Source organism: Vicia villosa, linkage group LG1 (assembly GCF_029867415.1).
Source record: "Vicia villosa cultivar HV-30 ecotype Madison, WI linkage group LG1, Vvil1.0, whole genome shotgun sequence".
NCBI classification, from domain to species: domain Eukaryota; kingdom Viridiplantae; phylum Streptophyta; class Magnoliopsida; order Fabales; family Fabaceae; genus Vicia; species Vicia villosa.
The window spans coordinates 223,436,698-223,508,786 of NC_081180.1; the positions used below are offsets into that span (position 1 = coordinate 223,436,698).

General features: G+C 36.9%; 1 protein-coding gene and 1 non-coding gene across 3 annotated transcripts; one reads left to right on the forward strand and one right to left on the reverse strand.

Annotated features, from left to right (window-relative positions):
* Nucleotides 1-18,020: 18,020 nt before the first annotated feature.
* Nucleotides 18,021-21,478, reverse strand: LOC131623044 (putative pentatricopeptide repeat-containing protein At1g12700, mitochondrial). Of its 2 annotated transcripts, none has more exons than XM_058894068.1 (3): nucleotides 19,694-21,478; nucleotides 19,397-19,464; nucleotides 18,021-18,712 (listed from the first exon to the last, which is right to left on the reverse strand). In XM_058894068.1, the coding sequence occupies exon 1, from the start codon at nucleotides 21,341-21,343 to the stop codon at nucleotides 19,706-19,708; it is 1,638 nt and encodes a 545-aa protein (XP_058750051.1). In that variant the 5' UTR covers nucleotides 21,344-21,478; the 3' UTR covers nucleotides 18,021-18,712; nucleotides 19,397-19,464; nucleotides 19,694-19,705. The 2 variants fall into 2 exon arrangements, with proteins under 2 accessions (XP_058750051.1, XP_058750049.1); XM_058894066.1 differs by having other exon boundaries at nucleotides 18,021-18,795.
* A 13,760-nt stretch (nucleotides 21,479-35,238) lies between these two features.
* LOC131645398 (small nucleolar RNA R71) lies at nucleotides 35,239-35,345 on the forward strand. Its single transcript, XR_009297023.1, has one exon. It is a non-coding gene; the product is annotated as a small nucleolar RNA R71 (small nucleolar RNA).
* Nucleotides 35,346-72,089: the final 36,744 nt, after the last annotated feature.

A 72,089-nucleotide genomic window follows, 5' to 3' on the forward strand; every position in this document is an offset into this window, starting at 1 on the left:
GGATTAATAAGGAGATTGGAGCTTACACGATCCAAAATTCAAGATAAAAGATAACTCGAGACACTTAGCTTAGGTTTTTATGTCGAATGCATGTGTGTTTTGATGTTGGCTTCTGGAAATTTAGGGTTAGGGTTCTTCAACTTAGGGTTAGATTAACACCCCCTGGATTAATATTAAACAAAAAAAATACACCTCTTGCGTTCTAGTCAAAAGAAAGAATAATTATTGTTTTAAATTACATGATTAATTTTAAATAATTGTTATTTGGTTCGATTGTATTTAATAGTCGCGCTGATTAATAATATTTCTTCGGATCAAAAATATTCAAATTGATATTAATAATTGGATATAATTTTATATGCACACTTAAGATTTAATTCAATAATTGTTTTAATCGAATCAATCGATTACGATGATTAGCGACAAAAATTAATTTTTGTCAAGTAATTTATATTAGGGCCGATTTATTAATTGTTTTAATCAAATCATTAATAATCAATTATTCAATTTACTTTAATTTATTTAAACTGGTTCTATTTACTTATGTCCACCAGTCCTAGTAACTCAGAACACAAATCACAATTGTGTTCATAACTCAGATCACAAATCACAACAAAAATAGTTACTACACTGAGGGTTGTGTATGATGGAACATCTTTGTTGTTTTTGCAGAAAAATTCATGGTAGAGACAAACAACATCCCCAGCCCGTGTTTTTCTTTTTTTGGACAGGTTTTGGCAAAGCAACCCATCACTATACCAAACCCAGACACGACTTATAAGGACACACACGAATGACATCTTGAGAGAGCTTGATTTCTGTAATCTGCGGAGAAGCCATAATATAGCCATTTGAGATTATAGGAAATAACAATTTTCTTGGTCTTGTTCAACGGTCAAACGGTTGAATAAGAAACAGTTCCAAAAGCAATTAATCTTTCCAAAGCAGTTTTTTACTGTTTACTCTGAAGGGAGTTATCCTTAAAACCAGCGCATGCATAGTCATTGATTGAAGTTTACACCAACCACTGATGTGTAGAGATAATTCTCAAGACAAATTTCCTTGTTTGAATAAGTAGATTCAATGTCTTTAATCATGTCATGACATCCTGTCAGACATTATCACTTTTTCACCTCTTAAGCACAAAGCTCAAGATTTATGGACCAAGTAATAGACCTCCTACTTACTCTTCTGACTCACTAGTCATAGACATAGACCTCTGTTGTTCTGAGCACCTTGAGACTGTTTAACGCAACCGTGAAGAACCTTCCAACACTTGTTGACACACAGACACCTCATCAATTTAGAGAAAGAATTGTGGATTCCAGTAGCATGTGGTTAGATTCAACCTATCTGAGATAGTATGAGCTTCTTCAAGGAAAAAAACTTGTAATGATGAATGGAAAACATAAGACGCATCTTCATATCTTCAAGAGCTTCACTCTCTGTTCAACTATCCTGTTGAACATACTCACTATGGCAATGTTGCTCCTGTACATTAAATACTCACACCAGAAATCAGATGTTATAACATTGTGTCTGACATTAGCACTACCAGTATATTCCACAAAGTTCATATCTCTTTCTACAACAAACCCTTGTCTACCAACTTATCTCCACCAGAAATGATCAACTGATGACCTCTTGACATTAGATGCCCCCACAGAGAGGTTGCCACAATCTCAACATAAAGAACTGCCACTTCTTGTACTTTGTTAAGCATAACCTTACCATGTTTGTATCAGATCATGGTCTGCTTAAGAAAATTTGAAATCCTTCTTGATGATGTTTCTCAATATCACTCATTGATTAACATGCTCTTTATCTTGAACCGGAAGGATCCTCCTTATCTTCCGTTGTATTGATCAGATCATAGAGCTTTTGTTTTCATAGTCATCTTCACATAGTGAAGTATTCATTATGAAGGTAATTATGTATTGCCAGAACACATTACTAACATCAAGATCAGAACCTGCCCATTCTAATCCACATTATGTCTGAACTGCCACTTTAGACAATAATGTCGCTTTTTCAAACTTCGCATGCACATTCCTAGACATTCGTTCAGGATAAAAGCACATTGTGATGTTGATATCATCCAAGACATAAGTTCGTCCGACACCCAAACTCAAACAAACTCTGACTATCCATAGAGATAACACGTCACTATAGAATGACTTAGAACACAAGGAACAATTTGTGTTCATGACACGAAACAAGGCTATACTCTTTACAAAACAACTATAAAGAATGACCTCAGACTTAACAATGTCTGAACACTACCCTTAAACCATATGCTTGTCACAATTTGACAACCATAACCTAGACTCTAGACTTTCCTCATATCCGAAAGAAGAACATGAGAGACTCAAATAAGACTCAAAAATATGAAAAGGAAAAGACTCTAGAAACCTGAGCAATTTAAACAAAATACCTGGACTTTTAGCAAAAGTCTTGATCATGAGATTTTATTTGAAGAAGAACTGCATCAGGTGGACTTGTGCATAGGTTGGAACATGCACTAAGTCAGAACTAGTGATACACACCATCAATACATGTTTTATATGATAAAACAAAGAATAATCCTTGCTGGTCTTTAAGAATAAACATGTCTTGGGTTATGTTCTAACATCTTGTGTGACATTGTTTTTCTGGCTTAAAGATTAGTCTTTGAAAGACTTTCCATTTTATTAGAAGCAAAATAACATTGTCTTTGCTGATCTTCATACTCTCTTACTCCCCCTGAGACATACAAATTTAGGACATCTTTGATGTTCGTCCTTGAAGCTCCCTTCATTTGGAATTTGCCATAGTTTCCAAGTTTAGAAACCTCAGTTTACTTGCTACACAAGATTCAGATTGCCACACTCTGTAACTCGAAGTAGAAGAAACTATGATTGTATAACCATAAATCAATCTTCAACATATAAGTCTGATCTCTTCATACAGACATTGCAAAATATCTAGCTCCCATCAAGATATTTAACAGAATCAGTATGCTTCACCAGATACTCTTACCACACTTCCTTAACTTGTGAAGATAATAGTGAACACGGACCTTTGGTTCACACTATTCCTTGAATACATAACTGGAAGGACTTCTCATCTAATAGGTATTAAGTCTCCCGTCAAAATACTTATTAGTTACTCAGTAAGATTTACTTCTCACACTAGTTCATCTTGACTGATTTCTTCTTCTCGGTCTTGCATCCAGGTTCTACACCCAATAAGTACTAAGTCTCTCGTCAAAGTACTTACCAGTTAGTCAGTTAGAATTTGCTACTCACACTAGGTCATTCGGACTGATTACCTCTTCACATTAATAATTTTTTCTCTTGGCAAACACAAATACAAAGAAACTGAAGATCTTGAGATAATGCTGTAACATCTGACGTGACATCATCCTTCATTGTTCTTGGTTAACATCTTTAACATCTAATTCATAGCACTTGGGGTGGATACAAAATAGTGCAATTATCAGCAACATCCAGACATATCAAGGAATACAATAGCCAACATCTCAATAAACTTTTCTTCAGACTTTCATTCTGATTTTGAGATGATGGATGCCATAGTCTGTACCTATAGAGAAGATTCCCTCATTTAGGTTTTTGGAACACACTTAGTCATGACATAACACTGAACTAGTCAGATTCTTCTAAGCCATTTGACTTCCTTGATTCCAAATAACACTACCCTTTCTAGATAACAACTAGGGCAGTAAACATTCTTGACCATATTTCACTGTGGTTGAGACACAATATTCAGCTCCAACAACTGCTCTATGGTTATGAAGATACACATATCTGGTTCCATTGAACAGAGGAAAATACCAGATGTAAGCTCATCTTGATTTAAACATAAAGGATCAGAAAGGAATACCTTCATGAGTTTTCTTTGGCACTGAGCTTTTACTTCTATCCTCCATAAACTAGGATTTGGAGTAGAAGAACATAATGATCGTGTCCTGATCACCTTATAATCAGATGTCTCCTCTTCCAGACCAGGAGTAGGTTCCAAACCAATGTTCTCACACTACATTAGTTTAGCACCAGAACATCCGTTCTTCAGCTGGTAGCTGCATACCAGTACTTAATGTCCTAACATCCGGTAGGACATCTGTTCCTCCTTCTAGGAACACTCCAGCCTTGAAATTCTTCAAGGTTCACACTTGCAGACGCATATGAATATCATTGATCAGTTGACATTCATCAGCTTTGATAAACCATGCTATTATGAGTGGACTTGAGAGAGTACTCAAGTATCGTTGACACTTTAATTATAGCTGTAAGGTTCTGCCATACATTTTGTTGAATATAAATAACCCTAGAATCTTTCTTATACAATCGGGGTTGCACAGAGGCTATGCAGCGGAAAATAGCCATACTTCAATAGAATTCACACAATGTTTACTCCAAATATCAGTTATAAGCATGACATTTAGGGATTGGTTGCAACTCAATCCTGCACAATGCTTGCTTCTGCATCAAGAAACAAACTAGACCTAACCAACATCCTGACCTGATAAACTCACATATATACAGAGGTTACCTTATCAATGTCTTCACTCCCGCATGAAGGTTTTGATACGTTTCTTCTCTGTACATAGATACAGGCTGAACAGTTCAATTCAAATTCTTCACTCCCGCATGAAGCCTTTGGATTTAGCTCTTCTTGTTCCACCATCAACCGCTCTGGTCAGGTTGGTCTAATCCTCTACATATAGGCCCATCCTCCACTTCAAGGGACCATACAATATGAACACTCCTTGTTCAAACAAGCTTCTACCTTCAGCACAACCAGAAAGTATCCCTCATGGATCTCATCCAGAAACAGACAGGATGTCTGCTCTAATACCAATTAAAATTCTGGTATGACAGATTCAGGATGTCACTCATGATGTCAAGACATCTGATCTGTTATTAACTTAGCAAAGGCAGAACAAAAAAGATCCCCAATTGTTAATTACCCCTAAGAAGGAGTCCATGAGTACTGGGATCATTTTTGTTCAGTCGACATAACCAGATTGTAAACTTCATTGGTTCTGTAAATGGATCAGCTATCAAACCTGAACATGATGTTATACGCGATGTTACAACATCCAAGACTGAACAGACAATACACTGTAGAAGATAAATAACACATTGAATTGTTAACCTAGTTCGGTTTAACTACCTACTTTGGGGGCTACCAAGCCAGGAAGAAGGTTTCACTATCAGTAGTACTATTTTATATAAACAACCTCTGGTTTGCAGATAAACAACCTCTGGTTTACCTAGTCACTACCCAATTCAACCTTTATCTTATAAATCCATCTAAGACAAGAGAACCTGTGCTCACTCCCTAGTGATACCTAACTGTTACAACCCTGCAACAACTATTTAAACAATTAACGATGAACACTAACTTGATCTTGCTTCACAACTTCAATCAAGAACATAATACTCAACTCTTACCTACAGGTTTCGAGTGAGAACAACAACTTCTCTTACCTACAGGTTTCGAGAAGAACATGGCAGCCATCCCACAGTCTGGGTGGTCTACCTATAGAAATCCTAATGACTACATCTTTTCTAAACACGGTTTTCTATATCAAACTAGGTTACAACGGTTTCTATTTATAACCTATTCCCAATTGGACTTGGGCTTATAAATCGCAACACTCCTGGCCATTACAAATCTTCAGATATCTTCTGCTAAAAGAAAGGTCTTCAATCACAAATTTCCTAATTTATCTCCTAAATTAGAAACTGCTGAATCTTCAATATTCTGATTTGATTCTTCAATATTCTGATTTGATTTTATTGACCTTTAAATTTGCGCCACATTGGATTACATAATATTCATAGAATATTTTGTATCTGCTGAGAATCAAACTGACTCTTCATTCTAGTTCTGCAGGCGCGATGTCATGAGTTGATGTCATGACATTCCATATAACATCTTGCTTCTGTACCTGTTTTGTTCTTTTATATTTTCAAGATTTACACATTGTATTATATTTTGCTGCTATTATGTTTTAGCCAAACATAGATGCCAATCAGCCAATAGAAACATCAACAATCTCCCCCTTTGGCATATTTTGGCTAAAACTATACATATATTTAAAATGCAGCAAAACATAAATGCTTCAACTTTCAAGATAACAAGGAAGAACAGATTTACAGATTTTTACATTCTCAGAATTGGGCTCTTCTGTTTTTCAGGTCTTGAACCACATCATAACATCTCCAGTCTACACTGTCTTTACATTACAAAATCCTTTGTTTCTTTTGACAGTAGCAAAATCAGATGATACTTCTCTCCCCCTTTTTAGCCATAATATGACAAAGATTGGACCGATGCCATAATATGCAGTGGAACATCTTCATGCAACACTGATGTACACGAGGAAGACGATGGGAGAAGGCCTTTGTCTTGGAGGACCAATGGTGGCATATGAGAACCCTTTCTCAGTCTTTAACAAGAAACTAAATCCTAGCTTAGAACCTAAGAGAGAACTTGAGTGAAAACTGTCCACTAGTCCCGGTAACTCAGAACACAAATCACAATTGTGTTCATAACTCAGATCACAAATCACAACGAAAATAGTTCCTACACTGAGGGTTGTGTATGATGGAACATCTTTGTTGTTTTTGCAGAAAAACTCATGGTAGAGACAAACAACATCTCAGCCCGTATTTTTCTTTTTCTGGACAGGTTTTGGCAAAGAAACTCATCACAATACCAAACCCAGACACGACTTATAAGGACACACACGAATGACATCTTGAGAGAGTTTGATTTCTGTAATCTGTGGAGATGCCATTATATAGCCATTTGAGATTATAGGAAATAACGATTTTCTTAGTCATGTTCAACAGTTAAACGGTTGAATAGGAAACAGTTCCAAAAGCAATTAATCTTTCCAAAGCAGTTTTTGACTGTTTACTCTGAAAGGAGTTATCCTTAAAACCACCGCATGCATAGTCATTGATTGAACTTTACACCGACCACTGATGTGTAGAGATAAACTTCAAGACAGATTTCCTTGTTTGACTAAGTAGATTCAATGTCTTTAATCATGTCATGACATCCTGTCAGACATTATCACTTTTTCACCTCTTATGCACAAAGCTCAAGATTCTTCAGCAGATTAAGACAAACACCTTATGGACCAAGTAATAGACCTCCTACTTACTCTTCTGACTCACTAGTCATAGACATAGACCTCTGTTGTTCTGAGCACCTTGAGATTGTTTAACGCAACCGTGAAGAACCTTCCAACACTTGTTGACACACAGACACCTCATCAGTTCAGAGAAAGAATTGTGGATTCCAGTAGCGTGTGGTTAGATTCAACCATTCACATATAACTGACAAAAATATCACATTTTCTTTATGATGTTAAAGTATTTTTGACCAAGACACTTTTCTTGACATAAGAAGTAACTCCCCCTATCTGAGATAGTATGAGCTTCTTCAAGGAAAAAAACTTGTAATGATGAATGGAAAACATAAGACGCATCTTCATATCTTCAAGAGCTTCACTCTCTGTTCAACTATCCTGTTGAACACACTCACTATGGCAATGTTGCTTCTGTACATTAAATACTCACACCAGAAATCAGATGTTATAACATTGTGTCTGAAATTAGTACTACCAGTATATTCCATAAAGTTCATATCTCTTTCTACAACAAACCCTTGTCTACCAACTTATCTTCACCGATGCTGATTGGGCAGACTCAGCCACAAATAGAAGATCAACCTCTGGATATTGTACCTATTTTTGGGGTAATCTTGTGACATGTAGGAGCAAGAAACAAGGAGTTGTAACAAGAAGTAGTTCAGAAGCTGAGTTTAGAGCTATGTCTCAAGGTATTTGTGAAGGGTTATGGATCCTTAGAGTCCTAGAAGAACTTAAGATGAAAATTGAGCTTCCATTAAAATTATACTCTGACAGTAAAGCTACCATTAGCATAGCTCATAACCCAGTTCAACACGACAGAACCAAACATATTGAGATTGATCGACACTTCATAAAAGAGAAGTTAGATGCTGGAATCAAATGTCACCCTTTTGTGACTTCAAATCAGCAAATTGTGGATATCCTTACCAAAAGTTTGGCAAGACCAACCTTTGAGCATTTTATTGACAAGTTGGGCATGATAGATATCTATGCACCAACTTGAGGGGGGGTGTTGGAATATCTTATTTCCCTATTTGTATTATTTTTGTTTATTCTCTTTTATTTCCCTTTATTCTCCATTAAGGAGAGAATTAATATCTTTATTGTATTACCACTATATATACCAGCTTAGAGTTGAGGAATAAAACACAACAGCTTTTTACCATTCCATTCAATAGCCAGCATTATGTGGTTGTGAACCATTTGGACTTGAATAAAAGCTGCCTGATTGAGACTGACAATGCTAGGCAGGACTCTACCCAATATTTTGGTCAGAATCCTGGATATTATCTTATAAACAGTAGAGCATCCTACTATGGGTCTATAATCTCTAGCTTGTTTAGCTTCCTTGGTTTTTGGAATGAGGGTCACACTTGTTCTTGTGAAATTCATCAAGATCCTACCATGTGTGAAGAACTCATGGTAATGGAGAGAATACTCTTTTTAGGTTTGATTCTTGGTTGGTTTTAATCTATTTTTCAATTGATTTGGTTGGCTTGTTGTTAGGTTATTCAGAAGAAGAAAAAAGTAACTATAGTATTTTTAATGATTAGTTTCTATCTCAAGTTCAATTGCTAGACAAAGTTATAATCTGGTGGGGACTCGAGGCTAAGAAATCGAGTTTTAATTATGATGTTATTAATATAATATTTTGCACCTCCTGGCAATTTGCTTATGTTTATGTCTGCATATTTTTTGTCTTAAATGTATTACCTGAGAGAGCTTTCAGAAAGAGCCTAAAAATTATTCACTTAGAACTCATTGTACTCATGTGCTTTCAGGAGGTAAGGATTCCTCATTGACGATTGTACATTCAATTTCCACTTGAGAGACAAAGATTCCTCATTGAGGGTCCAACATTCAATTGCCACGTGTGCGACAAGGATTCTTCATTGAGGTTCTAACATTCAATTGTCACTCGAGCAGAAAGGATTCCTCATTGAGGATCCATTAATCCAATTGCTATTTGGGCGACAAAGATTCCTTATTGAGGATTCATTATTCAATTGTCACTTAAACGACAAGGATTCCTTATTGAGGATTTAGCGTTCAATTTTCACTTGGACGACAAAGATTCCTCATTAAGGATCCAACATTAAATTTATATATATCTTTAAAAATCCAAACATAGATGTAGACAAATTTATATAAAAAAAAGTTAGGTGCTGTTGAAAGTATTTTTGGGTAAATATTTTCGGTAATACATCGTATCCACAGGGATTGGTTAATATCACTGCCGTTCTATAGTTGTTTATTTTGAGTTAGGAAAATTGAGTTGATTTATTTTATGATTTTAATAATAGCAAAAGTAAACAATAAATTAAAAGCGAGTAATGAACTGTTGTTAACGATTAGAGAAATATGTTGAACCTTAGGGTTCATCAACCTATTCCTATACAATTATCAATTAATTCACAATTGAACAATCTTTTGAATCATTATTTTCACTTATCCTCAAATAAGATTCCATGTCTGCAAATCAAATTAGATAACTTTTACCGGTATGAGATTCGATCTCTCCAAATATCAATATCGATAATAGTAATTAAGAACGATAATTATGAAAACTCAATCCCAATTCCATCTCTGCGAATTGGTATTGAATCAATATAGTAACCTAGGGCAAAAGTTAAATCCTTTCTTTCGATCAAAGATTCAACGATAATTTAAGAATGAAAACAAGATTTCTTATTGATAATGAATTCAAACAATTGTTCACAGGAATTAATTAATGGTATTGTATATTCATAGGTTAAATACTACCTTAGATTCAACACGAGGGGTTTAGCTCTCCATAGACATGAAGAACACACAAAGATTAATGGAAGAATTCATCTTCATCAAAGGAATGTCTTCGCTTGATAGAGAATTGGTCTTCAATTGATGATTGTGGCTGCACCTTCAGATTGCTCTCCTAATTTCGCTCTTCCCCAAAAAGTTCTTCTTTCTCTTGGAAGCTAGGGCTTTTAAATAGAAGTTTTGGGCTTTTAACGCCGAGGCCGCGGCGCGGCATCGGACTGGCGCGGCGCGCTTCAAAACAGAGATATTTTCGCGGCGCCTCACAGGACTTCCGCGGCGCGCCCTTTGCAATTTCCATCTTTTTCTTCCGCCTTTGAGACTTCCAGCTCTCTTTCCTCCTCATGTTCTTCTCAAGCTTCAATTCAGCTCTAAACCTGCAACAATAACACCCACAAGTGATTCGATTTGCTTTACGCACGAACTCAACTTGTTCAGTTCAATTCTTAATAAGAACCTATGGATTTATCACATTTTGCATTGGTTTGGAGACTAAATTACTTCTATTAACACATGAATTTACCATTAATTTACTCCTAACAAACTCTCCCCAACTTAGAGTTTTGTTTGTCCCCAAACAAAATTACTTACCTCCAGCAAAGTTTACCGACAATCATGCAGCAAGTTTTTCAAAAAGTTTTTCTCAAGTGGTTCAATCCAGTAGTTAAGTCAAATACTCCTCTTCTACCTGCAAACTCAGAATATACACATGAAACAAACTTTGAAAGCAAATTACCTCCAGAAGTTCAAAACACTACACAATTGCTTGAACCAGCACTAATCACTCTTATCAGAAAATATGATGACTCAAAGAGGGGTTAAACACTCATCCAAACAATTAAATCAACAAAAATCCATATCATACGTTCACCAAATTGCCAGCATCAAGTACTGTGGAATCTGAGAATCAGAAGGTCTTTCTATGGTTGTAATGTGGTTTAGATTCAAAGAAAAGAAGATAATCAAGGGTTGTTCCTAATATAGGGAAGCATCCAATTCATAACTTATTTCTTTTTCTCTAAAACTCTAATTCCTTTACCTGTCCATCTTTTTTCATTCATTCGTAGCTTGATTCTTCTTGTTCACTTTTTTTCAACAATCGTTATATTCAAACGTTGTTACTTCTCTTTTGTTTTTTTTTTCAAGCTACGACTTTTTTTTCTTTCACCGATTACCATAAGTACTTACTCTTCTTTTGACTGTGACTCTCCCCAACTTGGAGATCAACCTGTATTCAGATTATATGAATGCTCCCCTACTTTCTAAAAAGGGTTAAAGAGAAAACACATCACCAAATTTTATGGTTGATGATCCAGAACAAAACTTTTTATTGAGATCGAAACTCACCAGGTATTTTCCTTGGTGCATATTATGATGCTTATCTTGACCTCAGGCTCAAAGAATGGTTAGCAAAAGATCACACTCTCACAGAAGAAATTAAGTTGCATGTTTAGAATAGGCTAAAAGAACTATCAGATTCAAACAATTGCCTAAATCACTTTCACAGATTTCCACAGACGATGCAACAACCGGTTTAGCATGATACAAACACGTCAAAATAATTGATGGTCTCCTGCATATAGTAAACAATGGAAAGCTTTCCTCACAATGGTTAAGGCTAAGCTGATCCAATAAACAATGTACCATAAAGAACTTCTGACAGTATTTACTAACACCTTAAGTTTCATTGCACACATTAAAAGTTTGAGTTTGAAAATTCATACCTGCTTTGTTACTTATTGAAAAAGAAAGTGAAACTGAAAAAAAAAATTTGAACATTCACTTACTACCACTTTCATACATGTTGCTTCATTGTTGATACTTCGCTTGAGATTCTCGTTTTGTTATGGGACTACTTACTCTAACTGGGAGCAAATAACAAACATAAAAGCATAAAATTGAAAAATGCAAAAGAGTAAATCCACCCCCAAACTTGAACTAAACATTGACCTCAATGTTTCGTAACAAGCCCGAGAGGGTTGACTCACAGAGGGTATTGCAATATCAATTGCCTCTTCCTAGCTTTCACCAGAAAGGTTCCCTTATTATTTCCTGAAATAAAAATAAACAAAACAAAATAAAACATTAGAAGTGTGGGTTACCTCCCACGAAGTGCTTCGTTTAACGTCGCATGGCTCGACGGTTCATGCTTTCAAGGAACTAAAAATAGTGCATGTTGCTCCACTCCCCCGAAGAAATCTTTTAACCGTTTTCCATTAACGGTTCTCCTCTCTTTTGTCAGTGGATTCTCTACCATAATGGCACCGTGGTCGCATATATCTTTTACTATCAGTGGTCCAGACCATTTTGTTGTTGCTTTACCCGAGAGACCTCTTAGTTTTGAGCTGCACAGGAGTACCTCTTATCCAACTTGGAAGTAGCTCGGAGGTTGATTTTTGTCTTCCTTGGTTGCTCCCTTAGTTGTATCGATTTGGAAGATATCACTCTTGTTCTTAAGATGCTTCTTGGCCTTGAACAGAGTAAACTTTACCTCTTCATCTTGCACCCTTATTTTCATGATCCCTTCATCCAGATCAATCATCATCCGAGCGGTTTTCATGAATGGCCTTCCTAGAATCACAGGTACCTCATGATCTTCTTCCATGTCAACAACCACAAAGTCTACCGGGAAAAAGAATTTGTCTACTTTAATTAGCAGATCCTGAATCACTCCATAGGGTGAAGTGATAGACTTGTCGGCCAATTGTAAAGTCATACTAGTGGGCTTCATCACAATATTCCCTAGCTTCTTGACAATGGATAAAGGGATTAGGTTGATGCTCGACCCCAGATCAATTAACCCATCGCCAGTGAAATTACCTCCAATATTTAATGGTAAGGTTACTCGCCCCGGATCGGATTCCTTTCTTGGAGTAGTTCTTTGGATTATAGCACTACATTGAGCATCAAGCACCACAGTTTCTTCATCTGTGCATCCCTTTTTCTTTGTGAGCATGTTCTTCATAAATTTAGCATATTTAGGCATTTGCTCTAATGCTTCGGCAAATGGTATGTTTATGTGGAGTTGTTTGAAGATGCTCATAAACCTGGTATATTGCCTGGCATTGTCCTTCTTTGACGGAGCGTGGGGGTATGGTAGATGTTGGCTTGGTATCACATGATCTAATTTCTTTTTCTTAGAACTTCTTCTTTTCTCTGTCATCCCTCTTTCTTTCTTGGTCTCATCTATTTCTCCTTCAACATCTTTGCTCGTGGTGCTCACTATGATTTCATTCTCCTCATGTTCCGCAGCCTGATTATTATCCTCTTTCTCGGTATCATTGATTTCAACTTCTTTCTCAGCGCCTTTCTGACTGGTTCTAGTCACCACTGCGTTACAATGCTCTTTAGGATTATCTTGAGTGTTAGCGGAGAATGTTGCATTTGACTGAGTAGCTGCAATTTGTTTAGCCAGTTGCCCTACTTGAGTTTCCAGATTTTTAATTGCAGCTTCCTGGTTCTTCTGATTTGTCATTGACATTTGCATGAATTGATTCATGGTCTCTTCTAACTTAGATTGTCCTCCTTGTTGTTGTGGTGGCGGTTGAGTGTATGGTTGAAAAGTTTGTTGTTGATACCCTTGATTGTTGGGTCTTTGTTGATATCCTTGGTTGTTATTCCTCGGAGGATAATTCTGTTGATATGGCTGATTTTGGTATTGATTCTGCCTTGGTCCTTGAGTGTTGTTCATGTAGTTTACTTCTTCTTCTAGGACTGGTGGACAGAATCCTGTTTGATGATTGCCCTTGCACAATTCACACTTCGCAACCTGATAAGAATTGGATATCCCGTTCAGCTCCTTAAGTTGTTGTGGTAGTTTGGACATTTGTTGTGTCAAAATTTCCACTTGTGAAGTTAGCAATTTATTCTGAGCAAGTAGAGCATCACTGTTGTTCAGCTCCAACACTCCGGGTTTCTTATCTCTTACCGTTCGATCATGGTTGCCTTGACGATCATTTAGAGCCATTCGCTCTATTATCTGAGTAGCTTCCTCAGGTGTTTTGGACATGAGTGAACCACCAGCTGTGGCGTCCAAGAGTGTCTTGTTTGTAGCTGTGAGACCGTTATGGAACATATGGATTTGATCAACGTCTGTAAAACCGTGTCCTTTGCACTTTCTCAACATAGCTTTATACCTTTCCCATGCTTCATTCAAAGATTCATTACTACCTTGAGAAAATACTGCTATTGCTGTTTTTGCTTCGAAGAATCGGTTTTGAGAGTAAAACCTTTCCAGAAATTTTTCTTCTAATGTGTTCCAATTAGTCATCACTGCTTCAGGTTGATCCAAGTACCAATCTTTTGCCTTAGATAGCAAAGAGTGTGGGAACAACCTCTTAAATAATGCTTCCTCATCAGCTTGAGCGACACCCGTGGTACCCGCTAACTCATAGAATCGAGTAAGATGCGTGTACGGGTCTTCATGGTCCAATCCGGCGAAAGGACTTGCACAAATCAATTGTATGATACCGGTCTTCAGTTCTGCCGGTCGCCCGTTGGCGGCAGTTCTAGCGAACTGAGGATTGAGTCTTGGACTATTTGCACATGGACCAGGAGCAGCCATGTTGACAACAGTAGGTTGTATAATAACTTCCGGTTCTTCTTCCGTGAATAGTTCGTGAAAGAAGAGTCCTTCTTGCGACTCGTCAATAGTTTCAAGTTGTTGTGACGATGACGCAGTTGCGTTGTCTCTTGTCTTTGCTATGCTTGCTCTTCTTCGTGCCTTGCTATTTAGCCTCCTAGCAGTCCTTTCGATCTCGGGATCAAAAAGAAGTTGGTCACTGGGAACTTTGCTGCGCATACACGAATTGCTGCACAAACTAACAAACACGTGAAACAACCAAAATAAAGAAAATAAAATTTAAAACTCAAAATAAGAACTATTGCAATGCATGCAATATTGACACCAATCCCCGGCAACGGCGCCAATTTGTTGAAAGTATTTTTGGGTAAATATTTTCGGTAATATATCGTATCCACAGGGATTGGTTAATATCACTGCCGTTCTATAGTTGTTTATTTTGAGTTAGGAAAATTGAGTTGATTTATTTTATGATTTTAATAATAGCAAAAGTAAACAATAAATTAAAAGCGAGTAATGAACTGTTGTTAACGATTAGAGAAATATGTTGAACCTTAGGGTTCATCAACCTATTCCTATACAATTATCAATTAATTCACAATTGAACAATCTTTTGAATCATTATCTTCACTTATCCTCAAATAAGATTCCATGTCTGCAAATCAAATTAGATAACTTTTACTGGTATGAGATTCGATCTCTCCAAATATCAATATCGATAATAGTAATTAAGAACGATAATTATGAAAACTCAATCCCAATTCCATCTCTGCGAATTGGTATTGAATCAATATAGTAACCTAGGGCAAAAGTTAAATCCTTTCTTTCGATCAAAGATTCAACGATAATTTAAGAATGAAAACAAGATTTCTTATTGATAATGAATTCAAACAATTGTTCACTGGAATTAATTAATGGTATTGTATATTCATAGGTTAACTACTACCTTAGATTCAACACGAGGGGTTTAGCTCTCCATAGACATGAAGAACACACAAAGATTAATGGAAGAATTCATCTTCATCAAAGGAATGTCTTCGCTTGATAGAGAATTGGTCTTCAATTGATGATTGTGGCTGCACCTTCAGATTGCTCTCCTAATTTCGCTCTTCCCCAAAAAGTTCTTCTTTCTCTTGGAAGCTAGGGCTTTTAAATAGAAGTTTTGGGCTTTTAACGCCGAGGCCGCGGCGCGGCATCGGACTGGCGCGGCGCGCTTCAAAACAGAGATATTTTCGCGGCGCCTCACAGGACTTCCGCGGCGCGCCCTTTGCAATTTCCATCTTTTTCTTCTGCCTTTGAGACTTCCAGCTCTCTTTCCTCCTCATGTTCTTCTCAAGCTTCAATTCAGCTCTAAACCTGCAACAATAACACCCACAAGTGATTCGATTTGCTTTACGCACGAACTCAACTTGTTCAGTTCAATTCTTAATAAGAACCTATGGATTTATCACATTTTGCATTGGTTTGGAGACTAAATTACTTCTATTAACACATGAATTTACCATTAATTTACTCCTAACAGGTGCCTCGTTAAAAAATTCTGCCCCCACGCAGAGAGAATAGAGTGTCACCCAATTATTACAAGAAAACTATGTATTTAAAAGAAATTATGCAGTTGACAGAGGTGATACCTCGCCTTAATCAACCAAACTAATAACATGGTCTTCGTATTAGACATGAGTTTAGCCCCCAACCAAATCATATTTTCCTTTTTATTTAACCGAGATGGTACACGTCTTATACATAACCAGTCAAGGGAGGAGAAATAATTGTTTTTCCATAGTTGCAAGAAGAATTCAATCTTCTCACTCCCGTACCTTCGATCGAAATAAGGGAAAATCGCTCCTTTTGGCCTCTACCCAAGCCCAATAGATCTCCTATATATACCTCATTGACAGAAGAGGGAAAGGAATCATAAAATTCCCTCAGAAACAAATACAAGATCTCTCGACCACCCTTAGGGATGACAATGGGTATCTGCAGGCACTGATACCAGTTCCCCGCTACCCACCCTATTTCGTAAATATGATATTCGTACCCGCCAATACTAATGTGGATATCCGCCAAACGGATATTCGTGGATTTTGAGATATCCATGGGTATTAAACGGATATCCATTGATACTATTATTTAAATATTTTTTAAAAATATATATAATTAGTTTTTTAATCCCTATTAAATACAAAAAAAAAAAAAATTAAATTTAATCCATAATAATAACAAAAATAAATCACATGTTATTTCTTCTTTTATCAAATAAATTCAACAAAATAATAATAGTCACGTACTCAACTAAATAATTCTAACAACATAATAATAATAATAATAATTTTATATTAAACAAAAGGTTAATACCACTTTTCACCCCTGTAATATAGGTGAAATTCGCTTTACCCCCCTCATAATATTTTTTTTTAGTTTCCCCCTGTAATATTTTTTTGTTTCGATTACCCCCTAAGTGTGCAATTTAAACACCAAATCTGGGGGAAAATCAAACAAAAAAAATATTACTAGGGGGTAAACTTTACACTTAGGGGGCAAAATATGTAGTATTTTTATATTTCAAGGAGGTGTTTGAAAAAAAATTTTACAGGGGGAAAAGCGAATTTCGCCTATATTACAGGAGGTTTTGTATATTTAACCCTTAAACAAATTAATATTTAAATAATTTTGCTAATTATCCATGGATAAGGATACCATCAAATCCGTATCCATGCCTGTACGAAAATGGATAATTAAATATCCATTTATTTTACTCGTGGATACCCATTAGGACATCAAACTCGTATCCGTGACGGATTTTACCGGCGGATACCCTTGATTATGAGTTTTTTTTTGCCATCCCTACCCTCTCGTGGGCGAGATCTTATTATACCATAATCTTTAAAATCTTAGACAACCCAAATTCTCCGATATTATTATATTGAACAAAATCAGGCTGTTGAAATTCAAATTTTGGAAGTAATATATATATATATATATATATATATATATATATATATATATATATATATATATATATATATATATTAATTATTATTATAAATTCCTCTACATGCCAACAAAAAAAAAAAACTCAACAAACTAAGCATAAAGGAAAGAGAAAATAAACTCCATAGATATATCTATAAAACTCGACAAACTAAGCATAAAGGAAAGAGAAAATAAACTCCATAGATATATCTATAAAACTCGACAAACTAAGCATAAAGGAAAGAGAGAAAAACTCCATACATATCATCTATACGAGACTTATCACATACTCCTTGTTTATACATTCCTTATCACATACTTTGAAACAGGTTTCTAATAACATAACTTTGAAGTTATGTGTAAGATGTGTGAAATAATTACTCATTGCATAAAACAGTTGACAGAAAGAGCAATAGCTTAGTTGATAAGAAGTTTATTACTAATAAATAAATAAATAGATGTTTCCATCACTTGCTTACACCTAAAAAGTACCCCTTGTCAAGAAAATGTAACTAGGCAAAGTTTGATGCATGTATTTAACAACTTCAATGAGCTATATTTGGAACCAAAATTTAACAAACCTATTAGAGTAAGATCCTTTTCAATGCAATATCATGTAGATATAAATAGGAACATTCCAAGTTAAAGTACTGCATGTGACAGCAGTAACAAACCAGATTTACATTGTATACTTTGAACCAATTCAGATGTTACTAGATAGATTATCAAGCTCTTCCGGCGTGGTCATACAAGTGAATTTCCATGAATTAAAATGTTTGAATTGTAGGTGTAGATCAGTTAGGTGAAAATGTTATACATAATTGTTCAGTGATAGCAGTGAGAGAAGGAAAAGAATAAAGTATTACAAATATAATAAAGTAAGCCGATGTAACCATGGCAATGTTTGATCCATACATAATTGTTTTACTGAACATGATTTCATACCATATTACAGAATTTAAGAGGAAAAGGAATGAGCTTTGATACGTTGTTGTAAAAATCGAGAGTGTACACAAGATCATGAGGGGGTTGAAAAATTGTAACTCGAGGATTGTAGCACGGATTGTAATATCTTGCAACACCCGTTCCCATGTTCAAGGATTGAAAAATTGTAACTCAAGGATTGTAGCACGGATTGTGCATAGAGAAGCTTGAAAGACCGCAGGATCAACATGTTCAACTGTTAGACTCTGCCAATAGGGAAATACAAAGGAACCATTTTATCTCTAACCAGCATAGACGGGTTGCTAATTCACATATATCAAAGTGTTCGCTGCAAATTTTAATACGAAAAAAACTGCATAAGCAGTAAACTAAAACAATAATAATAACGATAAATGCATGAGTAATTCATTGAAAGGCAATGAGCATGAGGTTATAAGGTGCTAAGGAGAGAACATTTCCCTAATTGATATCATATACTGAATGCATCAACCTATAACTAGCATTAGCATAATATCTCAAGTTGAGCTTGTTGCTAAGAGCTTTTATTTAGTGATTCTATTATAAGGGTACATGATAGATTAAGTGTTTTTCTGCAAGAGACAGATTCAAATTTGTTATTATTAATATTTACACAGTCATCGATTTTGCAGACAAATTTAATGGAAGAGTATGATCCACAACCAGACCCTTCCAAGCGGAAGTGAATGCAAAAACCGATAGTTATTAGTTATTACATTTGGTGGTAATATAATTATATAATTCACAGCATATAAATATCAAAATTTTCATCATGTCTTTGTTTTTTCATCCAATAATAAGGAGGGGTGATAATTATCAAATACATATTTATCTGCAGAGTTGTGAATAGCCCATTTTGCCGAGTTACATGATGCTTCATATACAAGAATGTTAACTTTCAAAGCTCTTACCTTCTCTCTTCTGAGATTGGTTTGTAATTTGACTCACTTAAAAATAAATGAAGTTTATTGACAGTAGACTGCAAAGATAAATGAAAATCATGTTAAGACAAAAAACCATTAATAATATCAATATGAACATAACAACAAGTAAATAACACATGACTTTTGATTAAAATTAAAGTGATAGTGACACAATTGAGTAGTCCAACCTCTTTTGCATATGTAACTATCAACAAAATAAATAAATCATATCGATTACATGGCTGTCATGAAAATAACCAATTATATAATGAGAAATTATGTTACCTAGAATCACTCTTATAGTAGACCCCTAGCAATCATTTCACAAAGAAGTTTCTCGGCCTTTTCATTCTCATCTTTATGAAAGAGTGCTCGGATAATAATTTCATATGTTATAGCATTAGGAATGATACCATTGTCCTCCATTTTTGACAGCAAGGCCTCTGATTCATCAAACAAGCCCTCTTTACAAAATCCATTGATCATAATTGTATAAGTTTGGATATTTAAACAATAACCCTTAGTCAAAAGATCCTTAAAAATATTATGTGCGTTTTTAAGTTGTCCCCCTTTGCATAGTCCGTCGATAAGTATGCTATACGTGTAGATATCCGGTATAATGCCATGGTCTTTGATGTTTTTGACTAATGCAATAGCCTTGTCAACAAGATGGTTTTTGCATAAAGCGTCTATTAAAGAACTGTAAGTGAATATATCAGCTGGTTGACCATTATCATGCATCTCATCAACAACCTTCCAAGCATGCGAGATTCTACCTAATTTGCACAAACCGTCAATGAGAGAATTGTAAGTCACTGTGTTAGGAGCAATTCCTTTGCAACACATTTCATTAAAGAGACTCAAGGCTTCATTGACCATTTTCATCTTACACAATCCATTTATCATGATACTATAGCTCCGAACATCAGGTGCTACTCCCATTCGAGAAATAGTTCTCAACACATGCTCGGCCTTATTCACTTCATTAACTAGACAATACCCAACCATTAATGAATTGTAAACAACAACATTAGGTATTACACCTTCTTTCATCATCACAACTAATAGATTCTTAGCTTCTTTCACATTTCCCTCCTTACAAAGAGCATCAACCAGTATAGTAAAAGTACAAACATCCGGGTAGATGTTTTTCAACACCATCTCATTTAAAAAACTAGACGCTTTTTTCAATTGACCGACAATACAAAATCCATAGATTAGAGAATTGAAAGTGACAACATCAGGAGAAATTCTCTTTGCAATCATTTCGGAATATAACTCATAGGCATCGTCTACACATTTATCTTTACAGAAACTATCAATAACGGTGTTATACATTACCTCATTAAGCCTGACCAATTTCCCTTCAATCTTTCTCAACATTTGCATGGCAGCTCTTGTTTCCCCAATTTTACACAACCCATTAATCAATGACGCATAACCAAATTGATCAAAGTGAAATCCACGCGCAACCACGTAATCATGAAAGTGCAAAGCTTCTCTCACCTTACCATTAAGGCACAAACCATTGACAAGTGTAGTCAAGGTTATGGTATTCGGTTCATAACCTAATTTAAGAATCTTTGCCAATGTAGAAAATGCAAAATTCAATTGACCTAGATGGGAGTAACAATTGATCAAGATGGTCAAAGTAGCAATATCAGGTGTAATTCCATTGAATTCCAATTGGTCCGAAAGGGAAATAACAGTGGTGTAATGATTCTTAGTCTTAGCAAGAAAACCTAAAATCTTGTTAAATTGGATGATGGATGGGGTAGGATGCATGTGGAGCAAGCTATGGAATGAGGAAATGGCATCATGAATGATATGATTAGGAGTGAATTGATGCAGAGAGTGAGAAAAAGGTTTAGAGAGAAAGTGAAATGAAAAAAGAGAATTGGAGTAAGAAATTAACCTTGACCTTGTGAACGACATCGGTAGGTTAACAATGGAGAACGATTCCGAGTTTGGAGATTTGCAGCTGATCAATAGGTAGAATCCAGCTGATCAATTGCTGTCAACTCCGTGCTAGCTCTTGCTGCTGGGTACACAACGTCTAAGGTATGTATGTAGTTGGTACTGATGAAAATAATTTGAAACCGGATAAAACATATTAGTATTAGGGAAATGCTAACGAGTTCCCCTAGGGTACTCTTTAAGTGATTAAAGTGGTAAGTTTTTTTTAAAATGCGTGTATTTAATGCATTGAAAATGGAAATTTGAAATATTGACTTTTGTAAAGAATATTTTCTTTATTTAGTATCCTTAAAGAGTGCCCCGTATTACTACTATATTTTAGAATAATAAATAAAATTGTACATGCATTAACAAGCATATATTTGGTTTGAGGTTGAAAGTAACCGCCTCATGTTGGCACGACGTGGATTGTAGAATATCATTTTTTTTAATAAACAGGATGATTCCATTAAAACAAAAAAATAGAAGAAATACAAAACACAACGGACTAAACCAAAACCCCTTAATAACAAAGTCTAACCCTAGGAGTACTCTTCTTGTCTAAAAGAAAATCCTTCAAAATATCAACATGAACATAATTGAACCAATCAAATCATCTACTGTAATAACCAATACTAACTAGAATATCGTCTACTGTAATAACCAATACTAGCCAGAATATCGTCTACTGTAATAACCAATACTAGCCAGAATATCAGCACAAAATTAGCTTCCCGATATATATATATATATATATATATATATATATATATATATATATATATATATATATATATATATATATATATATATATATATATATATATATATATATATATATATCATTCTTTTTTATAGAACATGTGCTTTTGTAGGGGATTTATAAAATTAAAGTTGTTTTATTCAAAATAAAACTTGGATATAATATATATGACCAACTTTAATGTAATAAACAACACACATATTTCCAACCTAAAAACATATCAATTTTTAAAACAAAATGATCGCGACTTTACGTGTCTATTAGTCGGGATAACTGCAAGTGGACAGTCGTGTCGTGTAGTTTTAAAAGATATTGAATCCACAGGGACTATAAATCGACCTACCGTTATCTAAAGTTACTATGTAAAGCTAAGGCTAATGAATATTTTGGTTGTTTATAAGGGGAAACTAAAATCTTAAATCTAGGTAAAATATAATAATAAACGGATATCAGTATGTATTTCATCTAACTTAGGTGATCCGAAGTTCCATTGGTCAGATTCTAATTAAATCAAAGATCTTTACTAACTATGTTATTTAAGAGTCCTCCTCTCAAACTCTCGCTCTATTGATTCAGACTACGATCCTAACTCATAATGTACGCTCTCGTTATCCCACCAAATTTAGAAACGCTTTTTGAAAACATCATAATTAATAAAATGCTCGCTTCATGAAGACGTTACCTACTTAAATCTCCTAGTCTCAAACTCTCGCTCTGTTGACTTGGATCATGCTAGTATTCCCTTACGTACGCTTTCGCCATCCCGCGTCGGGTTTAAAAACACTTTTTGAAAATAAATAAGTTCTAATTAGTTTTAATACGCTTTCGCCATCCTTAAAACTAATGTCCTATGTCTACTATCCAGTTAAGAATCTCAAACTTTCGCTCTATTGATTTTAACCTTTGACTGCCTTAAGACCTCAAACTTTCGCTCTATTGGTTTTAAGACTTACTAATTAAATTAGACATACAAACCAAAAACAAGTGATATTTAATAAAACATAATTAAGCCAATTTATTTCGGATCCCACGGTTAAATTACTCTACATACCGATATCTTAATTAATTAGCCAGACATATTAATACGGTTAAACATGCATAAATTCGTTTGGTTTATAATAAAAGGCATGTTAAATGGCATACAATATATCATGCAATAATAATATAAATAAAGGCGGTAAATAATAAACCTGAATAAAATTAAGCTGAAATGAAATTGAATCTTGAAGTACTCGAACTTCCACCACAGGTTGGCTGGATCGTTCTTCAGAAATTATTAGGCGTAAAATTAAAGGTAAGGAATGTAAAAATAAATCTAACGTAAGGCTGGATCTATAAAAGGTTCACAACAATTTCCGGTGTAGAAATTGTTGTGAGAAAAAGAAAGCAATTAAATGAAATGAATGAAAAATTAAAATGCTTGAAGAATGAAATTGGCAGCACTTCGTTAGCAGAAATTCGGACCCTGAGAACTGAGGTATCAGTCTCTATTTATTGCTGGGGGTCTGCAGATACGTTGCGTGAAAAGAGGGACTTCTTACTTGGACTGGGGAGACGTGCGTCTCCACTTTTTAGGGAGACTCAGCAAACGACTTGAGACGTGCGTCTCAAGTGGAGAGAATATAGGGGAAGTTGGAGACGGGCGTCTCCTCTTGATGACCTGGCAGAGAGACGTTGGAGACGGGCGTCTCCACGTGCTGAAATGGTCTCTTCAATTGTGGGCCACGCGCAAGTGGTCATTTCCAGCTCCTTTGTGGGCTGGGCTTGCATCTTTGCATAATTGGGTCCTCTTTGCACCCCTTTCTTACTTCAACACCTCTTTTTCATCTTTTAAGCATAAATAATAGTGAATTCAGCTCCATTTCCTCTCCTTTTCACAAATAGCTTTGGTTTGAACGTAAAACCTGAAACATCGCAAATACCCGCATAATATCATAATAAAACAATATAATTAAAAGGAAATGCTAATAATACTTATGGATTTTAAGCTAAATATATGATATAAAATCGTGTTATCAAACTCCCCCAGACTTTAACCTTTGCTTGTCCTCAAGCAAATAATAAGATAAAAACAGGAGGATAGTGAAATGAAAAACATTTCCGCCACGTCGTTCGGGTCGTACTCAGCTACAGTGTGTTTTCGTCGGAAACTTATGAGGTAAATCCTAGCAATAAACTTACATTAAGCCCATTATCTTGACACACACATAGCAGAGTAGCCGGTTAGTGACTATGATCCTTCTTATGGAGTTCTGGCACATTTGTGTGGTATACTCCTTAGCGCTCATTTGTGGATTGTGGGGAATCGAACCATAGTCCTTCCTACCAAGTTCAGTACCAGGTAACTTCTGAACCAATCAATAATGAGTTTTAATATTTGAGATTTGTGACCGTTAGGTTAAATGATCGTGTGAGGATCACCTTACTTAGTAGGTACATTTCTATTGGAAGTTAAGCATATAATAATAATTATATGGATCATACACTTATATTCATCGACTCTCTGCGTAGTTGGTGTCTAAGACGGTGCCGACTACTAGAATAAACTAATAAGGGTTACTACAAAATTAAAGTCGATGGTTTCGGTATAAAGGGTATTCAAATCGGTTACGCATACTTGGGGGTTTTAGAGTGTCGGGACGATAAGGGTATTGTCTCGAATCTTTATTCTGGTTTCTATGTGTTAAGTATTTGAGTAGCTTCGTACTTCTCGAACATGCGGGGTTATGCGTTTATCGTTTTGGAATAAAATTTTTGTTATGGCTCAAGAAAATGGAAAAATTATAATAGACACGGGAATATGCATATAAGACTTAAAATTCCATAAATATGTTTTATTGAATTTGAAAGGAAACGTTACAAGGAAAGGAAATAAAAGTAAAATGATACTAAAGCGAGTAATACGACTCCCCCAGACTTAAAAGATGCAGTGTCCTCAATGCATAGCTACTACTCCTCGTTGTTGCGGTTGCGAGAACTGCTTGCGCCTCTTGTACGAACACGTCGACGTCTATCAGTAGGAGAGCCATTTGCACGAATGTTGAGATCGTTCAATTGTGTAGCAATTTCTGTGTAGTGGCCTTCGGTCCTGATAGCGTAGTCACAGTGCTCTTGTTGCATTTCTCGAATTAGCCTTAGTGTTTCGTTTTGGTTTGTCTGCATGGCTTGAAAAAGTTGGTCTTGGCGTTGAATTGCAGCGTACATGGCATCAAGAGTAATTGGCGGAGGATTATTTTGAGGAGGTTGGTTGAAATCAGCATCTGCTTGGTTGAACTCTTGTTCCATTGCATCCACCGGCTCATTAGGATGTTCAGGTTGGTTGTCTTGAGGATTTTCATTAACAAGCTTCCAACGCAACCTTCTTCTTCCCTGGGACTGTTGTTTTAGGTCCGAACCTTTACCTACAAACACGCATCTGTCGCCATAGCTTCTGCACAAACAAAACAACACAATACGCACGCAAAATTCGATACAAGACCATGGATCGACTGGGTGTGGTCCTCTGAACGTGATTATGGCCCCGGATTTGTCCGATTTTGGTTAAATCACAAAGCCCTAATTCAAAGCTTTAAACCTCATTAATGGTGAACTTTCAAACCTGCATCTAAAACTTAATTAAAATATCCAGAAAGCTTCATAATATCAACACAATCACAGATATATAATCGATTCACATGCAAGATGCGCGTATGTATACCATTGAGTTCAAGAAAGTATGGCTCGTTCATGAGTGTATATTCACGTTTATATGCAGTTTAGATTGATGATGATGATTGATTTACCTCCAAGAAAGGTCCAGGGATCGATTGGAATCCTTGAAACACCTTGAAACTGCCTTGAATTATGAAACGACTTTGAAATTTTTCTTGCCTTTGTGTGCTCGGGTATGGCCTTCAAAGCTCTGAATTTCTCTCCCTTTTCAATGTGAATAGCTTCTCTACTTATAATAGAATGATTTAGGTCAACAAAATTGGGTTAAATCTTCCTTGAATCCAAAATCAATATTTGATTGAAACATGATTTTCACACTTTCTAATCTTGGCCAAATCTCAATCTTTTTTCACCAAATTATATGTGCACGAATTTGAATCAGATATTTGTCTTAAAAGATGATTTAATTTGATTGGAACCAAAATAAAATGAATTTTTTTCTACTTTATTTCAACTATTTGATTAATATTGATTTTTTAATGAATAAAACTTCATATAAAATCAATTAATCATCAATAATTCGAGTCTTAGAGATTGGAGCTTCTAGATGACTTGTATAACAAGATTGGGTAAAAAGAACTTGGGCCCATTTGCAAAAATATTCAAGTTTCTTCACATTTTTCCCTCCAAAATAGTCCAACTTTGACAAGGCCTAACTCTCTCAATTTTTGAGGTATGGAAGTGTTCTAGGACTTTTTAGAAACCTTAGAGAGTCCTCTAACCAGTGTCTTTGGTCTCATATCAAAATTATTTTCCATGATCCTTGTGTGTCCTTTTGAAAAAAGTGACTTTTTGTTGACTTTTGAAAAGGACCTGTAATGTTTTGGTCCATATCTCTCAAATGAAGCATTTTTAGACTTGGCATGTGAGAGACAAAAATGTAGAAAATCCAATTCCCTTCAAACTGAGCTTTGGATGGAAAATTTTTGATGTTCCATGTGAAAGTTATGGCTGGTCAAAGTTCAGTTGACTTTCTCCTATACAAAACCTAATTTAGAAACTTTTTGATTTGTTGATTTTTGATCTTTCCTTGATGAACCATGATCAATTCTTGATTAAATGGTGAATGATACTTCAATATGAGGATCTTGACAAAAAATCAGGAGTTTTGACTTTACTTTGACCACAATTGACTTTTAGGTTAATCTAGTCGACTGTTGACTTTCTGAGCAATTGAGTGACCAATTCTTTGAGATGAGACTTGGTACTTGTCATGGAGATGATGTGAGATATATTGAGCCATATGAGATGCCTTGGAGCCATTGATTTACTGATTTTCTTTTGAATAAGCCAGACCCTAATTCTCTGATCTTTGCTTAGGAGAGTGTGTCTTGAAGCTTTGGGTTTTGGTTTGAATTTGAATAGGAGAAAATGTGTGGGCAAATTTTGGGGTATGACATTGTGGTTGTTGGATCTTGCAAAAATAGTGTTACCCAAGACACGTTGAAAATAACGTATAGCGGGGTTTTGAATGTGAGAAGCGTGAAGATTCCTCCAACCGGTAGCATTTTCGCCACTTAGATTAAACCATAATTCAAAAGCGAGTTGTTCCCAATGTCGGCCATGGAGTTCTTGAAAGATGGTGCGATGAGCATTAGGTGCATTATTAAAATGCAAGTACGTAGCAACTTCTTCTTGATCTAGATTAAAGTCACGGTTAAACATCCGAAATTGGATGTTACCGGTTAAGAATGGTTGATCAGAAGGAGTGTCGTGGTGAAAAGAACTCAAGAACTCTAAGACGAGCGGCTCCTAAGTGGGTACGGGTTCGGTACAGATATGGTGTAGGCTAGATTTTGTAAGTAAACGGGTGACACCATCTATTAGACCCAAAGTTTCTAGACATTCGGTGTTCACGAATTTCGTGGGGACAACCGAATGTTCATAGAAAGCGAGATATTTGGTTCGTTGAGCATTGTCGTTTTCCTCTCGAAAGATAATATGTGAAAGGTTGGGAGGTGGTCTCTCAGGGCGCACACTTCGGATGACTGAACGCGGAGGCATAGTGTGTTTAGGAGAAAAGAGTGTAGAGAGTGGAAGAGTAGAAAAATGGTTTGGAGGTTGTGAAGAAAAACAATGGTGGTAGTATGGTTTTATAGTGAGGTTTGAAAGTGGTGGAGTAAATATAGAATTGAAAGGAATTTATGGTGGTGTTTGAAGTTTGAATGGAATGGAAGAATGGGAAATGATGTAGAGTTAAAGAGGTGATGATGGAGGATGAATATGGTTTATGGTGTTTAAATGGAAGAAATAATGGGGAGAAGGAAGAATATTGAATTATGAATTTTGAAATTCAAAATTCAAAATTCAAAGAGGGAGTTATTGTGGTCTCTGCGTGGTCAAACGAAACATGCAGCTGCTACACCCTTAGGAGACGCGCGTCTCAGGTGTGCAATCTGCTGGGGGATAGACCCTGGAGACGGACGTCTCCTGTCTTCTGCATGCAGAGGTGTGGTCCCACAGAGGTGGAGACGGGCGTCTCCTAGCCTAGGGAAGGTGCTTCTCGCATGCACTTTGGTGGTGGTGCTGACAGGTATAATTAAATATGATAGATAGTACAACACAATGTTATGATTTAATACTATAAACAGCAAAAATAATGGTGACCAGGCTGAGTATATAATATGCATACATGGATATATAGCAGTTAATAGCAGCATAATGTATAACACACAGTAGCAGTGATGAATAAAATATTGCATTTCAAATTAGAACTGGGTACTGAGTGTTAATAGTAGCAGAATGTAAAATGCGTAAAATTAAATTCTAAACTAGAAATAGGAAATTGCTAAAACTAGAAATAAAAATAAATCTAAAAATCTAAGTGCCAACATCTAGCCACGTCTGTTGTTTTGCACATTAGAATAAATGTGCTTGAAGACTTCGTCGAATTGAGCATTGACGGTGTCAATGAAATTGAAGAAGTGCATTTGTAGAGTGTGTAACTCGTTGCGCATATGCTAAACTTCATGTTGCAGTGCATCGATGGCTTGGCCATGTGTAATCGGATGATAGTCATGCTCGATCCTCGGAGGAGCATTTCTCTGGGACACTGATTCAGCGGATGCAGCAGGTTGTTGTTATTCAGGCTCGACATCAGTCATACCTTCAGATTGATCTTCTTGTGAACCAGTAGGAGTCTCAGGCTCATACTCAGGAACGGGTTCATCTTCAGGTAGAGGCTCATATTCAGGCATAGGATCATCCTCGGGCATAGGTTCGTACTCAGGTATAGGCTCGCCTTCGGGATGATTCATGTTATAATATCCAGGAGGGGTGTCAGGCTCAGATTCTGATACTTGCATGTCATCTTCAAAATGTCCATAGGCTTGTGGAGTTTCAGGAGATGATTCTCTATCAGGAATCTGACCATAATAAAGCCAGTTAGTAGGGTTGTACACACTCGTCCTTGGATTCGGTAAGGTAAACTGATCCATTACTTTGTTATCAATAAGGAGGTCAAACTGATCGGGACCAAGGTTTCCAATGATACCTCTGTTAAAGCAAAACTGAATGTCCATGGAGTTATAGTTACCAAAGGGTGTCAATCTAAGCAGTGGTGTTCTCAGACCAATAGCATTTGCAATCATAGTGACGAATCCACCGATCAGAATAGGTAAAACTTCGTCTTGCGTGATACGCTCGAAGTTTTCTAGCATAAATGTAACAGCATTAACCGGGCGATTCTGAGAGGTGCAGAACATGATGAACAGCTCTTCTCTGGAAACTTCAATGACATTCTCGGGTTTACCGAAAATGTAGTGAGCGATAATCTTATGCAGGTATCTGAAGGTAGGATTATGAATGCTCTCTGATTGAAATTCGTACTCTTCAGGGTTATCGTTTCCAGTAATCTTACCCTAGAAGTTTTCCAACTCCCAGTGAGCAAGATTTTCCTCAGGAACTGTGGTGTATGCATCCGATCCATTAGGTATTTCTAACATAGCAGCAAAGTCACGGACACAAAACTGATACTCCAATCCAATGAGTCGAAAAGGATAATTCCTTTCCTCAATCCTTGGCCACAGTTAGGCAGGTAAGTCAATGAGCTCAAGAACTCCAGAGTGAGCTTTCGGAAGGTACAGAATTTGCAGAACAGGTGAGAGCCAATCCAACCGATTTGGTTCAGCAAGTACATGACACTTTCGTCGATTCCTAACTTCTCCACAGTCGGAGGATGAGGGTAGAGAGTCAAACCCATTTGCCTCTCAGCTAGCTTAGCATATCTTGCTTGTTGTCCTCTTCCTCGGAACACAACTTCCATATTGTCGACTTCTTGCATCTTGATGAGTTAGTTACTAAATAGGCCTATAAGTCGAAAAGTATGAAGATTAAGTTAGAATTAGGCTAGCGTTGGTAAAAAGAAGAAAGAAATATAAATTAAAAGACGAAACAAATTATAATTATAATTATAATTATAAAAAGATGAAAATTTTATAACTATGATTTAAAATAGTGATTATAATTATAATAATTATTATAAGTGGTAAAAAGCATAAAAGATTAAAATAGAAAATTAAAATAATAACAAATTAAAATAAAATATTTTAAATAAAAAGATAAAAATAAGAGAAATAAAAATGTGGGTCGTCTCCCACTAAGCACTTTGTTTTATGTCGTAAGCTCGACGATTTAAATGAAAATCATTTTTTCGAATGAGCGGGCAGCTCGTCAAGTTTTAAAATCTGAATATTTTCATCGTTCTCAAGACGATGGTAATGTTTAAGACGTTGCCCATTTACGACAAAAGGATCGACCGTTTTTCCTTTGATTTCTATCGCTCCGCTCAGAAATATGTTAGTAATTTCAAAAGGACCAGACCATCTAGATCGCAGCTTTCCAGGAAATAATTTTAGTCTAGAATTAAATAATAGTACTTTATCGCCTATGCTAAAAATTTTCCTAGATATATGCTTGTCGTGCCATTTTTTCGTTCTTTCTTTATAGATTTTAGCGTTTTCGTAAGCGTCTTGTCTAAGCTCGTCTAATTCGTTTATGTCGAGAATTCGTTTTTCACCAGCAGAAGTATAATTTAAGTTTAAATTCTTAATGGCCCAATAGGATTTATGTTCCAGTTCTACTGGGAGGTGACATGATTTTCCAAAAACGAGTTTGAATGGGGTGGTTCCAATTGGAGTTTTGAAAGTTGTTCTATAAGCCCATAAAGCTTCATTTAACTTGGATGACCAATCCTTTCTAGATATAACAACAGTCTTTTCCAGTATTTGCTTTATTTCTCGGTTAGAGACTTCTACTTGTCCGCTTGTTTGTGGATGATACGGTGTAGCTATTCGATGATTCACTCCATATTTTCGAAGGAGTTTTTCAAGGATTCTTGAAATGAAATGAGATCCACCATCGCTAATTACCAGTCTTGGTACACCAAATCTAGGAAAGATAACATTTTTGAAGAGTTTGATCACTACTCATGTGTCGTTTGTAGGAGAAGCGGCAGCTTCCATCCATTTCGAAACGTAATCGACAGCCACGAGTATATATTTATTTCCGAAAGAAGATGGAAAGGGACCCATAAAGTCTATTCCCCAGACGTCAAATATCTCTACTTCTAGAATGCCCTTTTGAGGCATTTCATCTCTTCTCGAGATATTTCCAGTTCGTTGACATCTATCACAGTTTATAACGGCAAAGTGAACGTCTTTCCATAAGTTGGGCCAATAGAGTCTAGATTGGAGGATTTTGGCACAAGTTTTAGACGTGCTAGCATGTCCTCCATAAGGGGCTGCATGGCAATGCGTTATTATACTTCCTACCTCTTCCTCAGGTACACACCGTCTAATGATTCCATCGGGACCTCTCTTAAAAAGAAGGGGGTCGTCCCAATAGTATTGTTTGAGGTCATGGAAGAATTTCTTCTCCTGTTGGTATGTTAGATCAGGGGGAAGTACACCAGCGGCTAAGTAATTTACAAAATCCGCATACCAGGGGGTAATGGTCATAGCAAACGTGGTAGCGGCAGGTTCGTCGGGATTATTTCTTTCTAGTTGAGCTATAAGCTTATCGTAAGGAAAATCATCGTTAATAGGTACGGTTTCGGGTTCTAGGTTTTCTAAACGAGAAAGGTGGTCTGCTACTACATTTTCTGTTCCTTTTTTATCTCTTATTTCTAAGTCAAATTCTTGCAGTAGCAAGATCCATCTTAAGAGTCTCGGTTTAGCATCCTTCTTGGTTAATAGGTACCTAATCGCGGCGTGGTCGGTGTATATTATTATTTTAGCTCCTACTAGGTATGAGCGGAATTTATCCAAAGCAAATACTACGGCTAAAAGCTCTTTCTCAGTTGTAGCGTAGTTCATTTAAGCTTCGTCCATAGTTCTACTTGTGTAGTATATAACGTGAAGTTTCTTATCTTTTCTTTGACCTAGGGCAGCGCCTACAGCGCAGTCGCTTGCATCACACATTATTTCGAATGGTTCGGTCCAATCAGGAGGTTGCATGATGGGTGCGGAGATTAATGCTTCCTTAAGGGTTTCAAAGGCTTCTAAACACTTGTCATCAAAGACGAAATCGGCGTCTTTCATTAGTAGTTCGGTTAATGGTTTAGTTATCTTCGAGAAGTCTTTAATGAAGCGTCGGTAAAATCCAGCGTGTCCTAAGAAGCTTCGTATCTCTCTAACGGTTTTCGGAGGTTGAAGGTTTTCAATAACTTCTATTTTAGCTCTATCTACCTCGATTCCTCTATTCGATACTATATGTCCTAGCACAATCCCTTCTTGTACCATAAAGTGACACTTTTCCCAATTTAAGACTAAGTTGACTTTCACGCAACGTTCTAGGACTTTTTCTAAATTCGCAAGACATCCTTCGAAACTTTGTCCACATACGGAAAAATCGTCCATGAAGACTTCCATAATATTATCTAGGAAGTCTGCGAATATGGCCATCATACATCTTTGGAATGTCGCAGGTGCGTTACATAATCCGAATGGCATTCGTCGGTAGGCGAAGGTTCCAAAAGGGCAGGTGAAAGTTGTTTTCTCTTAGTCATCAGGATGGATTGGGATTTGGAAGAAACCAGAGTAACCATCTAGATAACAGAAATGAGAATGTCTAGCTAAGCGTTCTAACATTTGATCTATGAATGGTAGGGGAAATGGTCTTTACGAGTGGCTTTATTCAGTTTTCTGTAATCTATGCACATTCGCCAACCAGATTCAACTCTCTTGGTTATAGTTTCTCCTTTCTCATTCTTTATCACTGTGACTCCTCCTTTTTTAGGTACTACATGAACAGGACTAACCCATTTACTATTGGATATGGGGTATATTATCCCAGCTTCTAAAAGTTTCAGAACTTCCTTCCTAACCACTTTGCTTATGATCGGGTTAAGTCTCCTCTGATGTTCTCTCGAGGTTTTCGAGTCTTCCTCAAGCATAATTCGACGCATACAGACATAAGGGCTTATTCCTTTGAGATCAGATATCTTATAGCCTAAAGCTGTTGGATATTTTCTTAGGACTTCTAACAGTTTTTCGGTTTCAATCGGTCCTAAGTCAGCATTGACTATTACAGGTCTTTCAAGTTCGGTATCTAGGAATTCATATCTTAGATTGTTAGGAAGTGTTTTGAGTTCGTCAGTCAATTTTGGTTTTGGTTTTCTTCTTGTGTGTCATCATCAGATGTTTCGGTTATTGGGATTTCTAGGATTTCAAGGTTTTCGAGTGGTTCGATCTTTGTTTCTCTGACGCATTCATCAGTGATGTCCATGAAACAACATGTATCGTCAATTGCAGGTGCTTTTAAGAAGTAAGACAAAATAAATTCAATCTTCTCTTCTCCAACTTCGAAGGTTAGTTTTCCTCGTTTAACGTCTATGATTGCACCAGCAGTTGCTAAGAATGGCCTTCCTAATATGATTAGGATGTTGGAATCCTCTTGGATATCCATTATGATGAAATCAGTCGGGATGTAGAATTGACCTACTCGCACAGGGATATTTTCCAATATTCCTACAGGGTATTTAACTGAACGGTCAGCCAGTTGAAGAGACATTCTCGTAGTTTTAAGCTCACCTAGTTTTAGTTTCTTACAGGTTGAAAGAGGCATCAAACTAACACTGGCTCCTAAGTCGCACAAGGCTTTGTCTATAATAGTCTTTCCTATCACACAGGGTATGGAAAAACTACCAGGATCTTTCAGTTTGGGAGGCATGTTGTTTTGAATGATAGCGCTACATTCAGCGGTAAGCGTTACAGTCTCGTTATCCTCGAGTTTCTTTTTGTTCGATAGGATTTCTTTTAAGAATTTAGCATACGAAGGCATCTGAGTTATAGCTTCTGTGAAAGGTATGGTTATGTTTAATTGTTTCAGAAGTTCTACAAACTTTTTTAATTGCGCTTCGGTTTTAGATTTAGCTAATCTCTGAGGGTAAGGAATTGGTGGCTTATAAGGTGGTGGTGGAACGTAAGGTTTCTCCTTTTCAGGTTCCACTTCAGAGTTGTTTTCATTTGTTTTAGTAGTTTGATCATCAATCGATGTCTTTTTGGTTTCCTTTGGCTCTTGTTGTGACATGGGTGCGTTTTGAGTTCTAGGATCAATAGGTCCATCGTAGTTCGTTCCACTTCGCAGTGTAATCGCGTACGCATGTCCTTTAGGGTTAAGTTGTGGTTGAGCAGGAAACGTGCCAGCAGGGGCAGCAGTAGGTGCTTGTTGTTGAGCTACTTGTGGGATTTGTGTTTCTAACATCTTGTTATGTGTAGCTAAAGCATCTACTTTGTTTGATAATTGTTTTAGTTGCTCACTAATATGAATATTTTGATTTAGGAAGTCTTTGTTGGTTTGTTGTTGGGAAGCTATGAAGTTTTCCATCATGATTTCTAGATTTGACTTCCTAGGGGCGTTTTGAGCAGCTACAGGCGCTTTCTGATAGTCAGGTGGGACAGCAGGTGCTTGTCCAGGTGCGTACAACGCGTTGTTGTTCTTATACGAAAAGTTTGGGTGGTTCTTCCATCCAGGGTTGTACGTGTTAGAGTAAGGGTTTCCTTGAGCGTAATTTACTTTATCAGATGGAATACCAGTCAAGAGTTGACATTCGGCGACAACATGTCCGGTCAATCCACAAATCTCGCAGTTAGGTTCTACAACAGCCGCGGTGGCTGAAGGAGTGATGGTTAAGTTCTCGATCTTTTGAGTTAAAGCGTCTACTTTAGTGTTAACGCGGTCTATACCACTTACTTCGTACATTCCTCCTTTGGTTTGAGTTTTCTCTAGATCAGCTCGTTCTCCTCCCCATTGATAATGGTTTTGTGCCATGTTTTCTATGAGGTTGTATACTTCATCATGGGGTTTGTCCATTAGAGCTCCGCCAGCAGCGGCATCTATAGTCATTTTAGTGTTATAAAGTAGACCACCATAGAAAGTATGGATGATCAGCCATGGTTCGAGTCCATGATGAGGGCATAGTCTAAGCATGTTCTTGTATCGCTCCCAAGCTTCGAAGAGTGATTCGTTATCTTTTTGGGTAAATCCGTTGATTTGACCTCTTAGCATAGCAGTTTTGCTAGGCAGAAAATATCTAGCTAAGAATACTCTCTTCAGTTCGTCCCATGTAGTTATGGAGTTAGAAGGCAGGGATTGAAGCCACGCTCTAGCTCTATCTCTCAAGGAGAAAGGAAAAAGGCGTAATCGAATAGCTTTGGGGCTTACGTTGTTAGCTTTGACAGTGTCAGCATATTGCACGAACACAGATAAATGGAGATTAGGATCATCTGCAGGGCTTCCAGAGAATTGGTTCTGTTGGACAGCTTGAACCAATGAAGGTTTCAGTTCGAAATTGTTTGCCTCAATCGCAGGTGGTGCGATACTTGAGTGCGGTTCAGCTCGTGAAGGAGCGGCATAGTCTCTAAGAGGACGAGGGGCAGTCATCTCTAACTTCGGGGTGATTTGATTGATTTGATCAGTAAAGATCAATTCCTGAGAAATCGGAATTGGTGCTACTTCGGGAAGATGATAAGCTCGACGTCTTACGTTAACAAAATGTTCGATCTCGTTGATTCGTTGTATCAGGTCTCCTCCTTGTGAACGAGTATTTGGCATACAATCGTTCAAAAAGAAAGGAAAGAATTTTCCCTAGTCTCTAAGGTGTAACAGTGAGTTACGATATCGACTTAAATAGTCCCCGACAACGGCGCCAAAAACTTGATCGTGAGTTTACATGTCTATTAGTCGGGATAACTGCAAGTGCACAGTCGTGTCGTGTAGTTTTAAAAGATATCGAATCCACAGGGACTATAAATCGACCTACCGTTATCTAAAGTTACTATGTAAAGCTAAGGCTAATGAATATTTTGGTTGTTTATAAGGGGGAACTAAAATCTTAAATCTAGGTAAAATATAATAATAAACGGATATCAGTATGTATTTCATCTAACATAGGTGATCCGAAGTTCCATTGGTCAGATTCTAATTAAATCAAAGATCTTTACTAAATATGTTATTTAAAAGTCCTCCTCTCAAACTCTCGCTCTATTGATTCAGACTACGATCCTAACTCATAATGTACGCTCTCGCCATCCCACCAGATTTAGAAACGCTTTTTGAAAACATCATAATTAATAAAATGCTCGCTTCATGAAGATGTTACCTACTTAAATATCCTAGTCTCAAACTCTCGCTCTGTTGACTCGGATCATGCTAGTAATCCCTAACGTACGCTTTCGCCATCCCGCGTCGGGTTTAAAAACACTTTTTGAAAATAAATAAGTTTTAATTAGTTTTAATACGCCTTTGCCATCCTTAAAACTAATGTCCTATGTCTACTATCCAGTTAAGAATCTCAAACTTTCGCTCTATTGATTTTAACCTTTGACTGCCTTAAGACCTCAAACTTTCGCTCTATTGGTTTTAAGACTTACTAATTAAATTAGACATACAAACCAAAAACAAGTGATATTTAATAAAACATAATTAAGCCAATTTATTTTGGATCCCACTGTTAACTTACTCTACATACCGATATCTTAATTAATTAGCCAGACATATTAATACGGTTAAACATGCATAAATTCATTTGGTTTATAATAAAAGGCATGTTAAATGGCATACAATATATCATGCAATAATAATATAAATAAAGGCGGTAAATAATAAACCTGAATAAAATTAATCTGAAATGAAATTGAATCTTGAAGTACTCGAACTTCCACCACAGGTTGGCTAGATCTTTCTTCAGAAATTATTAGGCGTAAAATTAAAGGTAAGGAATGTAAAAATAAATCTAACGTAAGGCTAGATCTATAAAAGGTTCACAACAATTTCCGGTGTAGAAATTGTTGTGAGAAAAAGAAAGCAATTAAATGAAAAGAATGAAAAATTAAAATGCTTGAAGAATGATATTGGCAGCACTTCGTTAGCAGAAATTCGGACCCTGAGAACTGAGGTATCAGTCTCTATTTATAGCTGAGGGTCTGCAGATACGTTGTGTGAAAAGAAGGACTTTTGACTTGGACTGGGGAGACGTGTGTCTCCACTTTTTAGGGAGACTCAGCAAACGACTTGAGACGTGTGTCTCAAGTGGAGAGAATATAGGGGCAGTTGGAGACGGGCGTCTCCTCTTGATGACGTGGCAGAGAGACGTTGGAGATGGGCGTCTCCACGTGCTGAAATGGTCTCTTCAATTGTGGGCCATGCGCAAGTGGTCATGTCCAGCTCCTTTGTGGACTGGGCTTGCATCTTTGCATAATTGGGTCCTCTTTGCACCCCTTTCTTACTTCAACACCTCTTTTTCATCTTTTAAGCATAAATAATAGTGAATCCAGCTCCATTTCCTCTCCTTTTCACAAATAGCTTTGGTTTGAACGTAAAACCTGAAACATCGCAAATACCCGCATAATATCATAATAAAACAATATAATTAAAAGGAAATGCTAATAATACTTATGGATTTTAAGCTAAATATACGATATAAAATCGTGTTATCACAAAATTTTGAATTTTTATTTGAGTCAAACTTATAAGGGTAAGGGGAATAATGGAAATTAGGCCATGAAATGTATAGGTAGAGTAAAATAAGACATGATTCATAACAAAAAAGAAAAACAAATCTATTAAAACTCCATAAAATTATTATACATACGAAAAAAATTACAATGATATTTTAAGACACCATTAACGACGACGGAGACGTTATTCCACATTTGAAAGGTTGGCTATATATTGCTTAACGAAGACGGAGACGTTGAGTTCACCCCATTCGAGGTCAAGAACGACGAAGATTTAGCGGTTTTGTGGACAACTTTCGACCGATTTTCTTCGAAGGGTCCGATCGAGTTGGACGCGAAACTTCAAAGATCGGGGGACGACGTTATCAAAATGTTGACTCATCCTCACCTACCCGTGTTTAACAATATGTAACTTTAATCTTATGTAATGTGATGGATGTAATCTTCAACTGTTAAATAAATCAAATCGTTGTTGTTTGTTATTTTTCTTCTGTCCAGACCTTATTTCGGAAGTACATTTCCGAATTCTTCCAAGGGGGGTGAATTCGGAGATGAACTTCCGAATACACCAATTTTCTGGCAAACAACTTTATTTCGGATGTATATTTCCGAAATCATTTTTTTTCATAAAAAAAACAGGTTTTCGGAAGTACATATCTGAAAACACCTTTTTTTTCAATAAAAGCACGTTTTCGGAAATGCATTTCCGAAACAGGGGGTATTTTGGTAAATTCACCAGAGGTGACCAAGTAAGTTAGGAGGTGGGTAAAGAAATTCTCTATATATATGCGAAACCATAAAGTCAATAGATAAAGTATAAGTTTGACACATAAGCCAACGAGATCTGATCTTCCATGGAACTAAGTTAGAGTTAGAAAACGCTTTCACAACTAGTAAACAATCTGTTTGAATCCAAAGTTTTTTCTAGTTAAACATTTTAGCCTTCTCAATAGAGATAATCGCTGCAAGTAACTCTGTCGATTCAGGCGTTCCCTCACCAAGGAAGGCACTGTAGCTACCCACGAGACAAGCCTTATCATCCTGAAATATGCCACCACAAGACGTCAAGGAAGGAGAACCATGAGCAAACCCATCAATATTCGCTTTAATCCAACCCATAGGTGGAGGAGACCACAAAACCTTCACCGTTTTTAAAGTCCTCCTAGGATTGATGCAAATGTCAAAACCTTTCAGAAGAGAAAAGTTGGATATGGAGTTATTCGAGTAACTCGAAGTTCTGTTCCCAACCAACTTTACATTAGCCAAAATAACCGACAAACAAGTTTTCCAATAGAGCTTCACATCCTCAAATCTCCGCAGATTTCTAGCTCTCCAAATCTGATGAAAAATACTTGTAACACAATAGAGGACCACCACTTTGGCTTGAGGGGACCAATTATTTTTCAATAAATTTAAACAATCCGAATAATTCCGAACAGGCAAGAAAACTTGAATCTTATCCCTCAACAATTCCAAATACAACTCACAAAAGGACAATCAAAAAAATATGTTCCGACGTTTCCGAACTAATCATGCAAAGAGAACACCTAGAAATAATAGGAATACCTCTAAGCGAGAAATTATCGTCCGTAGGCATTTTGTTATGAAGAAACCTCCAAACTAACTTAGAATGAGAAGGAGGAATGTTTTTATCCCACAAGAAATATGTCCAACCAGCAGAATTAGAAGATGAAATTCTGGTATAACAGACCCAGATGTCTTGAAAGATATCGAGACATTTGATCTGTCAAGAAACATTAGCAAGGTATATACACAAATTTATGCCAAACATAAAGATAAATGACACTAGTAATTGTTGACCCATTTTGGTGATAAACACACCTACTCTGGGGGCATACCAAGCCAGGAATGAAGTCCACTATCAGCAGTATTAATTCAGATCTAAACTATCCCCGTTTACAACCCTTCACTTAATCCCTATCCAATGACCCTTCTACCTAGATCCTCTCTAGATATGGGATATCCCCATCCCACTTCCTAACACCGTAGTGATGTTGTACAATTCTCCAGTCCCAAAAGTTGTAGCAACGACCTAATACCCAACATTCTGATCACACAGACAAACATTTTGGAAAACACACTTCCATGACAATCCCTAGCCAAGACTCTTGACTATGAACAACAACTTGGAATTACTTCAAAGTTTCCTCCAAGAACAATACACCTCTTACCTACAGACTTCGAGGAGTACAATATGTCTCTTGCTTCACAACTTTGAGACAGACATGGTGTGTAACACCCCAAATTCTACCCTCGATAATAAAAATACTTAAACAAAAATTAGAGTATTTTCAAAAATTCGACAAACATGGGATATCACATTTTCAACTTTAAAACAACCACATAATTCATAATAAACGATACATAACACTCATCATAGTAATCTTCAAAAACAATTTAACTTTGATACCAAACCAACGCAGCGGATTCAAAATTAAACTCCTCAAGTATCGTAGCATCTTTTAAAACAACTTAAATTAAAAACAAATTCTCAAATTAATAACTTCGATTCAACGGAAAATCAACATAAAATCAAGCGTCTATCCCCCCTGAGTGCTATGTATCAGAGCGACGACACCAAGGCTACTAAGTCTTTACTCCTCGTTACCTGCACGTTACCAATATAAAGGCAACGGCGGACAAATAAAGGGTGAGATATCGAATTATATAAACCAATGTATGATAAGTAATATATGAGATCAAAGGATTATATAAATACCACTTCAAAACAACACAGCACATAACTTCAACTCAACACATAATAACTTATAAAATGCGACTCAGAATGCAACTCGAACTATGCATATGCATGTGGATCCTTGGAGCATAGCTCCTAACTTAAAATTGCCAAGTTATCGAGGCATTAAGGCATAAGCCTTCAACTTTCAACTTTTGCCAATCCAGGCCAACATGGTGAGCTTACAGCTCCAACTTAATAAATGCAAGTATGCGACTCAGCATGAACAACACAACAACATTGACATATAAACAACTCAAAATCAACTTCTCAACTTTCAACGTTGGCTATTCAAGCCTACAACCAAAGCTTGTCCATAATTGGGACAAAACCAACTTATTCGACTATACCTGCAATTCAACGCATCCAACACAATTTCCACAAATTAAACACGTTATAATTACCTAATAGTGTATACAAACCACCACGGAGAATTTTAACTAAATCCGGGCAACTAATTATACCGCTTAATTTTCATTATTCGACTAATCGATTTAATCGGTACTATTTCTACCTTCTGCTCTATTAATAATAGTACCGAAAAATTTATTCTTGCTGATAATTCATTTCCAACATTTTCTGTCAAATTTTTTCTTTTGTTCTGCTATGTTAATTATTCTGTGAGTTATCAGTTCTGTCCAATTTTTGTTCTGCTGTTACCGCCTAAAAACCCCTTTATTTTTCTTCTGTTATTGCTCTGAGTAGTGTGTACTACTCTGAGTCTACACCTCTAATTATAAATTGTACTGCTGGTTTATCTTTGCACTGATTCATTTTCATTTCCTAAACAATTAACTAAAAAGACAATATTTAATTATCCTGGGTACAGTAACTTAGGCACACAATTACACAGGAAAGAAATGAATTAGATGGGACGCCCATCCCAACTTCAAGGGGTGCCCACCCCCATTATATCTATAAATTTTTCTTTTTCTTTTAACATAGGGGGTGCCCACCCTAAAGCCAAGGGGCCCCCACCCCCACTTTCTTTATTCTTCTTCTTTTCTTTTTTCTGCAACTATACTCATAATCCTATTTTCCTTCGCGGTTTCAGAATTCGGAACACACACAAAAACAGACAACAATAAAATTTATTTGATAGCAGATACACATACAAATCACAGCAACATCATCAACAACAACATTATTAACAGAGATCGATTAACTAATGTAACATATCACAACTTCATCACATAAGCAGAATTATAAACCCTAAGATCCTACATACTACCCATCATAAATTTGATTATAACATCCGAACCCCACCCCTTACCTGATTGGATCGAAGGGAGCTCGCAAGTTCGGTGAAATTTTTCTGCAGCAACGTCTCCTAGCAGCAAAACCCTCGTAGCCCTCTTTTCCCACTTTTTCTTCAACTGATAGCACTATCTCCTATTTTCTATCCTTCCTTTATTTTTAATATAAAACCACCTTATTATTATTATTATTAGTCTATTGGGCTTAATGCTTAACACCTCCCAACTCACTATTTCATGTAACACCCTTCTAAACCCCCGCAGAAATATAATAAAAATCAGAGTAAATACACAACAAGGATGCTACAATTAATAAAAGAAATAGAATACCAAGTCGTTTGTCATGCTTTATTAGAATAAAACCAAAAATCAAAACATGTGTCTTGCACAGCGGAAACTCATTTTAACGACGTTAAGAAACATATCCAACAAATCAACAATACATAATCCATAACCAATAATGGCAACACGTATATCGAGTAACTCTAAGACTATCGACCCCCAGTGTTACAAGATCAGAGCATGACCGACACGACTCCACATAACCGGATAAACTCTACGAGTCATCCTCACCGATCGCTTAAACCGCTACTTCAATCTGAAATCATCAAAGTAAGGGTGAGACTACATCATAATTAAATAGCATTATAAATCATCAGATATAGAATTTCATAAGCAATTATCCACCCTACTTAGCATATTCAGATTAATCAATTCATACCAATCACAAGTACAAGTCAATAGTATGCAACAATAACACAACACAATCATAACACCGGATTTCATCCTGACATGTCACAATTTATACAAAGACCATGCAGACTCTTATGCATGTGGTACCATACATGGGATACACCCATCCAACTGATCTTTTTCATCACCAAGATACAGTTTAACCAGCACAAATTCCACACAATGGGAATTATGCCCACCATTTTGATCCACTTTCATCACCGGGATCCATCACTAAAAATGTATGCGAATGAATGCAACATATAACATGCTTACAACATCACCAATCCGATGTATCACATCGTCTCATTATCATCACCAATTCATCACCAAATAAGCATGCATTAGTTTTAGCATTCATATAAATATATCACACACATACATATAAAACATTACCCAATAAATAATATAAACACGATACAAAACTCGGACCTTACGTCCATATCACCTATTCATCATATATAATTCACACCACATATAATGTCAAATCACAGTTATATCATTACAACATCACCACATTGTCACATTAACCAAATCATGCACACAATGTACAAAACACGCCATAAACGAAATAAATCAAGATTTTCAAAATAAAATCAAGTTATTGTTGTTTCCTTTACTTTATATTGTAGAGTATTTAATTTAAGAAACAACGTCCAAAACAGCGTCTAAAACGGACTTACGGTTCAAAAATTAGAAGCTTTTAAAGTTAGAACAGTTTTCAAAATGTGCTGCTGGAAATTTGTACTGGAACCCGGTTCGTCCCACATGGGAACCGGTTCCTGGACCCAAAAATGCTCTTTTTAACGTTCTAAAACAGTGGAACCCGGTTCCTCCCACATGGGAACCGGTTCCCACGAACCAAGAAGCTGAAAAACATGATTTTTAAGGCTTTTATGCATCCCAAACACATACCAACTCATACCATTACGAAATTGATCATCAATAACATCAAAATACTCCAAATACATGATTCTAATGCACAAACAACATACCATAACACCATGTAACAATACTACATCATCAATTGCAGTCAATTCACCAAATCATACATGTCAGTGTTGCTATTTCACAAAACCTAACATCCCAAATAGAGATTCTAATTCCTTAATTCAATCCTATCATCATCAAAATCATAATACCATATAATTAGAGTAATCACCCCTTACCTTGGCCAAATTCTTCATTTTGGTCCTCTTCCTCTTTGGTTCCTCTTTACGTTCTTCAGCTCTTCTCTTCAACTTCTCATTTTTCACGTACTGACTCCTTTTTCCATATTTCCCTTATTTTATGAAAACATAAAATGGTTAGTAATGGGCTTACTCACTTAGCACCCCCATACTACTAACCTCACCATCCGGCCCAATGGCCCTTAAATCCATAATCCTACAATAATTCAACCAAATACCAAAATAATTCTAATAAATAATTTAATTTCCAATTAAATTAAAATTAGAAAATATGGGGTGTTACAACTCTCCCCCACTAAAAGAGTTTTCGTCCTCGAAAACATACTTCAAGTAAAAAGTTCCAGATAGGAGTCCTCCATCTGACTCTCCAGTTCTCAGGTAACTTTTTCCTAGTTGATCCTCACGATTCATCTGACATAACCAACATAAGCATGTCTCATGCATTCAATCTCAGCTCTTACGCCGCATTTGACCATCCCAAGGTATGTCACTCGCTATATCTCCAAAGGTTAACGACAATGGAACGTCGGGGTGCGATCCATACAATACGCTCAATAACTGAGTAATATAATTACACAACCATGGTATGACCACACCCGATCAGCACTGCAGTAAAGCATTCCATCTACCGAACGTACCAACCTTAGACACACTTTTCCATCTGAGCTATGAAATAACACTTACACTTTTCACCAACTGCTTCCTTCAAGGGCTCGATAATAACATTCCTATACCATTGAATTCCAACTATCTGACTCCTCTCAAGTCATACCAGCAATTATCCAACATGTTACATTCCTCTTTTTCTGCATTATTATGATTACTCATTACAATCATCATTACTAATTAGATTTCTCAGTTTTATCCAATTCCAACTCTCTTTACTCATTCGTCCCAGAATCCTTCTTTATCATACATGGTACTAATCTACCATTTAGCAACACTTACTCGCACTCAAGAACAAATTCCTGATTTACTTCCTCTATTTAAACATTCTAACCATCAGAACGAGTACACACAAGTAATAATAATCACACTCATCAGCCTTAATATACCATTGCTTACAAAATAGCTCAAACTGAGTCCCGCTCTTCTCTAAGAATTAAATCAACTTCGTCCTTCATAGAGTATAATTCCTCATTATATCTGGAAATCTACAATAACACCTTACAACAATACAAAATTATTATAGCATCATATAGTATCAACTCATCGCCTTAACTTCGCTGAATACATACTCGTTAACTAAGTACATCCACAATAACATACTCATCATCTCGGCAATTATTTTAAAAGAGTACTAATTCTCCGAAATGACATCCCTTCATCCACTAGATCATAAATCCAACATATAGGTCAATACATATCTTCTATGTAGGCTCTTGACATATTAATTCCTCACTTCCCACGAGTAATACTCATAACACTACTCTACATCACACCTTCGTTGCGCGATTCTGATTACCCGTCTTAAGCCACCGTCCAATATATTGCACTCTTTCATATCCACTTCTTCATAAATTCACACAACATGGTGAGTTATTATTCTCACGGCTTAATATCCATCATATCCTAAACCATTAAGGTAACAAACAAGCTCATCCTATCTATATGATTCCGTCTACTATCAACAAGAGATTAAGGGTGATCAAGTCCTCAATTTGTCAATAGATAGCCGACAACCATATTTAAGCATAAACCTTCGTTACTATATAATAGTGTCCTTTTCCGAGTTTGCACTCAAACTCATTAACATTGTCATAGCTCGATAATTCACCTTGAGTACACTTCCCTTTCATTGGATCTTGTCAGTGAGACACCAACGTCCAAATGTTTTACACAACGCTTCATAGTCACTTAGCATCACACGCTTGTTAAGTACTTCCAAACTTCATAGTCACTAATATACTCGTACATTACTATTTATCTCGTTCCAACTCAAAATCCTCATCTTAGCAAAAAAACGCGACAACATTCATACTCCTGGTTTCACTCTAAATCCCATGACATTTTTCGCATCCAAGTATCATTCCACTCGGAATCTTAACCAAGTCTTCCTCACATCAATAGGTGTCAGAAATTCTCTACAATTCTTCTTCTATACATGTCGTTACTTTGGCATCACAAATACGACTTCAACCGTTCTCGAAGTTCGTTCCACCTTTCCTACTAATTCACACCTCACTAAAATCCATCGGAACTCAAATCATATTTATTATCGAACATCTCATCAACTTATTCCTCAACAACATATTCTACTCAATTTTGTTTCAAACAATCTCGATAGTAGGCATTCCTATTCAACAAGTTTCACGCTTCCTTAACCGACTTCAGAATATCTCCTCATAGGATCAAAAGTTATGGGTTTTTAAAGTAAAACAATTCTCCAAAAACACACAGTAGAACCCGGTTCCTCCCACACAGGAACCGGTTCCTGGATGCTTCCTACAACTCGTCTCTGATTTTTACTATGGGGAACCGGGTTGTCCCTACCTGGGAACCGGTTTCCAGCAACCCAGAATTCCCACGCCTCTGTTTTTATAATGGGAACACATTTCAAACAAGTTTTAAATATCAAATAACAACATATATCATGGTTATTAAGTCAGCTTCGCAATGCCCCTAACGGAACTTAAATCAGACACTCGGATCTCAAGATATAAATTTTCCAATCGTTGTCCGAAATTGCAACACTGACGTCATGCAGCGACACCTTAACTGATATTTCCAAAACTCCTCAAATGGTACACTTAATTCCTAAAATTTCTTCTCAACAAACCTTTTAATTATTCCTTCAATCCGTTCAACTCTGACACTGACATCCCGTGTCGTACCAACAAGCAAGTCTAGTTCTAAGAGCACGCGTAACCGCAACTTCACCTCTTTCCAACATCATCCTGTCACAATTAAATATGTTACAGCTTCTGAAACCATTTTTATAACAAAGTTCATCTCTTTAGCTTTCCGACGCTTCAAACGGAACTCAAATCGGATGTCCAGAACTCCAGTTATGAATTTTCGAAGTTCTGTAGCTATTCAGCAATTTCCTGCGTTTTGCTTACGAAAATTTCACTCCAAAATTCATTCTCTTCAACTCGATCATATTCCAAACAGCCCCTTATCACATCTCTTCACTTCCAAACATTCTTATAACTTAAGAAACACATCCCATTGCCGAAGTGCGATTTCTGAAACATACGGCAGCAATCCTCTCTGCAAACTTGCAGCTAAACCTCTTCCGAGACGCACGGCTACTCAACTGACAACTTCGCAGCCCATCAGCAAGGCTGATACATTTCAACTTCTTAATTTCCCTCTCTTACAAATAATCATCAATTACCTCTAATCACTTTCCTTCCAGATGTTCCAACTTAACTACCAATCAAGTCCTAATTTCAAGTCACCTTCGATTCGGAAAACAACAACTCTAACAACGCTTGCACTGTTGCCAACAACATCCTACTGAATCGATCGTCTTACAACTGAAATATAACCGAGAAGCGAAGCTTCTCCCCCACTTGTTTCAAACCAACTTCCGCAACAAACAACCAAGTACCAACAGTGATTCACTCACATGTCGCGTACCAAGGGATAATATGCCGACAGTATTCAACTGTCGTGCAACTCAACTGACTCGACATTTGGCCGGACGGACCGACCTGCTCTGATACCACTATTGTAACACCCTTCTAAACCCCCGCAGAAATATAATAAAAATCAGAGTAAATACACAACAAGGATGCTACAATTAATAAAAGAAATAGAATACCAAGTCGTTTGTCATGCTTTATTAGAATAAAACCAAAAATCAAAACATGTGTCTTGCACAGCGGAAACTCATTTTAACGACGTTAAGAAACATATCCAACAAATCCACAATACATAATCCATAACCAATAATGGCAACACGTATATGGAGTAACTCTAAGACTATCGACCCCCAGTGTTACAAGATCAGAGCATGACCGACACGACTCCACATAACCGGATAAACTCTACGAGTCATCCTCACCGATCGCTTAAACCGCTACTTCAATCTGAAATCATCAAAGTAAGGGTGAGACTACATCATAATTAAATAGCATTATAAATAATCAGATATAGAATTTCATAAGCAATTATCCACCCTACTTAGCATATTCAGATTAATCAATTCATACCAATCACAAGTACAAGTCAATAGTATGCAACAATAACACAACACAATCATAACACCGGATTTCATCCTGACATGTCACAATTTATACAAAGACCATGCAGACTCTTATGCATGTGGTACCATACATGGGATACACCCATCCAACTGATCTTTTTCATCACCAAGATACAGTTTAACCAGCACAAATTCCACACAATGGGAATTATGCCCACCATTTTGATCCACTTTCATCACCGGGATCCATCACCAAAAATGTATACGAATGAATGCAACATATAACATGCTTACAACATCACCAATCCGATGTATCACATCGTCTCATTATCATCACCAATTCATCACCAAATAAGCATGCATTAGTTTTAGCATTCATACAAATATATCACACACATACATATAAAACATTACCCAATAAATAATATAAACACGATACAAAACTCGGACCTTACGTCCATATCACCTATTCATCATATATAATTCACACCACATATAATGTCAAATCACAGTTATATCATTACAACATCACCACATTGTCACATTAACCAAATCATGCACACAATGTACAAAACACGCCATAAACGAAATAAATCAAGATTTTCAAAATAAAATCAAGTTATTGTTGTTTCCTTTACTTTATATTGTAGAGTATTTAATTTAAGAAACAACGTCCAAAACAGCGTCTAAAACGGACTTACGGTTCAAAAATTAGAAGCTTTTAAAGTTAGAACAGTTTTCAAAATGTGCTGCTGGAAATTTGTACTGGAACCCGGTTCGTCCCACATGGGAACCGGTTCCTGGACCCAAAAATGCTCTTTTTAACGTTCTAAAACAGTGGAACCCGGTTCCTCGCACATGGGAACCGGTTCCCACGAACCCAGAAGCTGAAAAACATGATTTTTAAGGCTTTTATGCATCCCAAACACATACCAACTCATACCATTACGAAATTGATCATCAATAACATCAAAATACTCCAAATACATGATTCTAATGCACAAACAACATACCATAACACCATGTAACAATACTACATCATCAATTGCAGTCAATTCACCAAATCATACATGTCAGTGTTGGTATTTCACAAAACCTAACATCCCAAATAGAGATTCTAATTCCTTAATTCAATCCTATCATCATCAAAATCATAATACCATATAATTAGAGTAATCACCCCTTACCTTGGCCAAATTCTTCATTTTGGTCCTCTTCCTCTTTGGTTCCTCTTTACGTTCTTCAGCTCTTCTCTTCAACTTCTCATTTTTCACGTACTGACTCCTTTTTCCATATTTCCCTTATTTTATGAAAACATAAAATGGTTAGTAATGGGCTTACTCACTTAGCACCCTCATACTACTAACCTCACCATCCGGCCCAATGGCCCTTAAATCCATAATCCTACAATAATTCAACCAAATACCAAAATAATTCTAATAAATAATTTAATTTCCAATTAAATTAAAATTAGAAAATATGGGGTGTTACATTTCACCCTCCCACAACTTAATTCAATTAATCTAATTAATAATCCACTAGAATTAATATTATTTCTAATATCAATTTCTGCCGACTAAACTGATTAATTTACCGATTAACAATTTAATCAATATTTTCAACAATTCATCGAAAAATACTGATATGTATTTTATTAAATACGGGTGTTACATGGTAACCTTCCCACAACCCGAGAGGTTCACCTTTCCAAGCCCTAGGATTCTACATCTTCAATCCTTATTAACCTAGGTTATAACTTGTTATATTTATATCCTAAAGATAACCTATACCCAACTGGACTTGGGCTTCTAATTGCAGCATATTTGCTGTTACAAATCAGTAAACTCTGCTAAAAAATAGGTCTTCAATCAAATATTTCTAAATTGTCTCCAATTATAGAAAGTCTTTATTCTTAAATATTCTTCTTTATTCTTTGGACCTGTTAAATAAATTACGCCGTATATGATTTGCACAATATTCAGGAATATTCTACGCTCTTTTGTAGTAGTTAAATCGTAACTGATTTAACTAAAACTCTTCACTTCAGTTCAGGCATGATGTCGTGACATCCCATGTGACATGTTTTTTCAGATGTTGAAATTGTTCAACACAACATATTCTAGCATTCCAGTGGGACTCTTTGTTGTACCTGTTCTTCTTAGCATGTTTCTACACTACATTATTGTTGTTATTATTTGTTTTACAAAAATTAAGTCAATCCTAAAATCTAGGAACTCACAGATGACTAATGAGTAAACTTGAAAGCTTGTTTGACACTAAAACCACCATTAACCGTTCCTGTCTAAACCATCGTGTCTGTTGTGTCCATATCAGCAGTCTGCGTTTGCGCAATCAACTGCTACAAGCCAGGAAAAGTTGTATTGATACCAGCCGGGATTGACCACACACCATTGTATAACCAGTCCCGCACCGAAACCGTGAGGGTTCTGTGATAAATTTATGAAATTTAGAACCTACTGGCTTGCTGAACTCGACACCAATTATCCAACAAAAAATTGACCTTGGACCCATTACCAATTAACCATTACGTATTCTCAAGCACAGTATCAAAACAACCCTTCACACTACTCCAAATCGAAGACTTAATGCTTTAGGAAATTATACTCCGATTTCTAAAGACCCGAGACGCTAACTGTAACGCCCCGAATTTAATTAATTATTGTCATACCCCAAAATTTGCCCGCACTTTTCAAACTATTCAAATTTATTTTTAAAATTGGATTTTTATAAAATCTAGGGTTCATTTACATCGCTATCCTATTTTTTTATAAATATTCGATTTAAAGTCTATTTTAAAAATATAACCGTTTACTCTTAAATTGTTATATTTTAATAAATAGAAGAATGCTTGTCTATGCTTCATACACTTTCAATTGACTTTTTATTTCAAATAAATAATATAGCTCAGTTGGTTAGGAAGTAAGATTTGCAAACAAAAAGTCACGGGTTCAATTAGCACCTCTCATCCTCATTTATTTGCACTGTATTTGCACTTTGTGTTTTCCTTGAGTTGTGATGTTGATGGATCTTTTGGCTATGGCGGAATCGGTTGGAAGAGAGATGAAGAAAGAGATATGAATGTGTTTTTACGTGTTTCTATTCTCCCACTTTTATTCTATTTTATTTTATTAATTGATAGATATTGAATGTTAATAGGTCTTTATGGTTATTTAATTCAGTCAACATCCATTCCTATTTCATTGTTTTTAATCTTTTTAATTTAAATAATAAAAAAATAAAAATGAAAAGAGAAGACCGATTCTCACCAAAAAAAAAAATTAGGAATCTTAGTTTTTTTAATTAGATTTTATTTTAATCTAAATTTTTTTTTATTAAATAAAAAAAATGAGATATATGGGGAGGGTCGTATAACCCCTTTTTTTTTCTTCCCCCACTTCAATTATTATTAGTATAATATTATTGTTATTATTTTGTTTTTTGTTTTAATTAGTTTTCATTTATTTTTGTATATAAAATAAAAGTAGAGTGTTAGAACTTTGGGCCTTATTAAATCTTGCACTTCTTCTTTGCTATTGGTTTTAATGTTTCTATTTTCTTTAATAGTTGCTTATTTTTCAATTCATAAAAAATTAAAATAATATATTAGTTATTTAGAGTTTTAATAATATAAAGTGTCAATATATTTGTTTTAATTTTAGTATTTCTTTTTAGAATTTAATTTAGTTTTTTTTTTAGACTTTTTGTTGTTAATATTTTGATCAATATTTGTTCATATTTTTGTCAACTCTCATACATCATTTTTATGCAATTATTACTAACATTTTTTTTTTGTTTATTGTGAGGTACCACTCTGAGGCATTGGACTACTTCACGGACATTTACAAACTTTTGTATATTTAACATTTTTATTTTATCTGGGTTTGTAATGGTTTTAATTAGGATTTTAATTTCTGCTCTTTACCTTCTGCACCTCTTATTATGTATCTCTCCCAAAGCCCTGTAATAGCGTAGGAACTTTACATTCCGCTTTTCTGTACATATTTAACTGTTAGTAATTAGGTGTGTATGGCAAGATTAATTAATTGAACGTTAGCTCACTAAAAAATTACAAGATAAATTATAATCGAAACCAACACACTTGCACTCACTCACCCTTAGGGTACACCCCTCTTTGGTTGCCTTCAATTATAAGGTCGTGTCCCTCGAAATGTAGAGGCACCCATTAGCAATGGTCCCTCGATATAAAATCGTCACTAAGTCCCTCGATGACCCTCGACTGTTGCCTACGAAAAAGTGACGATCGTCCCTTCGAAATTGCTAAGGGTACCTCTATTTGTTGCCTTCAAACGACCTCGATGACCCTTCGATGACCCACACGTCCAATATAAACAAGGACTACCTACTCCTATATAGTATGGATAGTCTTAGGAACTTTAAAAAGCATAGAAAAAGACCAACTATTTAGGGTAGTGCTCTTAATATGCCTAGCTCAATTAAAATACATCTTTTCAATATTCTTTCAAAAAACTAAGGCTACGCATTTACGCTAAAGTCCTTATGCCCCTTTTCAACTCAAAACAAACAAACATGAGCTAAGCAAATTAAGAGCCCGTAGATAACTACGGATGAAAAGGGTGCTTGCACCTTCCCTTTTCATAACTTACCCCCCGAGCCCGTTTTCTTTTTTAAAACGTCTTTTTCTGTACTTTTTACCTTTCCTACAATTGGACAAAATAAAAGTCGGTGGCGACTCATGCTTACCGCAACATTGTTGCTTATAAAAATAAAAGTCAGTTCACCGTGTAACAATTATTTAATTAAATTGATCAAGGATTTATTCATTGGAATTAGTTGAAGTCGAGGTTTATCGGTATTATTCTAAAAACGTAATGGATTAATATGTTGATTTGAGCAGTTAAGTTATGGTCAGATTAATTAGTCGGATTAGTCAGAGAAGTACAATTGCGAGTTAGTATTGTTAAAGTTATGGATCGATGGTAAATGTGGAATATTATTGGAAATAATATTCGGTTATGTTGTGTGGTTAATTATTTATGTGTGTTATTTGGCTTAATTGAGTAATTAAAGAGATATTATGAATTGGGCCTAAGTGAAATAAATATGACATAAGAGATTGGATTGTGGGCTAAGCCCAATTAAGAAAAGAAGGATAGTAAGAGTTAGGGTTTTAGAGATTAAACCTCATAACTCATTTTGTGGAGAAAGAAGAGAAAGAAGAGAAAGAAGAGAAAGAAGAGAAAGAAGGGAAGGAAGAGGGAAAGCTATGGCATGAAGAGGAAGAGCTTCATTGAAGGAAGTGAAGCTTTTGCTAAGGTAAGGGTGGGGTTCTTACTTTCTAAGGGTTGGCATGATGATGTTTATGGTGGGTTAGATTGTATGTTATTCTCCATGGATGTGTGAGTTCTTAATGTTAGGTTTTTGAGTGAAATCATTTGGGTAATGTTGTATGTATTGATGGAAATGATATATTATAATGCTTCTTACCATGATTCTATGAGTGGATTTTGAATTGTAGTATGTTTGGTGGAAAGAATGGGAAAACCTAACTTTTGGGATTTTGGGTGAAATTCATAGATTTGCATGATTAATGAGGTTTTGATGATTATAGAGGTCCTTATGTGTTGTATATATGATATGTATGGGAATTTCGTGTGCAATTTTGAGCTAGAACATGAATTTGGGTGTTGGGATGAGAAGGGGGATATGCTGAACGCGTACAGGAAAATGTTCCTGCACTGCAATCGCGGCGCGAACAATAGTTCACGCCGCAAACTAAGTAGATGGTAGGCTACTGCCTTGTAGGGTGGCGGCGTGTCTGTAGGCAGATTTGAGAAAAATTCAAATGTGTGTAACTTTTGATCCGTAACTCCGTTTTATGCGTCGTTAGAAGCATTGGAAAGCTAACGCAACGAACTATACCATTATGTAATGAAATGATTCATATGATATAGTCTCCTATTGTGTTTATTAGGATTAAGTGATGAACTATGTTGTGTTAACATGCGAAGTGTGCTCTTTGTTATGAATTGACATAACCATGCTGTGGTATAACTTGATGTATGTTTTTCTTATGACGATATAATGTTATTGAAATGATAATATGTGACTTCCTTATGATGAGATAATGAGGTATGTGATGATATGCATAATTGATAAAGATGTTGTATGCTATATGTGATTAATTGTGCGTATTTGATATGTATGAGTCAACGATGATGCCATGTGATGAATTAAGAATATATATGTCTTTATTAGGAAGTTGAATATAATGTGTTACGATGATTACTTGAATTAAGGAATATGACGAATTTGTTGATGTTGTTGGTGATATGATGAATTGTTGATGTTGTTGGTGATATGATGAATTGTTGATGTTGTTGGTGATATGATGAATTGTTGATGTTTGTTGTTAACATGATGAATTGTTGTTGTTGTAACATGTTGATATTTGTTATTGTTGTGCAATATAATGAATTGTTGTTGTTGTTGTAACATGTTGATATTTGTTGTTGTTGTGCAATATAATGAATTGTTATTGTTGTTGTAACATGTTGATGTTTGTTGTTGTTGTGCAATATGTTGAATTGTTATTGTTGCTATAACATGATGAATTTTGTGGTTGTTGTTGTAGACCCTACGGTCACTATTGATAAGTTGTATTATGTTGATAAGAACGAAGTTGAATAGATGTTGTATGTCGATATGATGTGGTGATGTGATTGAGATGTGGTAAATTACTGTGATACGGTTATTGCCATAGAACCTTGGCATTGAGTTGATGTTGTTTAGTTGATGTGGTTATGTTGTTTAAGTTGATTATGTCGTTCAAGTTGATTATTTCGTTTAAGTGGATTAAGTGGTTTAAGTTGTGTTTGTGGATGTGCATCATTTGAGTCGCATCCATTGTATTGTTTGAGACGGCCCTCGTGGCAAATGTTTGAGACGGCCCAATGGCAAACTGTTTGAGACGGGAGTTTTACTCCAATGGTAACACATGCATATGCATAAGTTTGAGTCACATTCGAGTCGCATTTGAATTGCATTTGAATTGTGTTTGTACTGTTGAGATGACGGGGTGTTTGTTGTGACGTGATAATGATATGTCTGTTGTGACGTATTTGATATCATACTTGTATATTTGAATATGTGATTAATGACATCGTTGCCGTTTTGATAAGTTGTATTATATTGATAAGTTATTTTGCGGTGAAACTTGTTGTAAGATGTTATGTGATGCGAAGTGGTGAAATTATGTATGATCTATATCTCCTATATTATTTATCATGCATTCCTTTATATTGTAAGATATCTCACCCTTTTGCTGATATTTCCCCTACCATGGGAAATGGGCAGGTACTCAAGATTAGTCGTGGATGTCCGAGGTTATCTATGTGAAGTCTTTATGTTGCTTTATGGCAAGTCGAGTTGGTGTCCGTTGCTCTGATACGTAGCACTTGGGGGGATTAGTCGTTATTGTATGATTATTGTATTCCATGATGACATTTGTCTTAAGTTGAATTGAAAGGTGTTTATAAGTTTAAGTTGTAAGTGGTGAATAAAGTTTTGTTTCAGATGCTATGTATCTTTATTAAATGCAATATAAGTATGTTTGTTTGGTTAAGTCGAATTGTGACATCCCATCGTTTGATGAAGATTTTTAAATGCACTATGATTTTCGCTTATAATTGCGGGGTAGATTTGGGGTGTTACAAAAGTGGTATCACAGCAGGTCGGTCCGTCCGGCCAATGTTGTCTAATGATATTTATTCCCGTGTACACAACGAGTGTGTGAAACACTGTTGGTACTTGTTTTTCTTTTGATCGTTTGTCTGCAGGAGTTGGTTTGAAGCTAAGTGGGGGAGAAGCTATGCTTCTCGGTTATGTTTCAATTGTAGGATGTAGTATGCTGCAGAGGGCGACAGTGCAAGTGTTGTTGGAGTTTGTTGTTTCCTGAATCGAAGATGACTTGGATTTAAGATTTTTGTTGCTAATTAAGTGGAGCATCTTGAGGAAGAGGATGAGTGTCATACCCCAAATTTGTCCTACCTTTTAACTTCTAACTGGCTTTAGCTTCGCATTTCATCTGCATCCTTCCATTAGTTCATTTAACATAACATGCATCATTAATCAATGAACGTGGTAGGGGATCATGGTCATAGATAGAGCTGAGGTTTCACATGGTTTGCAGTTCATACACCGTGCATGCTTGTTTCTATTGAGGCTTTCAACTGGTCATGGATTGAGGTTCATTTCGTTGTGCTTGCGTCAACCGGTAGATTTTCAAGGTTGTTCATATGATTATCTTATTGTTAGTGTGTCATCTGATTCATTCTCCAATTCAAAGTTTGGTTCATTTGATTACTTGGAATACAAGCTATTCGTGTGAAGCTTCGCCAAGAAAAGTGTGTATTCATTTGAAGAAAGGTATTGGGCCACTTTCAATTGTTAAAGATTTTTGGCAAAATTTCAACTCTTAGTCAAAGTCAACCACGGACGGTCAACTGTGTTACCGAAGTTCATAATGAATTATCTTGGGCTTTTATGATGTTTGTCCAAGTTGCAAATTGAAAGAAATATATGAAGATTCAAGAGCATTTTGAAGTAAAAATACAATTCAAATCAAATTGGAAGACCGAGTCTTTGAACTTACAAGAATCAGGATCTAAATTACATTACAAGCCATATTTTATCACCATTACATAGAAATTACATAAAAAATCTTGGCTTCATCTTCATCCTTCACGGCAATTCACGCTTCGTCAACGAAGGTAACTCAATGCTTATAATACGCCGACACCAAGGTTCGTTCCATGATCTTCCAAGCTTTAAAGCTCAATGAGTTACTTCGAGCTTTGTGATGCCATGTGCACTCCGCCAAAATACGGAACCTACAAAACAATGCATATACATTCATGTCAGACCATCATTTGAACAAACTCAAAGGGCCATATCATTGCATCTTTGATTCAGTTCAAAAACTCAGGAAAAATGCAACAAACCATCACAAAACCAAAATCCAGCACAAATTCAAACAGTTCTACTCACATCCTAACATTAACCTCATTCCAATACACACTTAAATTCCTGTCCCCCACCATTAATCTCATGTAGTTTCAATTCAAAACGGTTTTATCTAAATCCAGTTTCGGTTTCGTCTGAACCTTAGCAATAACCTAGACCTCTAAATAATAGTTCAATACCACCTTCATGCTATGCCAAATTGCTCCTACCAAAATAAACTACCTGCATATATACACAAAAATACCAAAACAGAATTCTACACACTAAACCATTCATCTACACAATCATCAAACCAGTTCAGCTATCACACACCAACGAATGCCATGCTGGCAGCCTGCATAATAAACCACATATTCAAAGCTTACCCCATACATACATTACAAACAAAACCCTCTAACTGTCAAAACTGACCTACTGCTTATAGCTGCTTTTCCACCATTTTAGAAAAAAGAAGCAAACCTTATTTCTTATCTGAACCTGGGGTTTAATTGTTCTTACTGCTACTAATCATAACCTTACTAACTATAACTAACTGTCAACCACTAACTAACTTTCAGTTTCCTCACAAAACTAACCCTCAACTTTATAACCCTTCAACCAACATGTAACCAACTTTCAAACAGCAATAACTAACCTATCATTTTGTAACTAACCTTTTCCAACTACCAAACAGAATTCTCAAACAGAAAAACATGTAACTACTTTCCTAACTAACATAACCACCAAATCAGAACTCTAACCCCCCTGCATAAACCAAAGCAGAATTACCTACCACCACATAACCTCTTTCCAACCTCTCTAACCGTTTCTTAACAACCCTAACTAACTTCCTAACCTCCTGGTGATCAACTAACAGAATCAGAACCAACTTCCCATAACTCCATAACTAACCTAACAGAATCCAACAGCTATCACTATAACAGAAAAATCAGAGGACTGCTATATATAGCAAAGCTTACCTTCATCTGGGCTCTCTCATTTTTTTGCTCTGAATCCTCACTTTCTCAAAATCCATTCTTCATTCATTATCATCCATCTTCTTCACCTTCTTCACAAAGTTCAACGCACTCGACAATCTTCAATCTTCTCCACTCTCTAAGATCTGCAAAGAACAAGAAAATCACAAGAAAAACTCAGAATCCTTCAATTGTTTCTTCATTCGTTCAAGATAAACATCACCTTCGCCTTCATCTTCTTGATTCATCACTCTGACATCACGTGATTCTGCGATTCTGCACCTTCGAGAACTTTGCAACAACACCACGTTCATCATCATCATCGGTTCGTTCATCAAAAGAAATTGAACCAAGCAAATCAGAAGCACGTTCAGGTACCGTCGCTTCTACATCAGATTCAAACAACAACAAAAAGAAACGCAGAAACAGAATGAATTGGAGAGGTTGGAGCGAGGCGAGGAAAGAAGAGAAGAGGTTGAGGGAGACGTTTTTTTTCGGTGGCATCGTTGTTTGATCGGAGAGGACGAGTTGATCGTCGGAGATTGTTAAGAACGGTGTTGGCGCCGTTTGAGGTCGAATCAAGAGTAAAGAAGAGGAGAGATGGGCTTTGAGTCGCGTTGTTCACGGAGGTGGCCGGAGGGCTTCATCGGAGACGTCGCCGGAGATGAAAATGGGAGAAAGCGCCGCCGTCAGTACTCGTGAAGTAGGGAGAAGCTGGGAGTTAACGACAGAAGTTGAAAGGTCACATACAATCCGACCCTAATTCCCTTCTTTCTTTTCATTCTTTTTTATTAATTAAATCATTTAAAATTCTGAAATAGAATTCAATCTGGATCAAATATCATTGGGCTCTCCACGAATTCACTGTCCACGCCCCCTTTGCCCATGTTGCTTCTTTTTTGGCTGAACACTATAACACAAAAAGTCTCCCTTGGGCCTCTGCATACAATGTGTTGCACTCTCACCCCCATAGCCCAATTACACCGTTTTGTGCTGAAAACTATGAACAAAAACCACCCTGGGCCTCAATCCGTTTGGGCCTTGCGCCCCCCTGCTAATGCATACCCTCTATTCAGTTTATACCCCCCTGTTCACATAAAGTCTTTACTAGAATTAGATTACTTTTCTCTAGTCTTTTCCTTTTTTTATAGGTTCTAAAACAATAAAAATCATTAAAATTTGTTAGTTTTTTAGGCCACATTTAGGAGTTAATTTTGGTCCCTCTAATTGAGAATTTCCCACATAAAAACTCATAAAAAAATAGTAGACTTTAGGTCAATTTTGACATTAATCCTTTGAATTCTCCTTCATAAAAAGGTCATCAAAAAATAGTAGTATTTTAGTGTAATTTTGCATTAATGCTTGAAATGTTTTTGTGCTAGTTCCATGTTATTTTTGTATGTCGCTTGTGTGATTTTATTGCTCTTATTCTTGGCCTTATTTTAGGCCTATTTTTGTTAAGTACCTTTTCATTACTCCTTTTAGGATTTAGTCACCATGTTAACATTAGGATTTAGACTTGTATAGACAACTTAGACTAGAATTTAGGAATAGTTCCCTTCTCATTCTCTTTTTCTTTTCAACTTTTAAAATACTTAATAAAAACCTGACAAAGATCATACTGTCACACTTCTGATATATGGTGGGAAAGAAATGATTGGGGCGTAGGCCCCGATGTACGTTCTTCCCCACGTAGTAGAAAAGAAATGATTGGGGCGTAGGCCCCGATGTACGTTCTTTTCTACTAAACGGAAAAGAAATGATTGGAATGTAGATTTCGATGTATTTTTTATCCGTCATTTAGAGAATCGATTGTGGTGTAGACCTCGATGTGCATTCTCTATATATTCAAAGAACAAACAAAATCCTTTTGGTATGATCTAAGTCGCAAATAAATTCCCTTAAAACACCAACCAAAAACACTCAAAACACTAACAAACAGTCAGATTTAAAACAAAGTAAGGAAGTGATGCGAAGCCTTGTAGTGGGTCTTCGTCATCATGGAATTACCCTTAAAAGATACAAACCAATTCTCTCTCTCTTCCCTCTTTTCTAAAGGGCATTGTTATCTCCGCTCCATTGCATCCTAGGCTGTCCCCTTATGCAAGAGCGCGAGCGTTAACGCCGCCCAACTAAAAAACACAAAAACAAACAGAAAATCGTGAGCCGAACTACGGCGCTCTGATTCCTGAAAAGGATACGTAGGCATCAAGTCGCGGGGCTTGAACGAGCACATTTGTAAATATTTCCTTCCTTTCCCCGTATTTCTTTTGCATTCATTCGCATATAGACATAGACATTAGACACACCCTTTAGATAGAAACAAACATAGGTGGATACCATCGAGTACGATGGGCGCGAGGGGTGCTAATACCTTCCCCTTGCGTAACCGACTCCCGTACCTAGATTCTCTGGTCGCAAGACCCTGTTCCTTCCTTTGTTAGGTTTTCTGATATTCCTTTCCCTTATGGGATAAATATATTGGTGGCGACTCTGTTCATTTTTCGCGAGCGTGCGACAGCTGGCGACTCTGCTGGGGATGTGATAGACCTGTGCTGGTCCATTCTTAGCGAGTCGATCCTAGCCTTTGTTTGTTTCTTTTCTTTGGGTGTTTTTCTTTGTTTGTTTATATGCTTGCATCCTGTATATATATATATATATATATATATATATATATATATATATATATATATATATATATGTGTTTGCATATCATGTCTATTTTCCGCTTGCATATCATATTTACTTTCTCGTATTCTGGACTATATTATGGGTCCCCGTGGGGGCCACATATTTTCTCTGTTTGCAGGTTGGGTGGGATGTTTCTATGAGGTAAAAGGCCCAATACCCAGGCCAGAGTTGACACATAGGATACCTAGGATAGAGTGGATAGTCATGACGCCGATGAGATGTCAGGTCTTGTCTAGTGCGATCATGAGACCCACGCCCAGTCGAGGTCCAAATGGGGTACCATTGTTGGCATGTAGATGCAACAATAGTGGTGCCTCAGGAGGACTGATAACGCTGGTTGCCATTTTGACCTTACCCTGACCTAGATTCACCTGTGAGTGGGAAGGGATATACATGACAGGTACCGTTGGTGACTCGGGTTCCGTTGGTGACTATTCTGTTCTGTTGGTGACTACTGTTCCTATGGCTATGTGATATTTATGTCGGACTTTTGATCTCATGACATCTGACCTATATCAGTTATTCAGAGAATTGTACAGTGGTTACTAAGATCATATGGACCTTGATCCCATGTTGTTGCATTGCATAACATCATTGCTTTATCCACTTCATTTGTGGGGGATCCTAAAGTCTGTTTCCAAAAAAAAAAAGAAAAGGGAAACCAGAAAAGAAAAAAGAAAAAAAGAAAAGATACTCTATACGAAATAAAGCTTTGATTTCAAAAAAAAGAAATAAAAGTATGTGAAAAGACTTTATGGTTCTCCACAAATGAAACATTGCATTCATATCATATTGCATGTCATGGTTCCACATCAGAAGCTAATTGGGGTCCCTGTCAATTCAGATTTCTGCTTCATCATCAAAGCTGACTTCCCTACATCCGTATCATACAAGGATTAATCAGAGGAGAATCATGGACCGTCTTGAACAAAATCAGGCGGAACTTCGTAAGGACATGGATACTATGGGGGAGAGGATGACCCAACTCTTGGAGACTCTCAATGTTGTTGTTCAGGGGCAAGAAGAGCTCAGACAAAGTGTTGTAAAGTTGATCAATGATACTCCGACCACTGTTGCTAATGGGGGATCAAAACCCGTGCATGTGGAAATTCCTAACAAAGAGACTTCACATCATGAGAACAATTCTGAACTTGAAGCTTTCAAGTTCCCGATCGAGGAAAATGAGAGAAAGTTCCATCTCCTAGAAGAAAGATTGAATGCTTTAGAAGGTCGAAGCTCCTTAGGTTTAAATGCTATTGATTTGTGCCTAGTGCCTGATATCAAGATTCCTGCTAAGTTCAAAGTCCCCAGTTTTGAGAAATACAAGGGTACCACTTGTCCGATGAGTCACATCAAGGCATTCTGTAACAAGATGGCTCCGTATGCAGAAAATGACAAGCTTCTAATGCACTTCTTTCAGGATAGCCTTAGTGGGGCATCCCTTGAGTGGTATACACGACTCGAACGAACTCATGTCCGCACTTGGGATGAACTAGCAGAGGCTTTTCTCAAGCATTATAAGTACAACAGTGACATGGCTCCTACTAGAATACAACTCCAAAGTTTAACTCAGAAGGTTGATGAGTCTTTTAAAGAGTATGCCCAAAGATGGAGAGAATTAGCTTCCAGAGTCCAACCTCCTCTTTTGGAACGAGAGCTTGTAGACATGTTCATGAATACTTTGAAAGATCCCTATCTGAACATGATGGTTGGATGTGCTTCCTCCGAATTTTCAAATTTGGTTGTCGTAGGAGAACGAATTGAAAATGCCTTAAAGATGGGTAAAATCTAGGATATTGCTAGTGTTTCCGAACTCACAGAAGAAGAGAAAAGCGAAACATGTGCAGTTTTGGAGATTGAAGAAGAGGAAGTCCCTGTTTATCCTCAGGTTCAGGTTCCCAACTATCAGATGGTACTAGTTTCTCCTAGCCAGTATATTCCACAAGCCTTTGCCACCACTATCAATCGACAACCCCAGATGGTCCAACAACAACCGATTCAGTATTTGCCGCAAAAGCAATGTGTTCCACATCAACAAGGTCATCTGAATCAACGCCAACCTAGAAGTAATTTGGAACGAAGAAATGCTCCGTTGGACCAGATTCCTATGACATACAGTAAACTTCTGCCATATCTAGTTCAAAGCTTATTGGTGGTTCCTAAATCTCTAAAACCTCCACCACAGCCGTTTCCACCTGGGTATGACCCTAATGTGCAATGTGGATATCACGCTGGATCAGCAGGGCACTCAACTGAGGACTGCAACGCTTTCAAAGCCAAAGTACAACAGTTGATTGATGGCAGGCATATAACCCTTCAGGAAGGAAACATGTGGGTGAATGGAATTCCTTTGCTCGAATGAATGCCTAGATTTCAGAAAGTCCCCAAGGTCAACAAATTCCCTGTTTGAACTCGTTGGTAGGATAATAATAAAAGCACCACCGATCCTTGTGCAACTTCGTCGGAATCTTTTTTCTATGTGGTAATCAAGAGTGTTTTGTAGACGCATCTCTCATTCTCAAGGTTCTTGTGCTCAGTTGTATTCCTGAGAGTTGGTGTTTCAGTTGGTGTTTTGGTATTTCCTCACAACATATAGCTTTTCTAAGTTTGATGACCACGGAAGGTTCCTCCGTGTTTGATGGTGAATACTTCTCCGACATCTATGCTTGGGGCTCCCGCACGAGGGATAAGCAAGACGTACTCTTATCTTGAGCATTGCATCACTCGCATTGCTCGAATCCCTAAAGTAAGACAAAAATTTACAACTCTTGGGTGACTTTGTTGGAGTTCTCTTTTGAAGTAATCTGAAGTGTTTGGAAGGAGCTGTAGAAAGTATTCAAGATCAACAAGTCCAGACGGAGTCAAGACTCCTCAACTATGGCAATCATCAATTCGTTTCTGCATTTTCATTTGTAGTTTTCCTTGTTTTGTTAAATGTTACTTCCATGTAAAACTTGTTTGTTTTTAATGAAAATAAAAATGCACTGCATATGTTAGTTTCGAATCAATCCATTCGTGTTCACTCATATATTTCTGTCTATCGATATCAAACTCTTGATTAAGCAAAAAATATCAAAAGGAGAATGATGAAAAATATAATAAATGCAAAAATCTTTAATTGTGCGCTTTTGAATAAAACCCCGCTGAGGATGTACAGGCATTGTTTCTAATCCCCAAACATTGGAGATATAAGGGAGATAGACCCTCGTAAACCCCTTTGAGCCTTGAAGTAGGAATTTCTTTTCTATACAAAGAAAAAACCCTCACATTTAACCCAGGGGCAGGGTAGCGTTCAATTAATCTGATCGAGCATTCAGAATTCATCAGGAGTGTGCATCCAAGGATACAACAAAGGTTATCTTTCAAAAGGTTGAGGAAAGTCAATATCACAATGGTAATCCCTCATCAATCAAAGAATGAGGCAGTCACAATCATTCCCACAAGTCAAAGATTCAGGATCACACGACCTGTTCAAAAAAAAAGAAAAGAATTGAAAAAAAAAAGAGCCCGCTAAGTCAACAACTTGAAAACGAGTGACTTAGGCAAAAATTAGGGCATCCCGCTGGACTCCAAAATAAAATTCAAAAGAATTTGTCCAGGCAAAAGTTAGGGAAACAAAAAGGAAAAGTAAAGCAGAAGCAAAAAACGAGGATTACAACATAAAGATCCTCAACAAAAGAACAAATTCGTGTGATCAGACACCAAATGTAAGGTAAAGTGACTGCCACGTCCAAAAGACTTCATTGATTCCTCAATCATCTCAAATTCCTCTTGAAGGATGAACACTCGTATCAAGTTAAGTTGAACTTAGGACTGGAGAACATCACGAAGAATGGGTGGGTTAGGTTAGACTTTGAGCCTTAAATCCTTTCTTTCTAAAACCGTGAACCAGACCACATTACAACCCTTAAAAGACCTAATTGAAGCAGGGTTTATTTCAAAAGCAAGCTGTGTAAAACTGACTCCTAGATGTTTGCTTACCATTTATGCTGATATCGATATGACAAATAATTCAAGCACTGAATGTCATGGCTTTGTTTTAATAACTTTGATCTCGAAGCTAGCATAAGAATTGCATTAGGATTATCATCTTCAAAACAAATATATTTTACTTGTGAACAAACACTTGACATCAAGGAAGATCAAACAATGAACGAATGCAGAAAAAAAAGTTGGTCGATTCCATGAGCCATTCACTTCAAAGGCTGATTACTCCAAGGGGCAAGTTGTATGAAGACTCTGTCAACTGAGGCATCCATTCAAGCTTCCATCAATCTGGGGCAATCAAGTCGAGGAATCTCTCTTGGGTTCAATCAATCTGGGGAAGTTACATCGAGATTCGACAAATCTCTCCAAAGATCCTATGGGGCAAATTCCTTCGTAGTTCACAAAGCTTGGGGCACAATATTCTGAGTTCTATTGCTTCTCCCTGATCATAGGAGTTTATTTCTCCTAGAAATTTGGCCTCTCCCCAAGCACCGGAGTTTATTTCTCCTGTGGGTTGTTCCACTTACCCAACCTGGTATCCTTATCTGAATTTCTCATCCTCAACATGGTAAATCGAGGGAATCTCCTCAAACTCACCATCCCCAAGCAGTTCAAGGTGTAGGGAAAGTCAAATGAAATCACTTCCTCCCCAACAAAGCTACACTTCAACCATCAGTGCAGTTGCTAAGGATCTTTGGTACTGTAGGGTTTCCAACACCGATCCATATTGGCATCTCAAGACAACGACCAATGGACCCCAATAATCATGCTTCTCCATCACTCTAGCGCCTTTATTTGGCACTTTGCATATAGTTTTCATTGCATACGACATTGCATCCTCAAAAACGTAGCATATCCATCAAAGTGGATCATTACGCCATACAAAAAATTCAAACATACATCAATGCATAAGCCAGTTTGTATGTGCCCAAAAGGTACGAAGTAATATATATCCCAAGAAGAAGTGTCATCTTCTCTCTCCAGTGTGGATCAGACACAATGCCTTTCTTCATCAAAATCGTTGTCTCCAAGGTTATTTCCCGTATGCTGCGCGCAGATTAGAGTGCGAATGAGGGTGGGCATTCAACCCATTTCATTTTTCAATCATTTGAGTAACCATACTTGGTGTGTGGCAATTCGAACGATTGCCGCTCTTGAGGAGTTACACCCCGCCTTTGGCCTGAGGGATTAATGTAATTCTTATGCTTCGCCAGCATCAATATCTCCGTGATTCTTCCGTGTTTACTAATATCTTTTGGTCGAGTCTAGTCGTCACTAGTCTCCGTGGTCATTTTCCCTCATGTGGACAAACCCATTTCATTTTTCAATCATTTGAGTAACCATACTTGGTGTGTGGCAATTCGAACGATTGCCGCTCTTGAGGAGTTACACCCCGCCTTTGGCCTGAGGGATTAATGTAATTCTTATGCTTCGCCAGCATCAATATCTCCGTGATTCTTCCGTGTTTACTAATATCTTTTGGTCGAGTCTAGTCGTCACTAGTCTCCGTGGTCATTTTCCCTCATGTGGACAAACTTTTCAGATCCAACCCCCGTGTTGTGAATCCTTTGCCTTCCGTCCTGGCAAACCATTTCAAAATCCAGTTCTCGTCCTGGTAATCATTCTCAAAATCCAGTTCTCGTCCTGGTAATCATTTTCCAAATCCAGTTCACGTCCTGGTAATCATTTTCCAAATCCAGTTCTCGTCCTGGTAATCATTTTCCAAATCCAGTTCCCGTCCTGGCAATCATCTTTCCAAGTCCAGTTCCCGTCCTGGTAATCACTCTTCAAAGCCCAATTCCCGCCTTGGCAAACCTTTTTTCAAAGTCCAATTCCCGCCTTGGCAAGCTTTTTCAAAGTCCAATTCTCGCCTTGGCAAACTCTTTTTCAAAGTCCAATTCTCGCCTTGGCAAACCTTTTTTCAAAGTCCAGTCCTCGCCCTGGCAAATCATTTATTTCATTTTCATTCCTCGTCTGATATCCTAGGTGAAGTCAGTTCTCGCCTGACAACCACCATTCATCCATAATTTCTTACCGTAAAACCAATTCTCCATCCCCAGCAAATCATTATTCTCTTTCCCCATTCAACCATTACATACCATTTCATCACCCATCAGAAAGGCTGAAAAAATTTCTCTTTCCCCAGCAGATACAAAATGAAAAAAATAAAGATAACACTTACACCATCATTTCAGGACAAATTTCAGGTCTTAGATATTTAATCTTCTTCTACCTCGAATGTTCGAAAGGCTAGCGCCAATCTCACCTTCGAGCTTAAGACGATTAAATAGGGGCAGCTGTCATACCCCAAATTTGTCCTACCCTTTAACTTCTAACTGGCTTTAGCTTCGCATTTCATCTGCATCCTTCCATTAGTTCATTTAACATAACATGCATCATTAATCAATGAACGTGGTAGGGGATCATGGTCATAGATAGAGCTGAGGTTTCACATGGTTTGCAGTTCATACACCGTGCATGCTTGTTTCTATTGAGGCTTTCAACTGGTCATGGATTGAGGTTCATTTCGTTGTGCTTGCGTCAACCGGTAGATTTTCAAGGTTGTTCATATGATTATCTTATTGTTAGTGTGTCATCTGATTCATTCTCCAATTCAAAGTTTGGTTCATTTGATTACTTGGAATACAAGCTATTCGTGTGAAGCTTCGCCAAGAAAAGTGTGTATTCATTTGAAGAAAGGTATTGGGCCACTTTCAATTGTTAAAGATTTTTGGCAAAATTTCAACTCTTAGTCAAAGTCAACCACGGACGGTCAACTGTGTTACCGAAGTTCATAATGAATTATCTTGGGCTTTTATGATGTTTGTCCAAGTTGCAAATTGAAAGAAATATATGAAGATTCAAGAGCATTTGGAAGGAAAAATACAATTCAAATCAAATTGGAAGACCGAGTCTTTGAACTTACAAGAATCAGGATCTAAATTACATTACAAGCCATATTTTATCACCATTACATAGAAATTACATAAAAAATCTTGGCTTCATCTTCATCCTTCACGGCAATTCACGCTTCGTCAACGAAGGTAACTCAATGCTTATAATACGCCGACACCAAGGTTCGTTCCATGATCTTCCAAGCTTTAAAGCTCAATGAGTTACTTCGAGCTTTGTGATGCCATGTGCACTCCGCCAAAATACGGAACCTACAAAACAATGCATATACATTCATGTCAGACCATGTTTCAGATTATCATTTGAACAAACTCAAAGGGCCATATCATTGCATCTTTGATTCAGTTCAAAAACTCAGGAAAAATGCAACAAACCATCACAAAACCAAAATCCAGCACAAATTCAAACAGTTCTACTCACATCCTAACATTAACCTCATTCCAATACACACTTAAATTCCTGTCCCCCACCATTAATCTCATGTAGTTTCAATTCAAAACGGTTTTATCTAAATCCAGTTTCGGTTTCGTCTGAACCTTAGCAATAACCTAGACCTCTAAATAATAGTTCAATACCACCTTCATGCTATGCCAAATTGCTCCTACCAAAATAAACTACCTGCATATATACACAAAAATACCAAAACAGAATTCTACACACTAAACCATTCATCTACACAATCATCAAACCAGTTCAGCTATCACACACCAACGAATGCCATGCTGGCAGCCTGCATAATAAACCACATATTCAAAGCTTACCCCATACATACATTACAAACAAAACCCTCTAACTGTCAAAACTGACCTACTGCTTATAGCTGCTTTTCCACCATTTTAGAAAAAAGAAGCAAACCTTATTTCTTATCTGAACCTGGGGTTTAATTGTTCTTACTGCTACTAATCATAACCTTACTAACTATAACTAACTGTCAACCACTAACTAACTTTCAGTTTCCTCACAAAACTAACCCTCAACTTTATAACCCTTCAACCAACATGTAACCAACTTTCAAACAGCAATAACTAACCTATCATTTTGTAACTAACCTTTTCCAACTACCAAACAGAATTCTCAAACAGAAAAACATGTAACTACTTTCCTAACTAACATAACCACCAAATCAGAACTCTAACCCCCCTGCATAAACCAAAGCAGAATTACCTACCACCACATAACCTCTTTCCAACCTCTCTAACCGTTTCTTAACAACCCTAACTAACTTCCTAACCTCCTGGTGATCAACTAACAGAATCAGAACCAACTTCCCATAACTCCATAACTAACCTAACAGAATCCAACAGCTATCACTATAACAGAAAAATCAGAGGACTGCTATATATAGCAAAGCTTACCTTCATCTGGGCTCTCTCATTTTTTTGCTCTGAATCCTCACTTTCTCAAAATCCATTCTTCATTCATTATCATCCATCTTCTTCACCTTCTTCACAAAGTTCAACGCACTCGACAATCTTCAATCTTCTCCACTCTCTAAGATCTGCAAAGAACAAGAAAATCACAAGAAAAACTCAGAATCCTTCAATTGTTTCTTCATTCGTTCAAGATAAACATCACCTTCGCCTTCATCTTCTTGATTCATCACTCTGACATCACGTGATTCTGCGATTCTGCACCTTCGAGAACTTTGCAACAACACCACGTTCATCATCATCATCGGTTCGTTCATCAAAAGAAATTGAACCAAGCAAATCAGAAGCACGTTCAGGTACCGTCGCTTCTACATCAGATTCAAACAACAACAAAAAGAAACGCAGAAACAGAATGAATTGGAGAGGTTGGAGCGAGGCGAGGAAAGAAGAGAAGAGGTTGAGGGAGACGTTTTTTTTTCGGTGGCATCGTTGTTTGATCGGAGAGGACGAGTTGATCGTCGGAGATTGTTAAGAACGGTGTTGGCACCGTTTGAGGTCGAATCAAGAGTAAAGAAGAGGAGAGATGGGCTTTGAGTCACGTTGTTCACGGAGGTGGCCGGAGGGCTTCATCGGAGACGTCGCCGGAGATGAAAACGGGAGAAAGCGCCGCCGTCAGTACTCGTGAAGTAGGGAGAAGCTGGGAGTTAACGACAGAAGTTGAAAGGTCACATACAATCCAACCCTAATTCCCTTCTTTCTTTTCATTCTTTTTTATTAATTAAATCATTTAAAATTCTGAAATAGAATTCAATCTGGATCAAATATCATTGGGCTCTCCACGAATTCACTGTCCACGCCCCCTTTGCCCATGTTGCTTCTTTTTTGGCTGAACACTATAACACAAAAAGTCTCCCTTGGGCCTCTGCACACAATGTGTTGCACTCTCACCCCCATAGCCCAATTACACCGTTTTGTGCTGAAAACTATGAACAAAAACCACCCTGGGCCTCAATCCGTTTGGGCCTTGCGCCCCCCTGCTAATGCATACCCTCTATTCAGTTTATACCCCCCTGTTCACATAAAGTCTTTACTAGAATTAGATTACTTTTCTCTAGTCTTTTCCTTTTTTTATAGGTTCTAAAACAATAAAAATCATTAAAATTTGTTAGTTTTTTAGGCCACATTTAGGAGTTAATTTTGGTCCCTCTAATTGAGAATTTCCCACATAAAAACTCATAAAAAAATAGTAGACTTTAGGTCAATTTTGACATTAATCCTTTGAATTCTCCTTCATAAAAAGGTCATCAAAAAATAGTAGTATTTTAGTGTAATTTTGCATTAATGCTTGAAATGTTTTTGTGCTAGTTCCATGTTATTTTTGTATGTCGCTTGTGTGATTTTATTGCTCTTATTCTTGGCCTTATTTTAGGCCTATTTTTGTTAAGTACCTTTTCATTACTCCTTTTAGGATTTAGTCACCATGTTAACATTAGGATTTAGACTTGTATAGACAACTTAGACTAGAATTTAGGAATAGTTCCCTTCTCATTCTCTTTTTCTTTTCAACTTTTAAAATACTTAATAAAAACCTGACAAAGATCATACTGTCACACTTCTGATATATGGTGGGAAAGAAATGATTGGGGCGTAGGCCCCGATGTACGTTCTTCCCCACGTAGTAGAAAAGAAATGATTGGGGCGTAGGCCCCGATGTACGTTCTTTTCTACTAAACGGAAAAGAAATGATTGGAATGTAGATTTCGATGTATTTCTTATCCGTCATTTAGAGAATCGATTGTGGTGTAGACCTCGATGTGCATTCTCTAAATATTCAAAGAACAAACAAAATCCTTTTGGTATGATCTAAGTCGCAAATAAATTCCCTTAAAACACCAACCAAAAACACTCAAAACACTAACAAACGGTCAGATTTAAAACAAAGTAAGGAAGTGATGCGAAGCCTTGTAGTGGGTCTTCGTCATCATGGAATTACCCTTAAAAGATACAAACCAATTCTCTCTCTCTTCCCTCTTTTCTTAAGGGCATTGTTATCTCCGCTCCATTGCATCCTAGGCTGTCCCCTTATGCAAGAGCGCGAGCGTTAACGCCGCCCAACTAAAAAACACAAAAACAAACAGAAAATCGTGAGCCGAACTACGGCGCTCTGATTCCTGAAAAGGATACGTAGGCATCAAGTCGCGGGGCTTGAACGAGCACATTTGTAAATATTTCCTTCTTTTCCCCGTATTTCTTTTGCATTCATTCGCATATAGACATAGACATTAGACACACCCTTTAGATAGAAACAAACATAGGTGGATACCATCGAGTACGATGGGCGCGAGGGGTGCTAATACCTTCCCCTTGCGTAACCGACTCCCGTACCTAGATTCTCTGGTCGCAAGACCCTGTTCCTTCCTTTGTTAGGTTTTCTGATATTCCTTTCCCTTATGGGATAAATATATTGGTGGCGACTCTGTTCATTTTTCGCGAGCGTGCGACAGCTGGCGACTCTGCTGGGGATGTGATAGACCTGTGCTGGTCCATTCTTAGCGAGTCGATCCTAGCCTTTGTTTGTTTCTTTTCTTTGGGTGTTTTTCTTTGTTTGTTTATATGCTTGCATCCTGTATATATATATATATATATATATATATATATATATATATATATGTGTGTGTTTGCATATCATGTCTATTTTCCGCTTGCATATCATATTTACTTTCTCGTATTCTGGACTATATTATGGGTCCCCGTGGGGGCCACATATTTTCTCTGTTTGCAGGTTGGGTGGGATGTTTCTATGAGGTAAAAGGCCCAATACCCAGGCCAGAGTTGACACATAGGATACCTAGGATAGAGTGGATAGTCATGACGCCGATGAGATGTCAGGTCTTGTCTAGTGCGATCATGAGACCCACGCCCAGTCGAGGTCCAAATGGGGTACCATTGTTGGCATGTAGATGCAACAATAGTGGTGCCTCAGGAGGACTGATAACGCTGGTTGCCATTTTGACCTTACCCTGACCTAGATTCACCTGTGAGTGGGAAGGGATATACATGACAGGTACCGTTGGTGACTCGGGTTCCGTTGGTGACTATTCTGTTCTGTTGGTGACTACTGTTCCTATGGCTATGTGATATTTATGTCGGACTTTTGATCTCATGACATCTGACCTATATCAGTTATTCAGAGAATTGTACAGTGGTTACTAAGATCATATGGACCTTGATCCCATGTTGTTGCATTGCATAACATCATTGCTT

What these genes read in the sequence shown, in the direction of transcription:
- LOC131623044 (XM_058894068.1), bottom strand. Translation starts at nt 21,343, where the DNA reads ATGTCGTTCACAAGGTCAAGGTTAATTTCTTACTCCAATTCTCTTTTT.